This window comes from Anopheles nili, chromosome 2, assembly GCF_943737925.1.
Source record: "Anopheles nili chromosome 2, idAnoNiliSN_F5_01, whole genome shotgun sequence".
Lineage (NCBI taxonomy): Eukaryota > Metazoa > Arthropoda > Insecta > Diptera > Culicidae > Anopheles > Anopheles nili.
In genome coordinates, this window is record NC_071291.1 from 75,437,077 (window position 1) to 75,498,964 (window position 61,888).

Below are 61,888 nucleotides of genomic sequence, written 5' to 3' on the forward strand. Positions count from 1 at the left end.
GGTGTCGGCAAGACCTGGAATGCAGGATCGCGTTGGTGCGTTGTAAATCGTTCCAGCCGGGCAGCTCTGGACAAGTACGGCCTCGGCTTGACACGTCACGAACAGCGCGCAATCTGTTGGATGTGGAAAACGCGTGTTGTCCACCTGACCCAAGCACATCCGTTCGATCGGCTCAAACGTGCACGTATTCCGATCACCTGGTACGCAGAACTGAGCATCTGGTCGTAAGATCTCTCCAACTGGACAGGCGTTGACTGTGGGACGACCATCCTGGCACCAGATGAAGTAATAACAGCTATCTGGAAGCGGTAGAATTGCTCCCTCGGGTACGTCCGCACATACACCGGTCAGAGGCGTGCAGGTCTGCGTATTGCCCGGTACACAGCCCTGCTCGGGTGCGATGAAAATGTGCCCTGGTGAACAGTCAATCTGCAGAGCAATGCCTCCCGAACACTGCACATACGCTCCACAGTCCACTGGGTGTGGAAGTAAGAAACCACCATCTCGTCCTTGACACATCGTTTCGACTGGGAAGCGTTCGCAGGTGGCGATATCTCCCGGCACACAGAATTGCGCCTCCACACGCAAGATCTCGCCAGGTGGACATGGACGGACCTGCGCGAGGCCTCCCTGGCATAGGACGAACATACTACACTGGAACGGATGCTCCAGGACTATCCCGTCCGGTTGCATCGTACACAAGCCTTCAGTGACGAGACAGGTGTCACGATCTCCCATGGCACATGAGCCGGTTTGTGGATTGAATATGGTTCCAGCTGGACAGGTTTGGATGGTGGCTACGTCGTTGCTACACGAGAGGTACAGCTCACAGGAGTCCGGATGAGGTACGACTCCAGCTGGACGACCAATGCACGCCGTTTCCACGTCACTATATTCGCAGGTGTCTCGATCTCCTGGTACGCAGAATCGGATGTCCGGTCGGAAGATCTCGTTTGGTGGACAGACAAGCACGGTCTCTTGTCCAAGTGAACAAAACACGAACAGATGGCAATCGTTTGGATGAGGTCGCAGATCATTGGTCACGCCACGACAGAGTCCTTCTACGGGCTCACAAGTGGCGGTATTACCAAGAACGCACCGTCCCTGCGCTGGGTCGAAGATTTCCCCACGCCAGCACTCATTCACGGTGGTGTGACCATTTAAGCATTCCAGAAATAGGCGACAATCGGTTGGATGAGGCAGCACGCCATCTGGCTGACCCTGGCAGGAGTTGGCCACGTCTAGCACTTCACAAGTGTCTCGATCGCCTAGCATGCAGGCGTCGTGCTGACGAGACCAGATTTCAGCTGCTGGACACTCGAATTTGTTGGCCTCACCAAATATACAGAACACGAATTTCCAACAGGTGTACGGGTGAGGATGGAAGGCATATGAAACACCCTGACATATCTGCTGCCAGTCTGGCTCGATGCGTTCTTCACACTGGTCCCGATCACCCGGGATGCATCGTAGCGAAAGCGGATCAAAGACGAGCCCGTCCGCGCACTGGTACACGATCGGTTGCTCGAACGTACAGGAAATGTAGACGTGGCATAGCGTGGGATCCGGATGTGGAAAGATGCCAGCATTCACACCGACGCATACGGACTCGGCGTCACCGGCGGCAGGAAACGGAATCAGTTCACTAGACGACAAACTGGGCCAGAACAGTAGTAGTATGAATAATAGGACCGATGGACCTCCACCGGTTGTAAGTGGTTGCTTTTGTCTCATTGCACTGGTTGTGAATTTGATACTGAGGTTCGCATCGGCTAGCAGGGAGCCATATATTGCGGATCACTAGGGCACGATAATCTATCTAGCCGACGCAATATAGCCGGCTAATTTGAGTTGCTTTGATGGCTTTCGATAGGCTTATCGTGGGTCACCGGAACAGCGATAGCGGGTACAATCGTTCGATTTATCGTTCCGTTCTGGAAGGGGCATAATGGGACCTTCGGGAAGTAATGAATGCCAGCCAAAAGACTGGACAGACCGTCTGGGTTGCATGCTTATGATGCAGGCTTATCACTTTATTGTGTTTTTTTTATTTGTGCAAAAGCAGAAGCTCCCATTCGGTTTGGTCGCTGTGACAGGACGACATGAGCGAACGTCCTGCAACATGCAGCAGCCCTGTGTGTCGTGTCGCGCAGCTACGAGCGATCTGGGAGGGGATGTGTCCTGTGCCATAAAGCTCATGTCTTTAAGGACATGAATTATGGCACCATGCTGGATGGTTTCTCCTCTATTCGAATGAACCCTCGCATGGGTCGGATAAAAACCGGGAGATTTCTCTCATCACAGTCGCGCGCAAAAGAGCGAGAGAACCGGCGGAAAAAACCGGCTCTCGCCGAACCCGACACGAAAACACCCGTCGGAAAATTCGGCACCCGCTCCGCTCGGCAGAAAGGGAAAAAAAGTACGAGCATCCGCACTCGAACCGCTGGCGGAGAGGATTTAGTACTGTTTGGACCGTGACGCGTTCGCTCGTGACGCTGGAGTGCGTGCGTGAACGGGAAAAACCACGGACCACGGGATCGAGGTCGGTTTTGTAAGGTGGTGGTAACATGGTGGATGAAAGAAAAAAAAAACAGCAACAGAAACAAGCAAAAAACAAAACTATTCTCTTACTAACAGTGGCCGCGTGGTTGAGAAAGCCAATTTTAGCCCAGTGGCACGTGCGTACCTCGATTCTAAGGTGTTTTGTGTGATTTAAACGAAAGTGACAGTTCAAGTAGGCTGGGTAGACTGCCATCCAAGGAGGCGCTGGTGCGGTTTCGGGTGTGATTTACAGCACTGGCCCTATAGTGGTACGGCACGGACAGATCCCTTCGCCAGGACATCCGACGGTGTGACAAAGAGGGTGGAAAAAGCGCGAGAGCTAGTGCGAGAGCGTACGCGAGAGCAAAACAGCAGGCACCCGACGGACAAACCACCGTCAAACGTTCATATAAAAAGGCGCACACACACACGCGCACATACTCATACACGCAAATGAACGCAGTGAGCCGTGCGCGGGAAGAAAATCAATAAATTTCACCCCAAGGTTATTCACACTCGGCTGCCCAGGCCAAACCTGCGGCGGGCTGGCAGGACACAACAACACGCGGCTTGGAGGAACTGTCCCGTAATACGTTCCAGTGGGAGAGAACGAGGAGGAAGGAGAAGCAGAGAGAGCCACCCAGAACAATGGGTTGCTGGTGGAAAGGACGAGGAATACCAGGACAATCCGGAATAAATTGAGCCTTCGTCGGTGCGCGGCTCTGGCTCTGTGCTTCAGTTAGTCTGTGCTTTTCTGCCGGTCCTATTTTGGGGCCTGAAAGGAGCTGTGTGTTCTAGTGTCCGTGTCTGCGCGCGCGTGTGTGTGTGTGTGTGTGTGTGTACACAAGTAAACAAAGGCCATCACGCCAGCGAAGAAAGCTCACTAAAGCGTTCAAGAACTAGAAAACCGTGATATCCGGAGGGACGTGACGCCCGCGGGGCTAGATTTCGTCCCACCGAGCCCGCGCAAGGATCACCACCAACCAGCCGAAAAAATAAACAAAGCGCCGGAAAACGAGACGAGAGACAAATGGGCCCAAGTCGTCCACCAGGACCGAAACGGGGCGCGTCATGAAAAATGTAAATTTCATTTCGAAACCATCCATGAAACGGACCACTTCCGAGGCGCGCCGAGTGTAGCGAGTGTCCCTTCGCCTGGCGTTCCTTTCGTCCTTTCGTGTGTCTCTGCGCTGGAGACTCGATGAATCCTACCCGTGAATCGGTGCGCTGTCCGCCGCGATGTTGGCAGTCGGTGCAAGTAAGTTTTTGGCCCAATTTTCCACTGCGACCGCACTGGGGGGTTTTTCCACCGGGAAAGAGACGTTTCGGTACGAAGCGCTGACAGCTGAACTGTTATTGGTGGGGCCTGTTTCAGGGGTTGATGGTGGGCAAAGAAACAAATCGCATCAACCATCCCCACTCTACCCCATTATTTGGACGTTTATGGTGGGCTTATGGTGGTGGTGGTGATGGTGAAAATTTCAATTGAAACGACCAAGCGTCAGACACTTCATCAAATGAGCGGCTGTCGCTTCAAATAGGTTAAATATTCGGGTGGAAAATTCCCCCTAACCGGTTGTAGTTTGAGTCATCTTTGTGTCCCTCTTAGAAGCTGCACCCAGCGAGCGCACAGTTTGCGAAGACATGAAGGAGGTTCCATGTCGAAAGCGTTCCATTTTCAAAGGTTAGTCGGCAAATCGCGGCCAATAAAACGCCACACGAGTTTTCCCTCATGGCTGGAGGCTTCTGATGGGCCCCGAATGAATGAGCGAATGAAATGGCGTTAAATCTGATGGTTTACTCCAGTGGAAACTTCCGCGGACGACGGAAAAACATTAACAAAACCTACGTTTCGACATTCGATACCACACGGTTGTTTGTCCCATCTTAGGGTCCCATCCCTTGCTCGTTGGTGGCCAGATAATGAGTGAAGTTTTGATAACAATCTGCCTCCCACGCGTTTAATAACCAAAAACTTAAGCAACCCCATCCACCGTGGTTTGAGTTTACGGTGCCGAAAATCGACTCCATGGTCGTGTTTTGAAATATTCAGACGTCATTAAACGGGTGGACTCGTAAGCGCTCACCTGGCACCAGGTGACCTTTCCATGGGGGCTGTCATGGTGTGGCAGCAAACGACGCAACCGGCGGAACCGACATCTCGACAGCTTGATGACGCCTCCCGGAAGGCCTCCCGGCACAAATACCGATGCTTGGGTGAACCCTTCAAGGGCCAGGATCGTCGACTGCCGGGGATCCTCGTTATCTTCGTTATCTCTGCGCCCGTTGAAAAGCTGCAAAGCCCCTTCGGTTTTACGGTTCGTTACGCAACTGGGCGCCTCCATCCGAGCACCCTCGGAAAGCGCTACTTGCAACCTTGTCACCTTGCCATGAGAGGCTTGCAAAAATCGATAATCAATGGTGGGTGGTGGGTGGTGTTGGGTGCTTTACAACACCCCCCGAGGATTGCCTCGGGCCTTCTCGCTCTTGATCGATGTCATCGGTCGGGGAGGTAGATTTTCCGGCCAACGAAACTTTGTCCTCCACCGAAAGGGGTTGCCGGTAACGAGGGAATCATTATTGAGGTCAGTACCTTTGCCGGGTCCGTTCACTACCGTGCCGGCTATTCTCTTGCTTTTTTTCTGTTGACACTCGCCTAAGGGTCGTACGACTCGCGGGAAAACGGCCCACCAGCCTTCGGTTGCCAGGAGTTGCTCGGAAAAAAAGGACGGCAAGGGCCATGGTGACCACGGCGTTTCAATTATTCAGCAGTCCATCAAAAAACCTTGATTAAACTTCCAGCGCGGTTCGCACAAGCGAGAAATGGAAAAGCGCTCAACCTGGAGGGGTGCACCGAGAAAGGGGAGGGGGGAGGGGGGCATTAAAAATCCACGCCCGGTTCAACCCACCGAGCCTTGTCTATCTGCGTGCGGTGGGTTTTATTTGTTTCGTGAGTCCGATTTTTTTCCCGTTTTTCTTCGTTTCGGTGTCCGCGCTTTTCCAGGAGCCTCTGAAAAAAAAAATTGTGTGGCTCAATCTTTGGGGCGCGTTGTGGCGTTCTAAATTTCCGACGATTTAAAATTCATGAAAACAATGAACTATTCATTCCCGCTGGACCCAGCTAGGCAGGCTGTGGGTTCCAGCTAGGTTCACCACTGGTGGCCAGGTGAAATTGATTTTTCCGGGAAGAAAAGGTCACTGAAATACGAGATCCAGCAGCTTTTTAGCGGTCTTCCAGCGTAGTTTGGGTGGGTCATAATTTTCCATTTTTTTTTTTCACTGGCCTTGTATACGGAAGAACCCGTAAGAGAGATGTTCCAGCTAACGTTAATTAATTGCCCACCGATGGCAAACCGGAAAACGTCCACCAAACGTCCAACAAGGAACGCACATGAATAATTCCGGGAAGGTAACATCGCGTTCATCCTTGACATTTTCTACGAACTCTGCATGCCCGGGTAAGCTTACATTTTTCAAAGCGCCTTTCCGGTCTGGCTGTTTGTTTGGGGCAAACTTCTGTGACTTGTTTGGCTTTCGGATCCCTTCCGTCCGTGGGAGCCCGCGAACGAGAACTTCGCAAGCGCAAACAGCCCGGAGGCCGTGTGTGACTCGAAATCGATGTAAAATCAATACGCGAAAATACTAAGCGGCCCATGCGTCGCAAAAAGTCGTCATTGCTGGTGCCATCTGTTTGCTAGCGATTTGTGAACAGTAGGCTGTGGGTCTTGGGTCTCGGTTCGGTAAACATGTTCGCAAAAATGAACGTCGCGAAATGGGCCCTTTTTCGCCACCGTGAACGTGTGTACCGTACGTACCTTCGTACGGTGTTTTTAATTCTCTCGAAGCAAACTCCCGTGCCTGTGCGTGTCCCCGCTGGGAGAATGGTAAATTAGTGCGGTTTGATTTTCATCGCTCGCAATGAAGCAGCCATGTGCCAACACCGCAACCGGATGCTGCAGTACGTGTCGGTCACTGCGCTGTACGCTTCCCTAGAGGGAATCCGGGTGGTGTTTGATTTTGATTCGATGTGCAGCATAATGCGCATTAAAATGATAATCACTGGATAGCAAACATCGGCGCCAGTCTCCCACCGGTGACCCTGTGACCTGTGGTGGCTTTAAGCAGCCCATTCGTGCTGCTGAAACTTTCATCCATTACGTGACTTCATCTGTGATTCAGGTCATGAGATTTATTGAGCGATTCGATCGCTTGGCCCCGGGATGTGGAAAGTCTTGTTCACGATCAATTATTTACGGACTGGCGAGGAGCCGGGAAAATGCGAAAAGCCCCATTGGTTGGGGAGAATCGCGACAGGCCGCACGGTTTCCAATCCTTTAATTGACGTTAATCGGCGAGGAACAGGACGAGGAAGGACATTAGCAAATCAATCAACACTCGCGCCGTTACGAAGTGACGATGATGAGGTGAGCGTGTCCACGTCCGGCCATCCGGGTGGTGATTCGACGTCCCGAACAGCGCCGTGAAGCTACATAATTAGGTCGCTAGGTGGCACTATTGGTTTATTTCGAACGGAGAAGCCCGAGAGAGCATGAATAGAGAACAAGAGGAAGTGGAGCAGGGAGGGACAACAAGTCATTGTATTATCATAAATAAATTAATTAAATCGGGCACGCTTTCCTTCCTTTCACCATCGCCCCAATGTGGGGAGGTTCAATGGTTCCTCCCAATGGCCGTCAGCTGCAAATAATGTGACTCCTAGCACGGAGATGTTTCACCGTACATGACAGGCCAAGGATCACGGCAGGACACCGAAAAGGACATGGGGCTGTGGAAACAAGGACAGCGACACGAAACGATTGTGTCCTTGTCCGTCTGTTTGTGTGTGTGTGAGAGTGTACGAGTGAGTTTTAAATTAATTATTTTGACAGAACACGCGTCAGATTGTCGTTTATTGTGATACCTTTTTTTCGCTTTTTACAATACTTCTGCATCCCTTTTTTTCACCGCACTCTTCTCACGTGCAGTGAAAGGGGTCTTGCGAAAGGTTGGTTATGTTCACCACCTCCATAACAGTCCAGTCCAGGATGCTAGTACCGGGAATCACTCCCGTACAACGCCGAGTCTTGTTCGCGTGCCAAACCCAAAGATACACACATTCACATACTCGTGTGCAGCATCGCAACACGGTGACCTACATCTCACTTTCTCGCACCCGGGCTCAGTGCCGGGTTGCGGCTAGGCTAGCAAATTGAAAATAAGAACATTAAAGGGCACTGTTTACCTGCGGGCACTGGACCTGTCTGCGAGTGCGCCTGAGAGACGCTGCCGTCGACGTGCGATGCAGTGTTTCGTTGCGCGTGTTTTCGGCTTGCTGAATCCTGCCCTAGGTGCCCTTAGCCTATGCCGATGCGAGATAAGATGCTGTCTCGGCGTGCGAGCTGGCAAGTGCACGAAAATGAGCTACTGCTGGAAGGAAAACCACCGCCTCATGGAGGCGCATGTCGATGTAAATGGTGAATGTTTGAGGTTGTTCTTATCGCACGAGCGCCATCGCCGGTGCACGGGGGAGTTAATTTAAATTTGATGTGTTTTCTTTTCTACATTCTCCAAACAACAGCGCCCAGTCTCGGTGGTGCTTCAGCTCGTTCGGGAAAGTTTCAATAAAATGAAATATCTTCACCCGAATACCGCCCGGTCGCTTGTGCCAGAAAAATGCACCATTTTGGCGTTTATCCTAATGCGAAAGTTTCCTGAAGCAAATCCCTGTTTGGTCCTTGCTGCATCCTCGGGAACGCGCAGATCCGGAGCGCAAGATTGGGTGCTGCATTTTGGGTGGGGGTTGTTCGAGTTTTTGTAGCAGGCGGATTATTGTGCTGCCCTGTGCTCAGTCTCAGCGTCGGAAGCGCATCGTGAAATGTTTTAATTTATGTTGAAGAGATTTAAATTAGAATATTATCGCCGGCACGCGCACCCGTAAGAGCCAACAGCGGCTGGGTGCATCACTGCGCGCTACACAAACGCTTGCGGAATCGACGAAGATCGCTCGTCAGGCGCATTATTCGCAACTTGGCACACCACGCGACCGTCTGACGGTGTTTGATGCAGACGAAACATATAAACTTCATCCAACAACAACAACACTCACACACTCGCGCCGAAACACCGCCTGGCGAACGCGGCACTTGGCACACTGTTGGGTAATTTATGCTAAATCACTCTTGAATATTCCGCTCGCTATAAGGGAGCGCACTCAATCCGTGGGTGAATGAAGTGATCGAACAGTAGCTTGGAAGGGCTCGGCAAAAGGACTACGGATGTAATAGCGCGCACGGCATCACTCGATGTGTGTTCGATAGGCCGCTAGCCGATTGGCCGAACGGATCCATAATTTCCTCGGCTTAGGGTGGGTATTAAGGAATTTTATTTAATTACAAGCCCACCGCCACGTGGCACCGACGAGGAGTGAGAGTGAGCTACACGCGCTTTCGTAGGGTGAGTCCTTGAAGACTGCAGAGAGGGACGAACCAGCGACCTGCCGTCGGAACGTGTAATTCGAGCGAAGCTCAGCCCAGTGAAGGTGGTCCCGTTCGGAAGTCAGCTCACGTGCGTGGTATGGCGAGGTGGCATTCCCGGGTCTGCGCTGGACAGATGTCTAATTAGACGTCTTGAGCCGAGCAAACAAGCCTGTCTAGTTGTTGCCAGAGCACGCCACATACGGTCCGATGCCTGGATGATTAGACGTTGCTCCTGGAGCTCACCCCCGAAAAGGACACACGCTTACGTGGCCGGAAAGGCAATCACGTGCAGCCAGGATCGATTACATGCGGTTGGCAGGGCAACAGGGACGATTTAATCAAACACCCCGTTTCCAAACGGTAGTTTGATTCTTAAAAGCCCCATTTTGGGAGGCCGGCACATTTGCTTAAATGACAGTAACATTGCGAAATTACTTTCCCCAATCGGTGCTGTAAAATAAACACACGCGTGGGTGTGTTCCTTTGGGAGTTCCCAATTCGAAGATGTAGTAGGTGAACTCACCCAGCTAAAGAGCATTCTTCTGTGGTGACATTACGCGTTACGGAGAGAGCCATTTAAAAGACCCGAAAACTTCCAAACGATGGGCCTGTGGTAGGAAAGGTTAATCACCTGGGATTACATAGCGCTCCCGTTGACATTCGAACGGCGTACGACCGTTTCCGGTTCGCGTGGAGAAGAAACATAAAAATGCCCATCCAGGGGTTCGGATAAAAAGGACTCTTTCGCCACACCGGCCCGTAACGGAATGTCCTTTCAGTCAAACCCGATGGAAGGCCGGGCCCACCTTTTGGGATGATTTGTTTTTCTTCCGGACAGGATGGCGAGTTTTCCGCCGGGTGACTGGTTGCCTGCGTTTGGCGATCGGGATCGAATGGAGGGAAAACGCGTGCCGAACCGGAAGCGGTTCGAAAAATATAACGAACCCAGTTCCCCGGGTCACCGAAAGAACGGAAAATAAAGTACGTTTGCAGTTTATTTTAAATCGAACCCCGTTTTGCGCTATTTGCGCCATCATCATCGACATCATTATTGTGTTCCCTTTGGCAGGAAGGGATGGTACGGCACCGGAAGGACCGATCAATGATTGGCCCAGCATGGCTGGGGAAACTAAAATGCCGGCAGTCAATCATCGCGAACCGTAGCGGTCCTTTCTACAGATGAACCTGTCGAAGAGTTACGCTTCCGGTGTGCGAAAGGTTTATTGGCCCAGTTTTTTGTTTTCTTTTTGCACCCACGTATGTGTGGAACTTTTGAGTCAGTCGACTATTCATTCCTTCGTTGCGGTCGCGTCGTTTTCATTGTTCGAAAATTAATCACAAAATGGAGCTCGTCCGCTCGTAATGAAGGTTTATCGGATCGCACACGTGCTCTCGTCCCTGACGGCAGTCGGCGAAGGATTGATTTTCCAGCCCGAAAGCCGATCCAAAGGAATGAATTTAAACGTTCGCTACGTGGCGACGTTTGCACAATATCCGCCGGGGCTCGAGTGGTCGAGAACACGGGAATGGATCGCTTACCCACACCCTACTATACCTTGCAATGGTCGGAAAACAAGGGTGAGCAAGTGGATAACATTTGATTTTATCACTAACCTGAGGGTAATTTTGAAGAGCAATAATTCGAACGATTATTGCTGTTAGGATTATTGTCGGTCCGGTTGAGGGCGAGGAGACAGCCGGGTTGCTGAATGACCGAGCTAGCGAGCGAGCGAGATAGAGCGATAGAAGAGCGAAGGGCATTCGAAAAAAAAACACACGCCATTACTCGGAAAAACCGATACCATGCCCTGAAGGGGCTGCTGGGCTCGAATCCCGATGCTCGGCGAAGGGATGGTGCCTTTTTTATGCTTCCCGTCCTATTGGCCAACCACGAGTGGAGCGCAGGAATCGGTGCGACGGAAGAGGACGACAAATGGCTCTCAATCTAATAAAGCGCTCCGGAATGACCAGAATGTGTACGGTGTCCCCGGGACGGCTGGCCGGAAATATTTCGCCGAAACGGAAGATGGCGGACGCTCGGAGAAGAAGAAGACAAAGAAGATGGCGAGGAGTGGAAAAATAATCGAAAATCAATTCCTGGACGAGCGCTTCGGGGCGTGGATAGAAATTTAAGAATGCTTCTAAGGAATGCCCGTTCCGGGTGCGTGTTTGAGTAAATGTTTGCGCTTTAAAGGCATTATTATGAAGCAAAAAAAAAGGATGCCGAGAAAAACCGACCCCGTTGGGAGTCCGCGTACCTCCCGTTTCCGTAAAGTGGCATTGAAATATTGAAGCAGTAATTCAGGGAATTCAATATTATTGATGGCGCACGAAATGGGCCAGCCCCATGAGAATGGCCCACTTTGAACGGGTGGCCGTTCATTCGAGGTTGATATTCAACTGTTGGTTCCTATGCTGCGTTCCCTTACTTCTTCTGGGAAATCCTTAAAGACAGTTGTGAAAAAGGACACCCGGTAGCTCACGCGACGGTGAGCTTTGATTTTGTTGTCCCATAAGCGCTAACTATCTGTTTGGAAAAGCCATTTATACCTTCCACCCTCGGGAGAAAAAGTCCCCGATAATCCGGCGATTATCAAATCTCTCCATATACCAAGTCCAATGGGCCGTTTTTTTACCGCGCTCCAGCGATGAAGCTGTTCAAACGGCGAAGTTGCGTCGGTCCGGTTCGGTTCGAGCCGAAAAACTTATCCTCGACCTTATTTTCAACCGACCACCTGTCCACCGGCAGGATCTTCCCGTGATGAAGCCTCGGAAATGGTGTCCCATTTATACGCTTTAGCGTCGAAATTAAGAGCAGCACATTCCTGACCGACACTGTGCAAGCCTTTGCAGACGGTCCGGCGAGCAAACACACGAAGCTGGCAAGAAGCGGCAACAACGCCAGGCAGGCTCAGCGTTTTCTTGCCAACGCCTTTGCCCAGGCGGGATAAACTCATTTGAACAAATAGAAATTAATTAAAAGCTATTTTTCTCACTTTGCCTCTACGGCTGCCGGGCGCCGCAGCCACTTTCGTCGGTTGCTTGCCTTCCCTGGTGGCTGGTGGCTTTTGAAAGGCTCGTTTCGTCGCGTCTGTTTCAGTGGGGCAGCTGGCTGCAGGAAGCCCTGAGAAGGAAGCCGGCATTGGATTAGGTTCGTTTCACGTGCCAAGAGAGACGCTGATAGGACGCAATAGCAGGCCTTCGAGTGGCTGAGGCCGAAGGCCGAGGATATTTAATTCAACTGCAGACATTGCGGACATTTCAATCGGGTAGATGTTTCGGGTGCGTCACCGAACCGAAGTGGTGCGCCGGCACTGGGTCAACCCTCGGATTTTCCCGGGTTTTGGTCAACGCTGGCCAGTAAGCGGGTTCGAGCGGACTCGAGAGCTAATTTATCGATAAAATAGGCAGCCCCTCGAGTCGATTCCTGGCTCTTGGGCATGCAAAGTGAACAGAGGGCCGCTCGTTTTTCGACCATTTTTCCGATTCATTTTCCCGAGATCGCCCACCACCCGTCGGTGCTCGATAGGGGTGGGCGTTTTCCGACCTTCATGCCCACACGTAACCGGTTCACCGGAACACGCCGATTCGGGCTATTGATTTCTGGAACCATAAACTTAACTAGCTTCCTGTGTCCTTTCCTGTTTCATGCTTTTTCCCCTTGCAGCAGGCTTTCTATCCTCCCGGACTAGTCCCGGGCTTCGTGGCGCAGTTTCAAGTTTAGTAATATTTTATAAATCGATTTATTGTCGAACGATGTGGGTCGTCCGCACCCTTGCAGGGTTTCCGCAGTTCCCACCAACCGACAAACGCTTTCCCCTTAACGAACGCCATCACTAACAGGGGCTACAATTTCGTGTCGTTCCGCTGCTCCAAAGGGGTTTGGCTTTGAGCTTGTGAACGTGTTTTTATGTGTATGTGAGTTGGTAGGTTTTTTCTTCCTCTACTTAGTTTTATGGTTCTTTATGCTACGTTTTTGCTGCTGCTAGCACAACCCGAGAACCCGCTGCCATACTCCCACAAACGGCAGACCTGGAACGGGCGTTGGGCTATTCAAATTCGTTCGGAAAAGCATTTGAAACTCATTTAAATTCCGATACGATAAATTTGGGAAACCCTTCACTCCTTCCACACGCTTCTGCATTCATGAAAAGGGGTAGAAAAGCAGGGCGTTTCCTCATGACCGTGAAGTGAGAGAATTACATTTTACGTGCGGCGAGAAAAAAATGATACGGAAAACAGCACGAACCGTAACTCGTGAGGCTACCGGTGAGGTTTGTTTTTATCTTTACTTTCGTGCCGTTGAAATTTGCCGCGTTTACCCAATTCCACGCGCGCCCTCGGACCAGTGAACCGAGTGGAGTGGAATACATCGTGGAGTACTGGGCGCCTCCATCGTACTGGGGGCCTCCATCGTACTGGAGCACATCCATCCTCCGGCCACCGAAAAGGAGTGTCCTTACCGGTGCGCAATTTACGGTACGATGAACCGTAAAAGGGTAACTTTGGAGGGGGCAAAATTTCAATCGCACGTGTGTACCCCGTGTTACGGTGGTTGGGTTGAAGTTGAAGCCTCCGCCCGGTTTCGAGAACGTCCGGCTCGCAGTAGGACTGATTTCAAAAAGCGGACCACCCGGAACTGGCACTCCAAATAAGACGGCAAAAAAGAATCGAGCCCGGCTCCCCATCCCGAGACCGTAAAGTATTTACTCCGAATTCGAGCTCAAGCGCGAGAAACAGAGAAAGAGAGAGAGCGAGTGAACGGGATGGCGCTGAAACATCCTGACTCACGATGCACATTTGCTTTTCGTAAGGTGGGAAGCGTAACGTACGGTTCGTGTGCAGTAGGAAGAGTTTTATTTTATTTTATTTTTCCTGCCAGTTCAGCAAACCCGCTTGCCGAAACCAGGCGAGCCCGGTGTAGGAAACATCCGATGGCACGTTTCTTATTTGACCGGCACCGGTGCCAACGTCGATGGCCAGGGCCGCACACTTTGCAGCGCGTTTGTTAAATAGCACATCGGGCACCGATATTTCCCAACATTCGGATCAATAAATCCTCTTCCTCACCCTCGGGATGCCCGGGGGCCATTCTTCTTCGCCACCACCCGTGCTGGGCCGGCCGGGAAAAGGTTCGAGTTCGTGTGTTTCTTTTTTGTGCTTCGTTCCTGAATTTTCTCCACCCACCACGAGGCGATGCACGAGAAACGGGTGGCGAGAAAAAGGAGAACCCGCACCGCTCAAACATTTAATGATGCACCTGAGAAGCCTCAAAAGCTGCCTTCAGAATTTATACAGCCCCGTTTCGAGTCTCGCGGGACGAATCATTCAGTAGCCGCTTTTGACGATGTGCAGTTGAGTGATTTTTTATTCGACCCCAATAAACGAACGTCGTTGCTCTCGAATGCGAGTAAATGTGTCTTTTTTGTGTGTTGGAAGCCACATCTTTTTTTACTCCTGAGAGCAGGGCTTTTTTTTTGGTTCCTGTAAACTTCCTGTTAACTCATCCGAGGAACTGTCCCAATTATTTTAATGCACATCAAGCGCTCGCATGGACATCATATGGCGTTAACATTGTCCCGACTGAACGCGAGGGTGATTTAATTAAAATCGTAAACCACCTTCCCAGGATGCTCGAGAAGCACCGTGAAAAGTTTCTCATAACCCAGTTTTTGAAACCGATCGATCTGAGCTGAGCTAAGTTACGCAGGGCTTCGATTTAATCCGCGAATTTCACCATCAAGCTTCGCGTACTGTCAGCCATCGGGAATCACGGTAAATCACCAGCATTCGGTGCGATTCGTTCACCCTTTCACCCACCCACGCGAGCAAATCTGTAAGCAATCATGTTTCACTTAATTAACATATTCCTAAAAGTCATAATCCCGCCATTGTCGTCGGCATCATTTAGCGTCGGCCGGAAAAGTCGACAAAACGCGAAGGCGCAGGCCTCCGTTTTCTCGAGCACAATCTCATCCGCTCATGTGTAAATAAACTTCGCTCCTCGCGGGCTCGAGTGTGTTTTCCACGCAGGGTGGCGGGCGAATTTTGGCACCATTCGCACTAAGCAACAGCCTCGAACAGCGACTTAAAGAGGGTGAGAGCGAGAAAGAAAGCACGAACGAGAGAGGGAAAAAAACCTTCAAACTCAAACCGAAAACACTCGCGATGGCGGGCCTTGTTGTGGGGCATTAGCCGTCTAAGTAGCTTTTGAAAAAGGCTCGTTTTGCGTTCCCGAACGCAATCGGCACCTAAGAAAACACATTGCCTCCACCGACCGGGAGCGTGGGTGAGTTCTCGGGAGGCTCCAAAGGCGGTGTGGGTGGTGTGAGAAGAACTTAACGAATTTTCAACGAGCTGCTGGAAATATGTCTAAAAGTGAGTGAGTGAAATTGATTTACAATGGCCCGGTCCGGAGAGTTTCCGGCGCGTTCGGATCATCAAGTGTGCTTTTAAGATTTCGCCCCGACAAAGGAGCCCCCGAAAAACATGCAAACAAGCCACACGCTCGTTGGGTGGGACGGCCGGAACCTCAGGGATTAGGATTTTTCATTGTGAAGAAAGCTTTTGGTTGCGTTTCTTTTGCCCGGGTCGCGTGGGAAACTCAGCATAGCTGACCGATGCCGGAGATGGCGCCCACTCGCTCACATCCTCGTGTTGGTGGGCTTTCCGTTTTGTTTCGTCCAACAAGCGCGCGTGCCTCCGGCGTCCGGAGCTTGATGTGTTTGATAAATGGCCCACGCGTTTCCCATGGCGCAGCGATTCCAAAGACGACCGATCCACCCTCAGCTTCCCTCCGGGGAGAAGACACTCTTTTACAAGTGTCAGCAATTTCGATGAGGTGAATAAAAGTCGTCGTCCCCTCGTGGGATGAATAGCCACCCCCAACACAATGGTTCGGAGAACATCGCGTCATAATGCCGCTTGGCACGATTTTCGCCAAACGGTATTATGAATAACAATGGTTCGGAATGGAGCAGAACAAGGACGTCGCCGGGCATATGCCGGGCCGCTGGGCCACCGTGTTTGCTCATTGAATCTGAAAATGACATACTTCGCCCGGAGGGAGTGAAGCTTTTGCTTGCGTATCGAACGCTCGCGAACACACGCCGCGTGCCGATTTACGCATGACGGGAATTCACACACTTTTATTATCGTACCAACACATGGCGCAAGATTTCGTGCTCCCGGAGTTCGAGCTTCATGGTTCAATCATGCCGGCCATCAGGCTTCATTCCGGGGACACATTCCGCATGTTATTCCTGGGAAGCTGTCATTTATTGTACTCCAGTATAAAGAGCGGTGATGCCAGCTCCAACCACGCCATCGGCAAGGAAGGACTCGGAGGCTAAGGATTCAGAGAGGCGCAGAAAATACGGCCTAACCTCTTCACGGAGACGCGTCCGTACTTCATAACGTTTTGTTGGCGCTGTTCGGTGAAGCTTTTCCGGTGCCAGCAGAGGTGGCATTTTCCTCCGTTCGGTGTGCTCTACGGCCATTGAAGAGTTTACCTCTCGGGAGTTTTTATGTTTTTATGGTATATTTTTTCCTTCCGTTTTTTATTCGTCTTCTTGTGCGTGTGTTTCAAAGCCTCCAAGCACCACTTGTGTGACAAGTTAGGATTTTCCCTCCCACAGAATGTCATTCAATATTTTTTTCTTCCTTTCACTGTTTCGGGGGGATGGGAAAAGACAGCGACCCACTCGTGCACGGACCGCATTTGAATTTGTAAAGCCCATTCCCCTGCCATTGATGCCCCAACCGGCACTTCTCCGGACAAGGGCACGTTTTGTTTTGCGATGCGTGGTAAAGGAAACGCTTTTCCGACTCGTAATTGTCGGAAAGTCGTGCATTCAATCGGCCGAGGGCGGCCCCATCCGGTTCTCGGGTGGTTTTGGGGTTTTCTGTACGCCCTCGGGGCGGTTCTTAAAAAACATACTTTCTACCTTTCGAAAGCTCTTCATCGGGCCCGGCGAAGGAAACGAAGCCAGGCAGAATGAGAGCGCAGGAGGGCGGTTTCTTTTGAAGGGAATGGGGCGAGTTTGTGTGGGCGCGTTATTTCGGGGCCTTATTCTCAAAAGGACCTACACAATGCGCGTAATTCTCGTGTTATAAATCACAAACATGCTTCAGTGTTGAGAGGATTTGAGTGACGAGAACTCAGGGTGCTGACAAGTGACAATAAAAATGAGGTTAGAAAAAGCCATACCGGGTGCTTGCCTCTCATAGTAGGATTCCCCGAGCTGGCAGCTTACGCAATGGTCAGCCAACACACACCCAAACAAGCCCTAGGTCCATTTAGACACGCGCGTGCATGATCGCACCGTTTATGCACTTGCCGTAGTGGTAGAACATAAATTAAATTCTTCATATCCCGCCCGACACTCAGCGTGTTATCACAGACACCGGGGGCACAGTTAATTTTTCTGTGTCATCAGTGGCTTATCGGAAAGCAAAAGGCACTCCCGACGTGCGAAAGAAAGCGACGCAAAGTCGAAAAGTTCGCCCGATTAGTGTAGGTTGCCGCAACATTCCTGGCTCGATCGTCTCATGCTCGTGCGCCGTCTCATTCACACGATCGCGCTCGCAGCCGTAACGTGCGTCTCTCCGTGGCCACATTAAATTAAGACTAATTTACCTCGAGTGGCCCTTTTTCTGCATCTGTCCCACATTCTTGCATCCCTTTCGCGATGCGCGGCTAGGGCTATCATAATTGATGATGGAGATAATACTCGTCCGACGCGTTCGCGAGGGCACGTTCGCGAGTGCGTTCTATAAAAACTGATCATTTCTCTTTCGTTCCGTTTCAGATGGTGATGTGCAGCGGTTGAACTCTGGTAGTAACCACGATCGAAACTGGTGCTTTAGTGGTACTCGGGATTTTGAACGCTTCGTAGGACATTAGTTCAAGTGTGTGTGGTTGTGTGGGAGAACTTCGTCACCGGAAAACGGTGCTCAGGTGAAAAATCAAGTGAAAAACGAGAAGCAAATCGAACGATGGCGACCATCGCGAATGTGGTCCGCTGGTGGGTGATGATGGCGATCGTGCTGTTGACGGTGGTGGGAGGTTTATGTGCGAGTTCTTCTGCTGGTCCAGCGCCTCAATGGGAGCATCTAGTGGACTTCGATCCCAACTATCGGCTTCTCTGGACCGTAGGAAACCAAGAGGTGACGTTCGAGATCCAAGCTCGCACGCTCGGGTACGTTGGCGTTGGATTTTCACGTGACGGTACACTGGCCGGAGCGGATTTGGCCGTCGGCTGGATCGATCAGGGCCACGTCTATCTACAGGTAAGTCCTAATAGTGTGTGTACTCGCGTGTGTGTGTGCCTTCAATCGAGCGGAACTTCTGTACGTACGGAAACAAACAACGGTTTTACTGGCTCGAGCGAGTCCAACCGAAGCACCGGATGGTATAAAAAGCGAATGTTACACGTCATAACCCCGAGCGGAAAAGTTTTGCATTTACAATTGAAATTGAGCATGAATGGCGGTAAAACGGTTGTGACGCGTGATGGTGCCACTGTCAGCGAAGAAGAAACTGAAAAAGGACGCGAGAACGAGCTCCCCGTGACCTCGAATTATTGTGTGTCGGTCTCAATGCTTTAATGCCAGCGCACAGCAGCGTATCGGAAGGACGCAAAGACCCCGCTGGTGTGGGTGGGAAATAATAAATGCGTGCCCACTGCCGCAAGGACCAGCATGTTTTCTTGGCTCGATATATTTCTACGGAGGGCTTTAATATGGAAGTTTTTTTTCTCACCTCACGAACAACGACGATTGAGAAGGATTGCTATAAAATGCACCACCATTCCGAGCGGCGATGCATGTTTGGCTAGATTTTAATTAATATTAAAAGGATATCCGCATTTTCAAACCTCTCCCGTCCATCCGTCAAGTGAAACATTCAGTCGCACACCAGAACAGACAGCGTTTGGTTGCTCGTGAAGGACGAAGGGCAACATTTCACAGCTCGCTTCCCTCATCAGGTTCTGACTCGGACATGCCCCCAGGATGCTCGGGAGCCGAATCGCCTCCCTCCACGGTGAATTTATTATGACCCAAGTGGGTGAAAGCCGGCCCACCCATCTTTCCACCCCGCTTTACAGAAACAAAGCCACCCTCGGGTCGGTTGGTTCTGCTGCAAGTGAAATTTCGAGGCCACCCATCCCGAAGAAAACTTCCCCGTCCGGCATAATCCGTTGATCGGATCATTTAAACTGTAGTAACGTGGCCGACCAGCCCGAGCATATGTATCGCGTAATCTGATTATGATGCGAGCCCCCGCTGGCATGGAAGGTTCGCCCAAAAATCAGTCCGTCAGAATAGGCGCGCTGTAAGACCGGTCGGTTTGCGTCCTTCATCTTTTGCAGTTCCGGTTCCAAAATGCACCGGTCTCTCGGGCCGGAAAAGTTCGCCCATCCCGACCCACGCGTTGCTATTTAAGCACGGGTTTTCGAGGGTTGGCATTCCCTTTTCGCAGGAGCGTGCAGAAGTTGCTCGTTCCACCAACTCATTCGAAGGCCTCCCGACCTTACGCGTGCGTGTGTTAGCGTTTAGGTTCCGGAAAGCGGCAAGCATACGTGCAAATGATTGTTGTTATGATTGTATCATAAATATTACACAAATAAACAAATTAATTCTCCCACCACCGTGTCGGGATGCGTGATGGGGCTCCTGAGCGTGGTTTAGGATCGGAGCCGCGTTATGCAAGGATTCTCAAACCATGGTTTGTGGGCCGACATGTTAGTTTGCCACAGGGCGTACTAGGCAGATGCCATTGGATCGTCTTTCGGAAGGGGGTTACGAAAGTTTCCCGAAGTTTTCCACCTTAGGGTTTCCAGCGCGTTTCCCAAGCGTGATGAATGAAGATCTGATTTCACTGCATTTACCTGGAAGGCATCTTTCGAGTGTGTTTTTTGAGATTCCTAAGCCATCTAGAAAACGTCGTCTCATTGTACCAAGTGTCTTTCAAACGGTCTTCTCTTCTTTCCCTCGTAAGCAGTGTAACCTTGAGATTCGTTTACCTCACCTCAGCTCATTAATTACAAGCCTACCAGTCATCCCACACTCGCACAAACACAGATAGCAGGTAAATTAATCGCACCCGTTTGCCTCGTCCGGGGGATCCATTTCCGCCTCCAGACCGATTGCTTTGACCGATTTGTCAACTGGCTTGGCGTATCAAAACAACATTATCATCGTTACTGCGTGGTCAGAGCATTCGCACCGGCCTCCGTTAAGGACGATAGTTTATTTTCCCGTTCCCACATGGAGTTTCCCCTTCGACGGCGGCCCATAAATCACTCGGTTTCGGTTCTTTCACTTGCGCAGTTGTTTACGATACACGCGCGCCTACGCGAAAGGTGCAACCGGATGGCGGGAAATTCTGCGGAATAAACAAAGCACCAAAATCTTCGACTCCTCACACCTCGCACGGTGCCCAAACCAACAAATGGCCGCCCATTTCACCTGCCGTCGAGAGCTGGTGTGTTTTTCTTTTCCCACCCACCGATGGTCACTCAAGCTGTGTGCAGGGGTTGATGTTTTCTTTTTCTTCATTTTCTTCGTTCTGGCCACCCTTGGGGAAGGTTTACTTCCTGCTAGCTAGAAACCGGACAGGCCATTAATAACGTTAAGACCGCGTATCGTCTGGAGGAAGTTTTTCCCTTTTTTTTCGATTCCGTTTCACGCTCGCCACCCTCGCAGGTGCCGATCGCTGCGTATCGATGGAAAAGTTAAAACAACACCGTTAAGTAGGCACTCGAGGCGCAAAAAAAGGGCTCCACGATAGAACAACGCAACAATTACGCTTACTCTCTCGTCGGAATGCGGCATGCGTGCAAGTACCCTGGTTTGCGAGACAGATTGGCGCAAGCTCACTTCCTTACGTTGGTGTTGCTGGTTAGATCCTTCGCCGCCCGATAAGGGGACGCTCGCGGGAAAACCCGGAAAAACTTCCAAAGTAATAGCTCGGGCTCGGGGCTTCGGTGTTTTTATTTTCGGTTGAGCCTTCCTTAGCGCCAGAGGGCCACAGATAGGTGCGTTGGTAAATCGGTTTAACGCGAGCCCGGGGCTGTGGGCACGAGCGAGTAGGCTCCTCTTATCTGCGGCCTCCTTTAACCGCCATCGTACCGAACGTGGGGCGAAATTGCGTGAAATTTGTTATCGTGGCCTCGAACGCCATTCAGCCGCCATTTCGAGCAGAAACGCGGCAGGATTTTTCGTTTTTTGGCTTTCCATTGCTGGGTTCGTGGTGCAAAAATAACACACCAATTGTGGAGTCACCGGGAGAAAGAGAGAAAGCAGGTAGAACGCACAACAACAACAGCAGCAAAAAAAAAGTTTCTTATCATTTAAAAGCGAAACTTTTTCCCACGCAAAACCCCTCGCTGAAAAAAAAACGCAACAGGGGATTAGGGCCCGAGGGCCAGTCACTTCGAGCACCCCTTGTTTTTCGCCAACGAAGCGAGTTCCGTTTTATGGGCCAGGCCTCTCGGTGGCTGAACGGCTGATAAAAATATGCTCCAACTCTGGCATGCTAATCCTGCGGTCGGGTTTTTCCGCCTTCTCAGAGAGGGCAATGGCGATGGCGTGGTCATTTTTCGCACCCCACTTTGCCTCGAGTAGGGTAGCGCCTGTTTGCGCGGCTGCACGATGACATTTCTTTTCGGGCCATGCCCGGGGACGAAACGGCAATCATTGCCGGAGGTCAGTTGGGTTCTGGTCGTTTTTCCCCACACGATTCGGGGCCGTTTTTCCATCTCATTGGCACTTGGCTGTGGGGCTGATCGAGGGGCTAAAATGGAGCCTTTTTCCGCACGACGAACTCGGCCCAGGGCCGGCCAAAAAGTTGGATGCTTCCGGGGTTCGAGCGCTCGGGGCGCTACGGTACGTACGGTACGTCCTATTTGCCAACGATGCCTCACGCAGCCCTATTCCGGGCGCAATTAAAAAGTTGAAACGTTTGCGGAAAAGGAAACCCAGCCTCGAGCTCTCCCTTACCGCTGGTCGCTTTGTCTACGCTCTTCGGGATTTTCCGTCTCAAGGCTCGTGACGTTGAAATTAAAACCACCAGCCCCAATGAATGACGCACAGTAGGAGGACGGATAAGGGCGCGGTTAAACCAACTAACCGGCCCTGATGGCCTGAATTCACCTTGACGAGTTTGTGGGACGGTTCGGTCGGTTTAATGATATGCCAAAGAGATCAGATGACCTGTTCGACAGATTGTGCTCTAGATTTTTGGAGTGACTTTCGGGCAGTCAACATCTGCTTCTCTGTTTTAGCGCGCTTCACAGGAAGCCAAGCTTTACGAATACTTTTATCGAAGCACGATTTGTTCTTGTATCGTACCTTCATGTTTTAATGCTATTTTCTGGCTTAAAAAAACAACTCGTGCTTTTCACCGTGGAAATTTAAATACGCAATAACGAAATGTGAAAATAGAATAAAAAAATAACCACCCACCATAGCCTCGGCACGAGCTCCTGACCGAACGTTTAAAAAAGCGGGAGTAAAAAGCTGCGAGGCGAAGAATAAAGCACACAAAAGCTTTCGGCAGAACCTCGCTGAAATAAGGCGGCGAAAAATGCGGTGATGAAATTTAGCTGACGCCTTTCGAAATTTACATTATTAAAAATGCTGGCGTCAGTTTGGGGCCCGAGCGGACAGAAACACCTGAACAGCCCGATAGCGGATGGTTTTTCGCGGGTCTGGTTGAAATAATTCCACTCCTCCTATCCAGCCCGTGGTAATCAGCGCGAAAAATTCGCTCACCTTTGCTGATTCTGGTGCCAGCGAAAGAGCACCAAAAAAATCCACTGGTACGAGGGTAAGTGAACTCGAGCACGGAAATTGTGCCACCGCCCAGTGCTGCCAGCAAAGATTACGCTCACTCCGTGCTGATGGAAAGCAGACGGTGAGCGAGAGTGTGCCTGGTCGGGGGATAACTTTAAACATGATAATTAGTTAATTTTTTAGCCTACTCCGGTCGAAAGGGCGTACCATGACAACACGAGGCCTCGTGGAAACGCCTTCAGCTGAAGGTTGTGAGTGTGGGTATGTGTGTGTTTTTTTGCTCGCAATTTCACCGCACGTGATCCTGTTGATCTTAGGGTTGATCCACGAGGCACCTCGTCCTGAAAACCATCTGCTTCAGGTGGGTTTGGCTGTTTAATCTGCCAGAATGGATGAGCTTTTAATTGTACGGCACAATTGAATTACCAGCCATCGTTGGTTTTAATGAGGCCGCTTGGCACGGTGAGGGTCGCAATTACGCTGTACAAACACATTTTTCCCGAGGGAAGAAAGAATCGGTTGAAACATTTCGAGTGCCGCTACAAGATCCGAGCCGAGTTTCCAAAAAGGTGCTGAAATTGCATCAAATAACCGTCAAAATGATGGCGGGAACGGCCATCCATAACTCTCCGGTTTATGCCAAATGGTAGGCAAAGAGAACTCGACATACGTGGGACGGACGTTCCTTCAATCAAAGGGCTCTCGTTTATGTGCGTGCCGGAAATCTCCCCCATCGGCATATGGAGAATGGGCTTCCATCGATCAACGCCGCAAGCCCGGTGCCGATCACGTAGGTCGTACGAAAATCACCCAACCACTTCCCGCGAACGCGAACCCCAAAAAAGCAATAACAATCTATTGGAATAGATGAAAAATTGTTACCATTTCTAGCGCGCCCGCCCGCGCATGTGATTACGTTTATGGAGCGATGGAGCCGCCCGTTTTATTGCGGGCATATTTTAAACGCAACACCGGAACCGTTTTCCGCCCCCGAAAAACTCCCAACGGCAGTGATACTTTGGCGCGTCGTTAAGGTTCTCTTCCTTGGTGAAGAAAAAATACCCGGCACACACACACTCCCACTCACTCGTACGAGGGATTTTGGGGGTCTTTCGTCCGCTATCTCTGTACGCTGCTGACACGAAATTCCTCCCGGGCCATATACCGCGGCGATAAGGATAAATGAATGGGCTCTTCATCATTTCTATTGCGTGTTTTGCGAAAAGATCCTGCCCTGGATTCGTGCGTAGCGTGACCGTGAGAAACGTTGCTCTTTCGTCCTTGCCGAAGGGATTCATCCAGGAATGTGTCTCCTGGATCAGACTCGCACCTGTCGTCGGGTTTGGTCTTCGTGTCAATTAAAACCCCGACTCGTTAAATGCTGGTACGTTACTGCAACTAGCCGTAGGTAATTATGCCCCAGAACGCCAACGCCTGCATCGAGCGCGATGACGCATTCCTCCACCAGGTAGAAAGAGTATTGGAGCTGCCAAGCACATTAAAATGTAAAATGTACAGCCCAGGCACGGACACGAGTTCGCGTGCGAGTCAGCACCCTCAAGGTTTTCGTGCGAGCACTCCGCTTGCTTTTCCGGGCGTGTGTTGGAGGAAAATGAAGTTGTGAACAGGAAACAGACGCCTAATGAAACTAAACAGTTATTTGTGTACCGACCGAAGGCAGCCGGAGCTTCGTGTTTCGGTACCAGGTTCCGCAAGGCTTTAGCAGGCTGGTTCTAGACTGCCGTAGCAGGTGTGCTCGAACCGTGCCCTTGTTTTTGGTTTTCGCTTTTTACTGCGGCATGTCTGAAAAGGGGGCCTTTTCTTTGCTGCAAGGACACTGCCAGCCCGTCGAGCCCGTCGGTTGGGACATGTTTTCGATCTCTGGCCCCGGAGGCTAAGCTAAGGTGCCATTCGCCCAAGGTGCCGGAATCGGCACCTGGCCGCAACATGCACAACGACAGGCAAACAAGACGTGGTCGTGCTTTCGTAGGCCTTGGGTAGCCCACCCTTTGGCCCTGGCTGTGGTTCTGGTGCTGCGCATTTCTGCGCTTGCTGTCTGTTCGGCAAATCGCATTATCGCACAACATGGAGGTGCATGTAATGCGCTCGAACACTCGTGTCATACGCCACTCGCCAAGTCCACGTGAATGATGAGTACGAAAGTGTGGGCGATTTTTCAGCTGGCATCTTTTCACCACAACGCCTTTACTCGATGGGTACAACACTTTCGCATGTTTCGTTTACGAAAGGAATACGCCACCAACGCGTCAAACAACGGGCGCACTGAGGCGGAAACCAAAATGGGAGCTCTTTAAATAGCGCGACTTTGCGAACCCTTTTCTCTCGCCGTAGACGAAGTATTATTTGCGAGGTCGCTAGTTTTGCGTGTCGCGCGTGCCTTTCCTCGGTGTGCTGCCAAATTTGCCGCAAAGAAGCAGCGCATGCTTTTAGCGATTGCGAGCTCTCGAATGCAAGGACTCGAATGTCGTCACACACGTCGGCAATCAGCACCGCCGCCGGGACGGTGAATCTGCAATATCCTTTTTCCATTTGGTACTCTCCGAGAAGGCTCCGTTCCGGGACGTCCTTTGGGGGTGCTCGCACGTTAATAGAAAATGGAGCTATCGGGACGATTTTACGACACGGCTTCCGGGACAGTGACAAGGGCAGGTTGGCCAGGAGTGGCTTGGTAACCGGAAGTGGCTACCCTGACACAATCACGACACAGTTTTTAACCCACACACACTCGTACATACACTCACATGTGGATGCACCCGAACACAAGTAGGACATGAAGCAAACACGAGCAGATCGTCCTGTCATCCCCACACCGGTACAAGCGCTGATGGCTATCAGGATCGTTCCGGTTCGGTGCGGATTGTGTGCAAATTCGTCCTGGTGGAATGCTCCTCCTAGTGCGAGAATGTGTGTGTTTAAGTAAATGGAGAGAATGTATTTACCCTCGCCGGGAGCCTGCAAGCGTCCTGTCGTGGCTGAAGTGACTAGGTCGAATCATGATGTTGTTGTAATATAGTTGCTAAGTACACTCGTAATAGCTTTTATGTCGGAAAGTCGAGATCCTCTTTAGACGCGCTACCCGAGTCCTCTGAGTGCGGTGAAGGAAGCGGAGGACAAGTTTTACTACACACTAACATCAACACACGTGCCTCAGGACTCATGTTGCTCGGCACCGACGGGTATCGCGCCAGAGCCGCTGACGGTGGTGATTTTTAGCTCGGGCGAAAGTTAAATTAATGCAAACATGTTGTTTGATATGAAATTTTAACTTCATCTAACCGGAGATCGCCGTCACTGGTGGTGTCCCTTCGTTCGGAGGGTTTTATCGAGTTATCAAACCACAAACAGTGCGCGAGGATGGATCTCACCACGGTCCCACCGGTCCATTAAGAGTCGCAGTGGCAGGCCACCGGTGTTGGCTGGTGGTTGACACTCAAATTGATGTGAAAATAAATGTCATGATTTATGTAAACGAGGCGCGCGAACGTTCACCAAACAGATCTCGCAGCCACGGATGAAGCTTGAGCTCAATTTCTAAGCGACGCGGTAGAACCGGCGAAAATCAAACATTACCTCCCGTTGGAAGTGCTTTGCATTTGAGCCTGCTGTCGGCTTACGCGGCTAATTGTTTGCAGTTGCGCATCGGCGAATGGAGAAATTATTGCCCCGTATTTGCATTACTAATGGAACGTGGCCGCGCTGGTGAAATTTTAACGAAAGATGTTACTATATTCCGTTAGGAAGTTTGTGCGGCTAACCAAGAGACGCTTTGCGTATTAAAATCCATCACATACCCACTGAGATCGGGCTCATTTCGCGTTCATAAGCTTACACTTTGGATATTTGATGTTTAAATTGCATTCTAAAACAAATGAAACCGTTGCACTAGCCGATGATAAAACAGTCTTATCCTCGCTTCTGAGAACGCTGCATCAAGGACCAAAGATCCTGTCAGTTGCACTGTCTAAAGCACATCAAACATCGTTCGCAATTTCCTCGTAATTTAGCCTCCCACAATCAGTGCCCGAAATTGGCCTTCCGACATTCCGGGAAGTAAACCGACCTCCCCAAAAGCCGAGTCGATTAAGGAGCTATCCGCCTGAAACGATCTTAATCGGTGTCACCCATCATATCTAATCGCTCCGGAATCCTTCACCCAGGCGTCGAGCCACCGGAAAAGCGGCCGGGCGCTGGTTTTCCCCGAATTCGAACATAAATTACTGCCCATCAGTCGTCGCTTGGAGCTGGCAAGCACTTGCTCGGACGGGCCAATAATGACGTCCAGCCGGGCGCGTTTCGAGTTCCGCCCGCACCCGTACAGCGCATGATGGGTGTCCTAACGGGGCTAGCCTCGCGGTCCCGCAGAACGAACAGGATGGCCGTGTTTCGGTGTCGTGAGTGCCATAAAATAAAATAGCGATGACAAATTGTAGCAATTATTTCCACCATAAATCAAGCGTGAATAAACTATAAACGCGGTACGTGGCGCTTTTCGTTGGCCTTGCGGTGGTAAAATCTTCCTGCTGGCCTGTCGGTCGGTTAGGGGTTCCGTTTTCCCCGAAATGCGAACCTTCGCTCGTCCTCGTTCGTTACTTGCTGCGTTGGGGTGGTCTCTCGTGCCAACCAGGCACAACGGAAGTAGCTTGTGTCGTACTCGGGCAACATTCCCACCCAAATTAGTTGCCAATCGAGTGTCCGCTCGGTACTCGGCAGCCGGAAAAGTGCGTGCGTGCGTAGATTTGGGTGAGCGGAGGCGCGTTCGACAATTTGCGGAAAATTACCCCCACCCGAACTGTCGATCCTCGGCTGGTTCCCGGTCTCCGAACGCTCTGACACGATTGACACGGCCGCTAATGACGGGGAACCATGCGCAGCCCGTCGTGCAGCTGTCAGCGGAAGCACGACGTTTATGACGAGCAATTTCCGGCCACCACAACTCCCTATAGGACTGAGCCTCTGGGACTGGGTTGGGAAAACAAGGCGCCAAAAAATAGCAAGACAAGCGTGCAATTTTTCCGTACCCATCCACTGACCATTGGCCGGCTGTTGCCCGTTTTCCGGGCGCGTAATTAGCCACACACATACACATCTACACGAGAAGAAGCTGCTGGGCTGTGTAACGGAAACGGCCTCCCAACGGTGCCTGGTGGATGTTTGGTTTGTGCTAATTGTCGTGCGACCGTGGTTTGGCAACTGTTATGGGTCCTGTTTGCGTCCATTTCCGGGTGCCACGGTAGGTTGACGGATTATCGAATGAATGATGCAAAGAGGGCCGCAGATGGGACGCGATGCCGATCGTTCGGAACAGGCACAATGTTGGGTCCTTGCCAACCGTCCGGTTCCGGAAATGAATTACCATATAATTGACTCAGCGATGCTTGTGACGAGATCTGTCAATGAATGACCGACGCTGGATGCGATTTGACGTTTGACTTTCGACACAGATGGCTCGTAGCATCGTTTGCAATTCATTATCCTTTCTCGGCAACGATGGGAGAGAGTTTTTTTTGGTCCAATTCTAGGGCTAGAACAAGAATTAACTCGGTTCCAAAACCGATGTCAACGATCAAAGCTTACGCACAGATACCAACCATCAAACTTACCAACCATTGTGCTCTTTCCCATTCCAGGATCGTCACATCCGGGCGGATAGCGACGGTGAACCCATCGTGGACTCTTCGCAGGACTACACGCTGCTGCTCGGCTACGAGAACATGACGCACACCGTAATTAGATTTAAGCGCAATCTGGATACCTGTGATATGAAGGACGACTTCCCGATAACGGTAAGTGCTCGATCTGTAGGCTTCCATCTGGCTTCGAGAGCTTCGGGAAATCCACCGCGCAATCCAGTCACGTCTGGACGGGGCCACTCGAGCCACAGCGACTTAGCGTCTACTTAGCGTGGCGTCGAGTGGACCTCCCGACAACGTTACAAGCAGCCAATTTGGCAACATTTTCCTTTGACATCGTCTCGAGGGTACTTGAAGGCGTCCGGAAGTTGCGAGCGTGGGCACCAATTCGATTGTTTCACTCGTCTCGTCAGCCACCCGAGAGCCGTTAACCGTTCCGGTTGGCCAGTTACGGTCCGTCAAGACGCCAACCGCTGGGTGGAAATTCAAATTTAATCGTTTGCAAACTATTGCCATAAATCAGAGTGTCGGTTGAGGGATGGTTGTGTCAGATTGCGAGTCGAGATAGCGATCAGAGCAAGTAAAAACCCAGCTGAAGGCAAGCAAACCACCGGCCTTGCTCCCTTGGGCGCACGAAAGGCAACCTGGACCACCGAGACCGCCGGCCAATCGGTAGACCAAATGGACGGTTTTGCAGTCGCGTCGGGTTGCACTGACTCACTATCCTTTCGTTGTCGGACAGGATCGATCCGACTCGTCGGTCGAGGTATCGATTGGACGGTGCTATTTGCATATCGTTCGCCATCACCTGCAAGGTCCTGTGGCCGATGAATGCGTTGTCCGATGGTGCATCAACACCCCAGACGGTCGGTGGTCGACGAACAAGTGCTAAACAGAGGCATCCTATCGGAAGGCGACGATGCCGAGTGACTAACCCGCGTATCGGTGGACAATCCTCCCGGAAGCGATTTAGCGACGCTCTACACGAAGCAGGCAAAGGAGCGACTGAACGGGGATGAATCCTTCCCTCAAAACCAACCATTCGCCATTGCTCCGGAACCACCGGTAAGGGATGGTGAGAAAAGTTTTCTTTACCACTCGTCCCACTCGGGAAAATGGGTGGTTAGATTTTCCACCAGGTTCGATCCACCACCAAAGGATGGAAGCCTGGCTTTGGCCTGCTTTTCCGTCGGTCGGGATGGGGTCCCAATGCGAGGATTGAAATCGGGAAGAAATCGGCGAGTGAAAGATGAATCCAATTTCGCCTACATTTCCCTATCGTTCGGTAACGTCGAAAACGCAAAACCAACAAACTCCCAATAAGGCGCCTTTCACCGTGCACCATCCACCCTGTGGCAAGGGAACCATTATCCTTCGAGTCGGCTAAGAATTTGTGCCGTTCTTTGCATGGGCGGTGGCAACGGCAGGCGACGTTAATAAACAGGGAAGGAATTACAGGAACTTTTCCAATTAGTTTGGAATTACGATGACAGTTGGAAAGTCGTCGGGGGTTAGCATGAGTGCGGATCGACGAAGAAACGAAACCCCGAATGAAATGTCTCAAATGCCTCATCCTTCCGCGCTCAGCCGACGAGTGAGCATTAAAATCAGATGATGCTTTATTTATTGTGTAATTAATTTGTACCACTTTTCGGTCTTGTCGTTTCTTTAGTAGGCTGAGAAGAAAAAGCGCACTCACGCGGGGGTGGATGTTATAGGTGAGTGATGCCAGAGTATGGCAAATGGGGTGGATCATAAATCAGCCCGTTATGCTGGCGTGTTTTATCGAGCAGGAAAATTACTTTTTGAGAAAATTATCCACCGATCGGGCGGTTCACGGTGCGAGAGCCATATTTTGACGGCATCCATTTGCTTTTATTCCGGGGAGTTTTCAGGAAAATGCGCCCCGTTTAGGGTCAATATGGTTTGCAGCAGCAGCCCTAGCCGGTTCGGCGAATCGTAATCTATCATGAATCCCCCTCCTAAGCCCGAGTTGGCCCGTTAGCTTTAAATGATGAAATCCGATCAGACGGCTCCTTCTAGTCCGGCGGAACGATCAGCCTGGGTTGGCCAAAAATTCCGATACCTTGCGAATCCTAAATCTTGTTAAAACGGGGCCTCAATTCCGAGAGCAAATCGGGGCTCACCCCGCTGGCCAAACCAATAACGCCGACCATTAGCCAACTCAAACCACAAACTCAATTACGGCCAAACTCAATCATAATCCAGCGACCGGGCTCCTGGTCGGCCATATTGGCGGGACTTGTGGACCGAACGAACTCCGGACCCCTTGTCTGTGGTCTGTCAGACCGAAGCTGGCTAGTCGACGCACCTAATTTCCTCGCCCTAAGACAAGCGAGCGGGTCTAGCCGCCAACCCGCGCGCATACACCAGGATTCGGCCTTTTTCCCGGTGCTGGTGTTTTATTTTCTCCCTCAGCCGACCGAAAAACCTCTGCTCAAGTCCCAGCCCAAGGTAGGAACCGGTCGCTCTCGAGTGGTAAATTCCATTAACTTCCCCCGCGAGCCACTCGCTAGCATGCCCTGCGCTCGGGCGGGTGAAAGTTTGTATCCTTTTTCCCGCGCGCCCGACGGCAAATGCCGAGGACCACCGAATTTCTCCCTCCGAATTTAATTGAGATAAAACCGGGTAGATTAAGGTGTCGGAATAGTCGAAAATCCTGTTTTCTAATTGGAAATTGAATTATGAAAATAAGGAAACACACAATACCGTCGTCGCCGTCGGAGCTGTTGGTGGTGTGGGTGGAGTGCGTTGGAGGTGGCTCGGGAGGTGAGCCATTGCACCCTCTGTACGAGAGGGTGGAAAATTCGAGTCAAATTTCGGAGCCTCTGCGCGAGCGCAATCACTAGCGCTCGGCGGTTGAAGAAGAAATAATATTTGAATATAAATTGAAATTAACATGTGCACCGATACGAGCAAAAAAACGAGAGCGCCCTCTGGTGAGGGGTGAAAATAACCATAAACGAACCCCGTAATGGGGCGCGTTTTCTTCACCGCATGCGACACAAACCCCGTTGTCCCTGTTGCACCCGGCCTTCGAGACGGCGGGAAAAGCTTTTCAACGTCACAAGAGGCAACAAGAAGGGAGAGAAAATAAAACGAGACTGAAGCGTTTTCGTTTTGTGTTGCAACCGACGGGAAACGGTTGGCAGGCAGAGTGACATTCCGCCGGGGCGTCCGGGGCGGCCTTTTCTTTTTATTAATCAAATATGTTTGCATTTATTTCATAAATTGTGCTCGAGCCATTCGCTTCTCCGTGGATCTGCCACCCTGGCCGTGGGCGGAATGCCGCACCCGTGAGTTGAAGTTCGAGGTTCGAGTTCGAGAGGATAACCGCCAAGAGAGCGGAGAAAACACATCCCTTTTCTTGGAAAAAATAAACTCCATCCACCACCTCCAACGCCGGAGGAATTTCGATGACGGCTATGATAATAAATTCCCCCACGAACAAGCTGCCTCACGCGGCACACGATGCACTCCCGGCAGCCTTGTTGAAGGAACCGGCGACCACTCGCGCGAACAAACGCACTTCAACATTTCACCAAATTCGCTCTACTCGTGGGGGCTGGAAAAATCTGAGCGAGAAGGATTTGCCCCTTCAGCCACCTCCTTCCACACAGCTCCCACCGCATTGCACTGGATTGGCGTTGTGCGTGGCCGGGATTTGCATGTGAAATTGAAATTTAATTAAATTTTTCATAACATTAATTTATTCAAATTGTAACGCAAACATTTTCTCGCTCATCGTCCGAGAATCTAGGGACCGATCAGTTGGTCGGGTGCTTGGTTTAGATTTCACTCGGGTTGGTGTGATGCTAGGAAGCTGTAACTGACACCATTCGGGCAGCGATAGATCCATTCTCCAAACCCGGCACATTCCAGTTGAAGAAGCTGCCCGGAGAAGTTTGAACACTTCCCGTCCAGCTTGGTATAATTTTAAAAGTCAACTTTTGGCAAGAGTCGGGATCGGTTTTGAAACTTTTCTTTGAAAGTCAGGAGTCTGATTGAGTAAAGGTTTAGTTTAGCTGAGCAAAAATTATTCACGAACCAGTGACTCACGTCCGATGGGCATGCATTACGTGAGCCACATGAGTGAAATCGCCCGCACTTAGTAGGCTGTGGAGTGAATCAAGCGTTGCCTTAGAGCGCTGTCGATTTCTCCAATTGTGAATTGAAATCGGGTTTTCCGATAATTTCAAACTGCCTCGGCGTTTAGCGCACATTACCCAAATGCGAACCGAGCGCCATTCAGCTCACGCGCCCACCAAAAGCTCGTCAAACCGCAGGAAGGGCGTTTTGTTTTTAAAGTGCCCACCATTCAAACGCCAACGGTGCGGTTCGTCGTCGATTTTCCACCCGATGGCTGGGCGATGGAAAAAGACAACCATATCCAACCGCGTGGGTAGGAGCGCGAGCGTAAACTCCCGGGCGCCAATTGATAAGCCATGAAACGAAACAGATAAAATTTCATGCTTCGTAATTCCATTATTGCGCAGCTCATACGAGCCTTGCTACAAAATCCCACTCCGGCTTGGGCTCGAGTTTTCGCACCCCCCGATGTGGGGGTGGGTGCAAAATGCGGCCTCGTCCTTCTGGTCCTGCTCGTCCTGGTGGTGTCGAGATCGGCGAGGGCAGTATTATTACGCCCGAATGCTTACCAATTTCAAATCAATGCTACACCACGCCGTCCGCTCGGGCATTCGCTCTCAGGCGGTGCCGCAAAAGAAAGCGAGAAAAAAGGACCTCAACGTCCACGGCAGAGGCGGTGTCCGCGTGCGGTGGTGGAAAATATTGCAACTTGCTTTGTGTGGCCACACCCGGCTCTCTCTCCCCCCAGCATTTCCACTCGCCGATGACCGACGAGAAAATGTTTCATTTTCGCTCCGAAATTGGGTTTTGGGCGATTTCCGATGAATTTTCCACCCCAGCGCAAATGCCAATCGTGCCGTGTCGGTGGACTAAGGACTGAGGGTGGTTCGCGGGAATCAGCATTACTAGCTCAATTGCACCGAAATTGTTTGAGCCCGATACATACAGGAGCGTGGGTCGTTTTCATACCGAGTTTGTTAGCCGCTTGTGAGGATGGGCAATTTAAATCGATTATTTCTGAAATTCGTCCTCAATAACACAACTGGAGTTGGTGCTTGGGAGGCTTGCAATTAAACACCTCGTCCTAGTTCCCGGAGTAGGACAATTATTTATTACAACGCCTAACGGGCCTATCGTTTTTCGTCCTTCCAGAACGATACGATGCGCGTGCTGTTCCTGTACTCGAAGGAGAAACCCCGGTCAGGACCAAACAGTGCACTACCACTGCCGCTAGTCGCCTTCAAGGGATCGCGGTCCATCTTCCTGACGCAGCGCTCGAGCCAGGACGAGCTGTCGAACGCGCCGGCCATCAGTATCCTGGAGCTGCGCAACGAGGACGTCGAGCTGCCGGAGAGCGACGAGAGCCTCTACTGGTGCAAAATCTTCAAGCTGGACGACTTCACGCAGAAGCACCATCTCGTACGGGTAAGCAACGGCGTTGGTCATCCTCACTGAGGTTGGCTTCCGCATTTCCTGTTAGCTCTTTTACTATCCTTTTTGAACCATAAACCTCAGCCACTAGCCATGACTGTTCAAACGAGTGTTTGGGGAGGCCATTTTTGGTCGAAGCTTCGTGGTTGGCATCGTCCAATGGCTGAAGAAAAAAGAGATTCGAAACGATCGAAATGTGCACTAATGCATTAACACTCGGCCCTAACCCCCTGGAAGCCTGTCAAGTGGAGCGAAAAATGAGCCACTATTTCCGGCCCGGCAACCCAAATGGGTCCCTGGACACGTGGTTGTGTTCAATATCCGGTCCAAAATTTCATTCAATTTGGTGTCGGTCAACCGCGTACGCCGGTCCTTTGGTTGCAGAACGGCGCAACAAATGCCGTCATTTTGTGCCCGAGTCGAATCAGAGTTGCAGAGCCGCAAGTGCCATTCGGAATAAGGCGAATTCCTTCACAGAGCAGATCGGTGAAAGGCGCGCATTATATTAATGGTGGGAGATTTTTAAAAATCTCGCCCCACACCACTGGGGCGTTTTTCCACCTCACAAATCGGGCGTAAATCGACGGGTTTGCCCATGGTTTTCCCGCCGCATCGAACGGATGCCAATACATCTTCATCGATCTCGGGTACGATTCCACCGCACACCTTCTTCGAGCGAGATAAGACTCACGAAGCGAACATTCCTTTCCATTCATGTGGTGTCGCACCGGTGTGATAAATATTACACACGTTCGCATTCCGCTCTTGGGCTTGGGCACCCGTTCGCGTTCGCGGTTCTCTTCCCGCACGTTCAATCGTTCGTTTTTCCACCTTTTCTACTGGCGAACATTTTTGTCATCGATGCCACCCGCACGCGGAAATGCGCTTCGTGGGCGTGAACGATAAAACACCCCACCCAAAGGGCCACTCGGCACGGAGAGAAAATTTATTTATAATGTGTTCAAATTGGAAATGCGAGAGTCGAGATCCGAAATGGATGTGTGTACACTTCCAATTTCCGTTATCATTATGGTGATATATATGGTGGGTGGGGTGAGATGAGGAAAATTCTTTACCGTTTTTCCCGCCAACCCATTTCGCCCGCCTTTCGGTACATTTTCGAGACCGAAAGTGTTGGACATTTTTTACTGCGTGCCTCCGGCTCCGGGCAGTAACGATCTTCGGTGGGTTCGAACGACCAGCCCAGACTGCATGCGGGGGTTGGTTGAAAAATGGTTTCGTCAGCGAAAACGGGCCAAGTTGAAATGAGCGTAGCGCTCGTTCGGCTTGCGGTGGAGATAAGAAAGTTGTAAAAAAATCATTTCCTCACACTGCCACCCGGAGGGTGTGCGGTCGATAGGGGTTTTTCGGGAAATGTTCTGCCGTCGTTTACAAATCCACTCGTGGCACGAACGGGGCGACCGAGCATATGCATCCGAGCTGGATGGCATCAAGACGGGCTAGCACGCGCTCTCTCTCTCTCTTTCTTCCCACGGTAACCTTTGGAAAGGACCCGGAACGATAGCGGGAAATTGATTGGAAAATATTTCCCGTGCTCGGAAAATGATTTCAAAGTGATAGACTGCTGGAGTACGATTCGGTTCCACACCGCGAGGAACCTTTTCTTGGCCTGTTATGGGATGTGCTTTTTTTTTCTCCCCTTTTCAATCGACACAGGTCCGTTGTCTCTGCCGGGGTGGTATGTTTTCATCCACCAAACCCTCCCTACCCAATAAGGAACGCACCGGAACAAACTGAACCGAAGGCGGAGAAAGATAAAGAAAGAATCGTTTCTTTTTCGACATGACGAAATTCCGCCTTTTTACCGATCAATTCGTGGTCCACCCCGGCCGACGTTAATATCCTGTGTGGGTCTTTCGAACCCTTACTTTTTGCAGCCCAATGTTGCCATTTAGAACCTGTGTACTGGACTGGCCAGCGCAATTGCGTACGCCAGCTTTGGGTGCAAATTTTCATTAAATCCTGCACCGGAACCAATCGCGCTGTCGGGCGGATCGACGTGGCGAATCCTTCCCATAGCGTCGTTACGGTGCTCTGCCACGGTGTCCTGTGACGAGCCGACGAGGACGCATTCTTCCCGTGCCTAGGGTGTCCAATTTTTAATGGCCCCATACTCACGAACGGCGCAATACCAAAACGCGCCCCGGTATGCCTGTGCGAGAGGGTCGAGAAATTTGTAAAATCACTCCACTTCTGATTCGACGCCGGCATTCGGTAGTAGAGCAAATATTTTCCTACAACCCTCGAGCGCGGGAAGCGTACCGCTCGATGGAGCGCAAACAACGGTCCCGGGTTCGCGATTTGAAAGGAATCGGTCCCCCGGGAGAAAGGGCTCACTCACCAGCACCGGCACCGTCACCGGGTCGGCTTTATTGTTTCTCGGGGCAAATATTTGCCCCGTCGTACGTTGTAATAATCCCAAAACCAACGACAAATTAAACACAGCGGCAAACGCATGGATAGCAAGGGCTTGTGCTTCGTGTTTTCCCTCTGGCCGCTGTTTTTTTTTTCTCTGCACCATCGATGACGGGCCGACGTGAAATAAAATATGGAATGTAGCGCGTCTAGCAGCAGCAGCATCCATTGTGTGTGTGCCACGGATCCTTAGGATCATATCCGCACCGAACGTTGTAAACCGATCCCGGCAGAGAAAGCGTCTCGCAATCTGCATTTGGGCCGGAAATCCCATCGAACAATCGCTCGAGAGAGCACGCACTCGAGAAAGGTCCTTGTCGGGATGCGGGGAATTAATGCCATGAAGACGCGGTGAATAAATGAATTATTTCAAGCCGTCAAGGGCCACAAAGCAGCAGGAGCCGGCACCACGTGTCGGGAATGTGCTGGGGTTGCCGAATCGTGGAACACTGCCGGAATATGGAAGATAGTGAAACGCGAAAGGGATGGGTGATGATGTAATTCGAGCCGCAGATTCCTTCCAGCACGTGATGTTTGTTTCCATCGCGTGCCCTACAAATGACGCACCACGTTAATTGGAAATTAAATGCGAAAGTTTGGCATTAAAAAATGCCTCCGTCGCTGAAAATCCTTCCTCCATGCTAGTGGTAATTGAATTTTCCCGCGAAGGATACAATCTTGCACACTTCAACGCTGACTTTTGGCCAAGAAGGGTACGTCAATGTTCTCATTCTGGTTTATCTTATCTGAAAACGGAGCAACGCAACATGGGTGAGTTTTCCGTTGAATTGATTTTCACACATGAATAAAACGCCACCAGCTTCACGGCGGTTGGGTTCTACGCAGCGAAGAGGCAAATTTCAAGCAAACTCGTTTATTTCGTCTGATAAACACCCTCATCAGCACAATAACTCCCTAGCGCGTGCCTGATCTCGAGCGACAGACAGAGCGTGAAGTCGGCTTGTCGTCCCAGCGGTCCGTGCAAGCGGAATCGATAGTTGATCGATCAAATCACTTCACTTCACGTGTCGTGTGAGCGGTGCAACGGCATTCACTTTCGACAGGACACCCGGCGCGTCCTTGCCGGTGATGTGATGCTGCCGGAATATTCATCAATCTCAATTCCACTCCATTTTTGTCTTCCTGAGCGCGCTGCGGGAGCTTCCTTGCGAGGCGTACCGGTGCTCAGTTTCACCTCACGTCGGCGTTTGGCAATGTCCTTTTTTGGGAGGACAAGCGGTGAAGGATGCGAGCATTCGTCTATTCAAATCGCTCACTCAATCGCCGCGTTAGGCGAGATTTTCTTCGACATTTTTTGTTTGTTTGATGGCGTCGCGGAATCTGAGATCTGTTAAGCCATTTGGCCGGCGTTTCCGGACGCATGCACGCGCGTTTGCTCTCTCGCACGTTATGCAAATGAGGTGACACCATTATCCGGCCCCGACGAGGTTGAAATGCCTGCAACCACTCCACACACACACGCTAGCGTGCGCGAGGACGGCTTCATTTCTCGGAGCTAAACGAGCGTAATCTTGCATTCAGAAGAAGCTTATCTTCATTTATCAAGTGCCGCTGGAGTTGATCTGGGGTGGGTGGTTGATGATAGTTGTCTGCCAGGAAAGCGGACGTGTGTCACCCGTGTGAGTTGGGGTGGGCAATCGCTGTAAGATGGATGGAGCTGTGGAATTCCAAAGCGTACGGATTCACCGTCAGCCACCGTCAAGGGCCCTCTGGCGGTGGGTGTCAAATTAAATTGACAGATCTGAAACGTTGAGTAAGTGTACGAGTGAATCGCTGGTTACTTCGATCATTTCGATGAATCCGCTCGATTGAGGTTATGTACCGGTTGATGTAACGAAAACCAGTTCTTCTAATAACGCTGCAAGATGTGATTGAAAGTATGTAACACGTTGAGAACAAGCAAATTCTCTTTCAAACAAATGAATGGTCTGCATTACGAAAGCTTGTCTGAAGCTCCACCCGATGCTGAACTCGAACGTGTGCAAACACCTCGTGACGCTGCATTGCCGGAAACAATGTTGTTGGGGTTTTTTTTAATTAAAACTACGTGAACCGTTCATTCCATTGCTTTAATTAATTTCCGTTGTACAATTATTGCGCCATTTATATTTCCCTGCCATGCCCAGAGAGCCTTTTCCCTTTTGCATTGCACACAAGTCAATTAACATGGCCGTTGTTTTGCCGATCCATCTCTCCCCGCAGTACGAACCGGTCTTCGATTCGAGCACGAGCGTGCGCTACCTGAACCACCTCATCCTGTACGAGTGCCAGGGGCTGTCGAAGGAGCTAGAGCTGCTGTCCCGCGAACGAGGCCAACCCTGCTTCCGGCTGCAACCGATGCACTGCAACACCGTCGTAGCTAATTGGGCTCGTGGATCCGACGTAAGTAGCCCTACAGTACACCATGGTGGTGTAGTCGAACCCGTACGACACCATCTCTCGGTTGACTTTTTCGTTCTATTTTAACGGGCCGCTCTGGGGGCCAACTGGTGAACGGAAGCCGTCGACCAGATTTTCACTGGAAACGGAAACGAAATGGAAAATGCGCACAAAATGAGCAGTCGGAAACAGCACGAACTGAAAGAAAGAAAGAAACTAGAAGCCGCAGTCGCCCTTTCCACGGGGCGCCTCGTGTCGTTTGTGTAGGTGACAAAAGTCACTCTCATTTTCCGCCCGCTAATTAACTAACGGTTACGCTTTTTTGTCGTCGCCTGATTTCCCGCCTGCTTTTTCCTTCGTTCTTTTCCTTCCGTGGAGAGTGTATTCCGCGGCTTCAGGAGCGTTGTCGAGTTCGACGGTTTACATCCCAACTGCTTGCGCCCTCGCTGCCACGTGAAGTTACGCCTTCTTGGGTGTAACAGGCGGAGACGGAGTGAGACGCTGGCGAAGGGACCCAATTGGCCTACCGTTCCGTTCTGTTGCCTGTGGAGGAGTGGGTGGTGGGGTGGGTGGGTGTCGGCAAGTTGAAAGACGTCCCACACAAAAACACCGATCGCGCGTGAGGCACCTGAGCCTGGGGATGAAAATGGAAAACATGAAAAGCCCCACTAGCTGGGCTGGGTGTTTTTTTTCTCTCGCTCTTCTTTCTCTTTAGAAGGACGTCTTTTCCTCGGTTGTACGGTAGGAAGGTAAAGAAGCACGAAACAACACAAAAAAAGGTGCGTAAAAACGACGGCACCCAATGCGAACGCCGGAAAGCAACTGATGCAGCAAAACATGAAAGAACATTCACGCACTGCTGGATCGGTGATTTTTCCGCTTCCGTTCGTGCGCGCCGCGTTAAAGAGCGTTTTGGTCTCGATTTTCCGCGCTACCCTCCCAGGGGGTTGAGGAAAAAAAAGGACGCCGAAACGTGCACCCCGCGACGGATGCTAATATTGGCCGATGCCCATCCAGGGTGCGGTTTTTGCGTTGTCGCGAAATTAGGTCACAACGGTGACGTCCCAACGACGTTGGAGGTCGGAGGATTTCTATATCGCAGGTTTTTGTTTTTGCGTGGGTTTTGTAAAACATATTTCCACCACGGTCTGCGAAACAACGTGATGATGGAAAATAAACAAATACCCTGACAAGCCCGGGGTAACAATGGCGTATACAAGGATAGTTAATGAAACTGCCAACAACACTGCTAACGCCCCCTGGTGGATAAACATACCTACTCGCACGGTCCACGTGCTAACGCTAACAGCATGCCATCGGAATGCCGAAATTCCTCCCAAAACTACCCCGAAACTGTGGGTGTAGATAGGGGTGGCTAAATAGTTTACCACCCCCGTGGAGTGCATGTTTGTTTGGCTTTTTTCGGCGTGTTTTATTTCCACCGAGGCAATGTTTACGTTTTGGCAAAACATTCTGCGAAACATATTACATATTTCGTGAGTAGATGTACTCTCGAAATCGTCACCGTTTTCTTTTTTTCGGCACAGCCGGACACCCATTTGTTTGCTCGATCATTCCGCTGCTCCTTTTGTTTTTTTTTGGTGGGCTGGTTGGTACAAAATTCATTTGTTAAAAGAGAATTGATGTCGACAGCGTTAAATGAGAGCAAAAACAGGAGCTTTTAGCTGGATTCCGCAGCGCGTTTGGAATTAGTTCCGGCGGGAGGTGCCTGCCTCGGATCCATCGGTCGGAAATTGTAAACATGTGCCCCGTGGACACGGAAAAGAAAACAACAGCCGAAGCCAAAACACACAACAAGCCTGCTGAAAAGATGAGAGAGAATTTGTTTTCATTAATTCATGTGCCTGCTTGCGTCATGCGGTTGGATTTCGATTGTGTGAGTGTTTTTTCCTTTCTCATTTGAAAAAAAGCGTGTAGAGCATTGTTTTCGTACAAAGTGGCTAAACATGCACAGTTAAAGCCATCTGTTACGTTTGTCCCGTTGAACGCTTTTCCGCCGCCATTGCGCTGAGCTTTAACCAAAACTCACCCAAGCAACGTCCGACTGCACGCAAACAGGCGTCTCGAAATGGGCATAACTGGTGCGAACCCCCCTTAAGGACGACGACGGAGGACAAAAGACGCGAAAACAAATCGACAATTGGTTTGATTGAATTTGTGCCGCTTAGTGCTGGGTGGAAGGCAACAAAAGGAACTGGTCGGTGGGAAGTGGGGGCTAGAAAACCCGAAAAGCGGAACAAAAACCAACCAACCAACGAACGTCGCCCGTTGTGTGTTGCGAGCTTTTTCGATTTCTTCACAACCGCGGCTCCTTGGAAGGCGTCGATTGGTCGCAACGGTTCGCAGGGATTTCCCGGTAACGCCACCAGGACGATGGAGGCGCACCGGTGTGAGCAGACGAATAAATTAAATTACACGATAGAATAAATTTGCCAATTGCCAATTCAATTTGAATGTGATGGAATGTAATGAATTTCGCGTTCGTGTTCGCGGGTACCGCCGCTTTTCGGGCACCGTCACCACGATGGGGCGGAAAAATGGCCGCTTGCGTGTGGGGGAGGTTCAAATCAGACACCTGGCGCTCCGAGCAGCTCGACGCAGGTGAACCGCGAGATTCGTTTAGTCACGTTCCGAAAGGGTGTGTGTAATTTATCGCACTATTCGCAGCACTAGTAGTTTTCGCCGCCCCGAATCCGCGCGGTTTATGATGCGAACCGGCGCCGAAGCCAGTCGCTGGTGTCTCGTTTGGAGTGGCGCGTCTTCGAAGTCATGGACGCATGTGAAAACGACAGGGCGAAATGAGGATGGCGTGACTTTTACGACGCTGACGCCACGGTGTGTTCGGTGAGGCGAACGAACGAACAAGCGTTATTACGGAGCATTGTTCCATTCGGTTTATGGGGCTGGAATTGGCACTAGGAATAGTGGAGCTGTGGAGCGTTGTCATAAAACGCTCCCCATCCATGTGTGCGAACTCATTTTGTACGGGCGCGTGTGTTTACTTGTGGAGTTGGCAATAAAAACCCCTTTCCAGGGGATCCTCGTTTGGATCTAAATAGCACTAAGTAATGGTGCTCCCGGATTTTGGAGAAGCGGTTCCTTAAAATAAACGAGATCGTTGTAGAGACGCTCTCGCACCCGGCGATTTCTCATGCGAATGTGTCCGCTTGTTGCAGGGTTTCACCTTCCCTCCGGAGGCCGGGTATCCGCTTGAGTCACACCAGGCCACATACTACATGCTGGAGACGCACTACAACTATCCGGACTACACGTACGACTTTTCGCTCTTCTACCGGAAGAACCTCAACGAGCAGCAGCGAAATATAGGTGTTCGGTCGCGCGAAGACGCTGTCGAATCGCCACCACCGTTAGAGAGCGACCCGCGTTCAAACACCGATGAGGATAGCCTCGGAGAGGACGATGATGTGGCCGCAATGGAGCAGCAGATGGTGGACAATTCGGGCCTGAAGCTGTACTATACACATCGATTGCGACAGCACGACGCCGGTGTCCTGTCGGTGGGACTCGACCCGAACTGGCGGCACATTATTCCACCTCGGCAAGAAAAGGTGGTCTCACAGGGCCACTGCATCGGGTCATGTACGGCGCGGGCTTTCCCACGCGAAGGCATCAACATCTTCGCCGCCATGAGTCGGACGCACCTGATCGGCCGACAGGTGAAACTACGTCAGGTACGGAAGGTCCCTTTTCTCGAGAGATCGCCCTGAAAGCCTGAAGAACTTTCACGACTTTAAACTCTCGCTGTTGCCTCTTTTCTAGGTTCGAGGCAACACCGAGCTTCAGCCGATTATGCGCGACACCAACATCGACCCGAGCTACCAGGACTACCGGCGGCTGGCGGTTCCGGCCCGGGTTCTCCCGGGTGACAGCCTCGTCGCGGAATGTATCTATGACAGCTCGTCCCGCAAATCCATCACGCTTGGTAAGTGAACCGTGTCGCCTGTCACACGCTACTGCCGGTGAAGGTGGCGCCCTCTCGTGGTAGACTGTAGGGAGATGTCTTTTTTTCGTTTTCGTTTTCTCTGCGCAAGATGGAATCGGTCGTGGTCCAAGATGGTCTGAAGGACCTTCCCGAGGGACCCAACTGGTGGGGTGGTTTTGAAAAGGTCTTGTCGCCTCTAACGTGCCTTTGCCCGTTCCTTTCCCACAGGTGGCATGACGACCCGGGAGGAAATCTGTCTCATCCTGACGCTGTACTACCCTCGTCAGCGGGAACTGACATCGTGCCACTCGCTGCCGAGTCTGCCGACTGTTCTTCATTCGCTCGGTATCGAGGAGCTAGCCTCGTAAGTATAACCATCGGGGCGTTTTCAGCTGTTTTTCCGTCGACTTCGTTTAAGCAAAAATATGGCCGCTATCGTTTCTGGTGCTGGGAAGGCGAGAAGCCAAGGCCTCGTCATTCCGTGGGTGTGAAGATTTACTGAAGCCACCCCAAATGATAGCTCTTTGCAGCGATTTAAAGTGTGCGCCGTTAATGAAAGCCTGTCTACCTGTGAGTGGGCTTTTCTAGCACCGCTCGATCATCGTTATGCTTTCGGTATTAAAATTTGACGAACGGCCCATCCAACGCCCCGTGACGGCGTGCTTCCGTTCAGATAAAACGGCCACAGTGTGACCATAAAAACAGCCCACGGGAAAACGCGCCGAGCATAATAAAAACCCCTTTGTGAGCGCGTGGGATTTGGTGTTTAATTTGGCTTCTCGGTCCCAGCTGGTGCGTCGGAAAAGTTCGGCGCAAAATGAAAGCCGAGTCACCTTAAAGGCTTCCACGTGCTGAACGCAGCTTGAACACGCGCCCGAAGAGCACCCGAGTGGAATGGAATATTCCCGGCTTTGGTGAATGATAATTTGGGCCCATCGCTGACACGATAGTATCGGTTTTCGGGAGCCCATTCGATGGGGTTGGCCATCGAGCACGTGAGCGGAATGCCTTCGAAACCGGAACTCGACCCGATCGAGCGGAAACCCGACCACCGCATCGATTATCGTATCCTGCCCAAGCGGCCGGTGTAACGAAGCAACCTAATGAGTATTATCGAGCCTTCGAGGGACTGCGTTTAGTAGCGCCCACGCAGTGCTTCCACTGCCAAACATCCTCAACATCCCCGTTGGGGATCCTCCGCAGGCGTCCGCGGAAGCAGAAAAAAATAATCGGGAAAACCGTTTTCCCGTTATTTTTTTTGTTTGTTCTTTGACGGCGGCCTCGCTTTCGGAGTCTCATTTCCGTCGCCACAAAACAATCGACCGCAAGCTCGACCACCGAGCGACCGGGTGTCGGAAAAGTATGAAAATTGTGTGACGATAAAAGAAAATTCCTTTCGCACTCCCATGCGTCCCAGCAAACCGGGTGAGTGGGAGTTTGCCGGCGGAATGTGTTCGCCACCGACGTCCACTAGTGAGGATTTTTGAAGTAATTTTTGTTTTCACTCCTGCGCTAGAGCTTCCGTCGATTGAAAGTAGGGATTTTTCGTTTTTTTTTAAATTCCACGCGTTTTGTTATGCCTCCCCAGGAGACAATCCAGCCGAGAGTCCGAGCGGAGTGGTCTGTTTGTAAGGGTTCGAATGAATGAGTCGATTCCATTGTGTGAGGGCTGCCGAAAATTTTTCGTCCTTTTTTACCGTTTTCTACCAAAGGACTGACGCGTTTTCCTTTAAACTCCGGTCACTTTGTCCCATGGGCCGGTCGGAAAATTTTGTATTTTTTTGCTCCACGGTCCAGCTTCAGAGACCGCTTTTCCATAGCCAGCTGAGGCCATCCTCGTCCAAGGGCAACCTTTTTCGGGATGGTTTCTTTGCTGCTAAAGGACAACCCAAAGCCCAAAAGGAGCGCGAAAGTAACATAAAAAATAGCAACTTACCTTCTGTAGCCCCAACGGACGCGACTCTGTTTCGTCACCTGCCGGGTGGAATTTGTTCGTTTGAAGCACCCGAAACGGAAGCATTCTTCATTGGGCGCTCTCGAACAGGAAAATGAAACTCCTGCAAAAGGGCCGCACCGGTTTGTTTCAATGTGTTTCAGTTCGCATTTATATTCTGCTTTTCCTCTTTGTAGTAGAATGAACCTCCCAAGCGCACTGATGGATTCTTATTGAATGTAAAAAAAGAAAACAGCGGCCAAAGAACGGCGAGGATCGTTTTGCACAGGGAAATAGAAAAATCTCATTAAATTTTAATGATAGCGCTCCTTCGGAGGACCTTTTCTGCCTTCTTCTGACGCCTGCATTTTCACCCTGCCCCTGATGATGAAGGTGCCGATTTTTCCATGCCCAAAAGTCGGTGTTCCGCGTGGCAGGTTCCGCGACCATTGCAGTGACCGAAACGCAAAACCACCACTGCATCCATCGTACCGGGTCGCGAAGAGATACAATTATTAATTTTTTCAAACGACATTTTATCTCCATGCCTTTACTGGTGTCATTTGAGCGGTGTGACAGAGCGTCGATGTTTTATTTTTTTCATTCGTTCACCAAACGCAAAATAAAACCCCGTCCCGTGCAGGATGCAGGTGACGAGCGATGGCACAAAAGAAACCTCCCCAGTGGCACCCGTTGGCGAAAGGACGCAAAACAACCCATTCCCGGGCACGGGAAATAAAACATTCAAGCTTCAGCCCGGGCACAAGCATCCAGCAAGGGCTCGCGGAAACAACGATGCCAGGATGGCAATGTTCGCCTCGTCAAAGGAACCGCGTCGAATCGGTCGCGGAACACTCGCCCACAAAGCACAAGCAAACCGGGAAACTTATCTTGTTTATAGTTCTGCGGGCGGTGTCAACCGCAATGGCGAAGGCCACCTCGCGGCCTGGCCTTTTAGCAATGAAAGAAAAGCGGCCGCGATGTGCATTGTCCTGCGGACCCGGACTTTTCGCGAAATGAGCCATGAACGTCATTAAATTTGATGCAAACACCGGGCCGGGTCTCGTTTTTTGCAATCTCCCACAATCAGATACATCAAATTCTGCTTTTCGCGGTCCGTGGGCCTTTTTTATCTTTATGGCGCTTAAATAAATGCATTGTGCGGCAAAAGGGCGAGCGAGACAACAAAAATAACCCTCCCACGACACTGAGTCTGGAGTGAAAATGATGAAAAATTATACCGGAATAAAAGCGTCGCTGCTCACAGCCGTAATGAAATTTTCATTATTTCAGCTTATTTTGCTGGGCACGGAGTGAGCGAGAAACCGTGCTAAATAAATACCCGCGCGAGCTCACTCGTGACCAAGCTGCGTGACTGTTTTAAAATGATGAATTTCTACCACCGCCAAGGTCCACTGCTGAGGCTGTAATTAAGGTCCATAGTGGTCAGAGTGCGCACACGCCCGAGTGTATTTATCATAATTGGAAAATGGAAATCAATAAATCGGTGTCAGAAAGTTGCCCACTTCCGAGCTCATCCGTCATTCGAGAAGCGACGCTCAACTGGCCCTCCGATCCGATTGTGGTTGGGAAAAGAAAACACAACCCAGAGATAGGAGCGATGAGAAGACAAACGACGCTCTATACGGACGGTGGCCACAAATTGCACCCAGAGATGGTGCGGGATGCGAATAAGATGGTGAAATAATTGCGAACAGCCGGAACAACAAAAAAATCGTACGCCAGAATGATATATTAAAGTCGCCAACGTCGGCAGCGTTGGAGTATCGTTGATAGGGGAGATGGTGAAAATTCATGAGAAAATATTTATCTTTTTCTTCCGTCCATTCTCCGGGGCCAAAGCACCAAAGGAATTCAAACGAGAGCGAGTCTGTAGAAAAAAAACCCTTCCCTTAATAACGATAGTTTTCGGATCCACCATCCGGGACAAAGGATTCCGACGTCCCGACGGCAACGGAAAACTGTACCTTCGGAATGTTTGCGATGCTGCATTGTAGCCGGGAAGGTTGGAACTTTTACGAAAGCAGAAAACCGTGGCGCTAATAAAAACATTAAACACATACCTCCCCAGGGTGCCCGCTCGATTGTTACGTCCTCGAGGTGCGTACTGGCTGCTCGTTAGGGAAGCGAGAAAATCGGCCATCGGACATTCTCGGGAGCTCGCGCGCACTCGTGCGAGCATGGGAAGGCACAGCATAATTTGCACCTGAGAACTTTCGCCTGCTCGTATTATTTATCATGCGGATCATGCGGTTTTCCTGGGCCCCTTTTTTTGTTGCTGCTTATGGGAAAAGGGCTCGCAAATGCACAGGCGCTAAGAACGCAAGGGTAAGCATCCTGAAGGAGAAGCAAAAAAAACCCACCCACTTGTGTCGTAAAAATAGTTCGAGGGTTCACTGCGAGGCATCAGCTGCAAGACGCCAGGCCCTTCGTTTAGCAAAACGAACGAGATTTGCACCGGAAATCCACCGACCGTCCGCCGGGAGTTCCGTCGGCTCGGATTAAGCCCGCCTTGTTCTACCATCAATAACGACAATGTCCTCGGATCAACGCTGGGTTGAAGAGCGATGAGAGGGGTGCAAAAAACACCATTAAACATACACACACACACACACACAGCCCTCGTGGGGTTCGCTTCTAATGCATCTTTCGTGTAAGGAGGCCGTCTTGAGCGAATTGGATAAGACAAGACCTGCCAGGCTAGGCCAGGTGACAACACGACCCTTAACACCGATCGCAAAGCCCGTCTTAATGCGGCCGTTACGTTGATGGTTTTCGAATTAAATGGCGGTGGGGTCGTAAAAAACCATCCCCCTGTTCGTTGGGGAGGTAAGTGAGAAGTGATTTTAATTAATACATTCAAATCTCAAAGGTTACGCCGTGTGGCTGCGTGGTTCGCCCAGGCGTTCGAGTTTGATTATACGCGCCCACCGGTTGGTTGGGTCGGTGAAAAGTTTAATCCTTTCTGCAAGCTATAACTCTGCCAACGAGCCCGGATTCAGGGCATTAAGGGGATTGAAATACTTCCCATCCAAAGGGAAAGCAGACGATTCACAGACTGGGGAGAAAGTTTGCACCACGATGAGTTAATGAGCGAGTTCACCTTTGGCGTCACGTGCACAGGACTTGCGGTCAAAGTGTTCGTTCGCGGTGAGGTGCACCGACAACAGCAGCAAAAAAGCAACAAACACACCAAGCGACGAGTGAAGTGAAAGTAATGCAAAAAGACAGCCGCCCCTTCCTAAAGAACTTACTCCCCATCAGTCCCTGCGGAATGGCGCTTGCAGTAGTTCAAATATCCGCGCTTAGGGGTGCTGGCATTCCCGCGCGCTTAGCGTAAATCTCATTCCGAAAAGTGCGCGAAAAGTGGGTAATGAATTACTTTCTCCCGACGCTTACCCTCCCATCGCTAATCCGCTTGCAAGGGCCATTGGTGGTGGTAGTGGTGATGGAATTTTCTCTACGAAAAGGACGAGGATTCGAAGCAGCGACGGTCTGCGGACGACAGGCTGGAAGAAATGGGTTTTCGGCGAGCACTTTTCGCGCCCCTTCGAGAACGCACAAACGGTACCGGCGGAGTATGTTTGATCTCGCGCAACGAATGTAATAAATTACTTTCGAAATAATATATATAAATACGATTCGCCATCACCGCGAACGGTTGCGAAGTTCTCCCACGATTCTTCACAAACGGCACATTCGGGCTGCGTGCGATTGCAATATGGCGCGTTCTTCCGTGTTTTTAAAACCTCCCCACAGCGGCGCTTCACAGAAACGGTCAACTTCCCCACCCGATGGGTGGGATTTTTCTTCAGAAGCATCCCAACGTAACCAATGGCTCCATCACGACCCGCCATACGACCAGGCGCCAGGAGCGAACGAGAGCGAAAAGGTTCAAAACCATTAACCACTTAAATTTATTGCCGAAAAACATAATTCTTCCGAGCGATTACGGTGGCGAAATAAATTAAGTAACGGTAACGGACGGGTTTTCCGGCCTCCCGACAGTACGCTCCCCACCAGGGACGATGGAAAATCATTTCTTTCGCCCTCGAAACGCCTTTCTGAACGATATTAACACGCCGGCAGTACGTTGCGGTGCGAGAAATTGCGAAGTGGGCCCGTTTGGGGTTGTTTTGTTTCCGGGTTGTTTGGGGAAAAACTTCCCATACGCCTCGCTTTCCACCGGTGACGTTTGGCTATTAATCTGGGGGCGTTGGTGGGAGCACAGAAAAATGGATTTCTCATCTGGTCGAGGCAGCGTTCTCGAGCGGCTTGCTAATTGAGCTGGAAGATTGTGTGGTAAAAAATGGGCTCCATCATGAAGGAGATTGATTTTCCTTCAAGACGTGTACAAATGTCCGATTGCTAGCGCGGAATTACATGCGCAATGTTCGCGAAATTCGACGCTTCTTGCGGCCATCCGAGCCCAACTAAACTGTTGACGACGTGAGTGGCGTTGAGCCATGCTCACCACATCCGAACGCGTTTGTGTGTGTTCGGTCACAGGGTTGCTTTTAGGGTCGCGTCCTAAACCACTAACAGGTCGGCAACGGATTTTACATGCCCTGACCAGGGAACCGACCGAAGCTTGTGCACCTGACTGAAAAAAAAAACCAAACCTGTTCGACCAAAAACCGCGTCCATTAGCGGGAACCAGCGAACCCACCGAAGGATCCGGTGCCAAACCCGGTGCCGGAAAATTCACAAACCGCAAACTGTCCGAACCACTGACCGGGACGTCGAGAGGCTCGAACGAAATCCATAGGTTATCGGGTCTATCGAACCGCTTCGACTGGGAAAACGTACGCGGACCTCGGTTTTTTGGGAAAACGGGGTGGGAAAATGTTTCTAAATTTATTCCAATAGCAACGGGCCACGTGGAGGCGCCTTCAAAATATCTATATCGTCGTTCCCACCGCTTATGTGGTTTCTGTTTTCTGCTTCTCGTTTCAGCGGTACCAATCCGGTCGTGATAGCCTCACCGGCGGAACTGGCCGGAATGACGCTCGAGCGCCGTCTAACATCCTACGACTGGGAGAACCAGTTCGAGAGCTTCCAGGACGCGACCAGGCAGGGTTCCTTCAAGCCACTCTGCTGGACGCCAACCAACACGATGCTACCGGTAAGCGAACGAGTGTGGGTTTTTGTGTTTTTGGGGAAATTTTTCACAGCCTCCAGGACAGCACTCGGCCGGAAGTTGTTTCAATTGACGACCATCGGTAGTGGCTTACAGCATACCAACGAAGGAATGGACCACGTTCCAGCACCTGCCTGGAGAGGCAACCGGGTCCTTAAACCCTTTTCTGCACATGACAGCTTATGATGGGTTCGAGAGCGTGCGAGTTGAAGGCCCCAGTACCGAGTAGAACGACCCAACTCACCATCTTCTGGCCTCAACATCGGTGGTGTCATTTCGACTCCCAAAAACTAGCCCTTGCCGATTCGATTCACCCTTGCAAATGGGTTGGGAAATAAAACTTTTAAATAAGCCCTCCGAAAATGATAATGATAACATATAATTCCCCGATGGGGCATTTCCTCATTCGACTGCGGCGAGGGTTTGCTTTTTTTCTTACTTTTCTCACTCCATTACGGTGGTGAAGCCTACCGAAGAGGGTGTGTGTTTGCGTGTGGAAAACTATGCAGAAATTATGTGGCCCAACACATAGGCGGACGTGTGTGAGTGTGAGTTGCGGGCGAAAAAAGGCCCACTGAGGGGTGAGTAACGGAGAAAAGGATCAACGTAGGACTATCAACACGTGTGCGCACATGCCGATTTCGGTGGGATTTCTTGCCGTACCGAAACACGAAGTGTGGCCGCCTTTTGGGATGTCGGATATATATTTATTTTTTTCTTTTTTAACTTTTCTTCTCCCATCTGCCTGCTCTTAATCCGCCACGGCTTTCGGCGTAGGGAGAAACTTCAATCCACTACCTCACTTTCCTCCATTGCGCATTAGTTTCGTTTTGCAAATGAAGGAAAATCCCTACGAGTCCCGCGGGAGCCCGACAGCGAACCCGGGTCGGGTCGGGTCTAATTCCGGGCGACGGATTTAGCAAGTGAAATAAATGGGCTTACGCTTTGGGCACTGGGGAAAGTGTGCTAGTCTCGGACTGGCAGTGGGTGTGGGTGTTAGTTTTCGAGAAGAAAAAAACACGTACACACTAAGAAGCTAAAACGCCACCCTCGGAAAATTCCAACGCCTGTCGAGGGGCAATTGGTGATGCAACGACCGGAAGCGCCACTCGTGTCATTACGGAAAACTCGGCAAATGTAAGCACGACACGACAATGTCACTGAGCGGGTTGAATAAACAGGAAATATCCATGCGTCCTGGGAAGGATTTTGCAAAAAACTCAAACATCAAAGCAAACCTGAACGCCTGAAGATATGCAATCTGTAAACAGGACTGCTTGTAAAAGCGAAAAACCCAGCTGCATTCCCAACTATATAACATTTTGCGTGACATTCTTCCGCCGCCACGCCCGTTCATCAGTTGTCCTGGATCTCGTTGGGCTGCTGAGGAGCGGTATTTGTTCGCAAACTCGCTAAATGTACGCTTCTGAGAGCGCGCTAATGAGAGGCAAACCGGCGTACCGGCGTGTGGCATTGTCTCCCGATGGAGGAATTCGTCGCCCGGGAATGACAACGGCAACTCGAATGTAGCAAACATCAAAGGACATTACTATGGTGCGTCGAGTATGATAACGTATCCTTCCGCACTCGCTCACTCCTGTGTGCGAGTGCAATTTTTACTCGCCGGATTCCGATGCACTTGACTGCGAATGCACCTGCATGAGTGAGTTACTCGTTTTTTTTGGTACAGGACGGAACAGCTCGTGCACTTAAACTGGTTTCCTCGATTACAAGATCCACCGGTGGGTGTGTGGGTATTGTTCAAGGGATGATATTTTGTTTTCTGCAAGGACAGGAGATGTGCTCTTTTCTTTTTTTTTTGTTCAAGTCAAGCCAAGGTAAGCACCTTCCGCACTTCAGACTCATCCGCCCCAAATGTCAAGAAAGGCGGCCAACATCAAAGCGTTTTGGTGGAATTGAAAAATTGCCTGTCGCATGATACGGTCTACCGAACCGGCGCCAGGGATGTGCTTGTGTGCCTTTGTTTCGGCAAGGAAGACAAGCAACCGCGCAAGGACACTTCATCACGCGCCCGTGTTGTATCCACATGAACGTGAAGATTTTCGAACGCCGAGTAGCTTTTCCGAGCCGGCTCTATTGATGGGCTATTTTTCAAAAGGAACATTATCACAAGCGACATCACTAGAGATGGGTTTGATACGATTGATATTCCCTGCCCAATGGAGCACTCACACTCCTTCCCATAATTACGACCATAGCACTACTTTTCTGGCGAATTAATCCTCACAAACCGGCCGACAGACGGGTTCGCATCTGTGAACGCCAGCCCAGTTTGCTCGACTGCGACGACCCATTGAGCGAATAAAATCGATGATTCGTGCGAATGAAAAGGAACCTACTCCCGTGCTCGACAGGATGCAAATCTTGCACACAGCAAGCGAACGGGAAAAGCACGGGAAGACGATCCTTAGACTTCGTCGTTATCATCATCGTCACTGGCGTCGTCGTCGTCGTCGTCGTCGTCGTCGTCGTTGAGAGATATCCTTTTTCGTCGACGGTTCTTTTTGAAACCCTTTCACCCAGCCGTGGTGCTCGGCTGTGGCCTCTCGTCGGTTCCCAGCCCGCTGTAGAGCTCGCTTCTCAAACCCCTCAACGGGGCGCTATTATTCTCGATATGTTGTAATGTCGGCATCCCTTTGATGTTTGTTTCAAAAGCACTCGCGCGCGCACTCCTCCACTCTTTTGTTGTCGGCCTCCCGGCAAAGGGGCGATGTGTGCGTTCGAACGGGGAAGGCTGGTGGGTTTTCTTTTCAACCAGACTTCGCTGGAGGGTGGATGATGGTCGAGACATTTTTTAAGTATCCCTTCCCAACCGGGTTCCCTTCGTGGTGAGGCATTTTTTACATCGCCTGGCCTCGCCGGCTCACTCGAGCCCGGACTTCAGAGGCCGAGTTTGGGTGGTGCTCCTAATACACTGGTCCGTCGTGAATGGATCATTGGACGCAAGGGAGAATGAGAAAGCAAGAGAGTGACAAGGAGACGAAACAAATGAACGTCCTGGGTGTGACGCGCGGGAAAACACGTAAGAAAAACACTTGCGAAACGGGAACTACATCATAGACCGTCAGTGCTGCTATTGGTGTAGGAGGAGAACTAGAGAGCGCAGTGAGTACTGGCGCTTGAAGTGCTCTGGTGTACCCCTCCGGGCAGGGTGGTTTCTAGTGCAATGTACTTCTGGCGCACGACCAGGACGAGATCAACCGAGAAAAGAGGAACGCAATGGAGCGTCACCATTTGATGGTAATGATTAGTGCGACGATCCACCGACGACGCATGAAAAGGACGCCGAACCTGTGACCCATTATGCCATCATCGTCAGGATGGGTGCCTGGTCACGAATCGGCCAGCGGATCGTCGAGATGACGAATCAATTCAGCCTCTTTTCGACTCGCAGCATGCAAACAGGGCAGAAACAGGGACGCCATTTCGTAAATAATCCGATCGAGGCCTGGCACACGGCCCAGAGAGTTCTTCCACTCGGTTTATGAATATTACATGGTTTAATTTTTTTTTCTACGCTTCTTCATTTACCTACCCACCTTCTCGGCTTGTCGCGTACTGCACCAATTCAACCATTTATGGTGCAAGTGAAGCATTTCGGGCTAGGGGGACGGCTTCAAACGGAATAATTGAGACGCAAAAGTTTGTTTTCTTTCCCGTCCCGCCACACAACCGACGGGACGGTTTGCATTCAGCGGCACTTTTCATATTTCTTAAGCGACCCTCGTTTACATGCTACCCTGGCCAGCGGACAGCAACATCCTGGTGGTGGCTGCGACGCCGTTGGGAGTCTGAGAAACTACAACATCGCAACCTCCCGGGGACGAAAATTACGTGGACGTCGACGACGACGCTGGCGCTCGAAGTGGAGCTCGTTAAGAAGTTTCTGCATTTGAAGCGGTCGATTTTTGCTACTTCACCATCGCCGCCATGTAATGAGGCTGTCGTGGTGGAAACTTTCCCATTTGCTAGCCGACCACGGCCCCCTGTCGGGTCTAGTGCATTTGTGCCTTCCGGGGGGTTGAGCTTGGATCAGCAGCAGCAGAAGCAGCATCAGACGTTTAGAGTTAATTCTGCCTTAAATGCCAATTATTCTGCCGAATGGCAGCGAGTGAGCTAGAAGAGCTGCATCAGAATGAAGAGTCCCTCAATTCTTCGTTTGTTTGCGATCATCGCAAGTGCTGGCGCATTCCGGTGCAATACGGTGAAAGCGTAAGGACACTGTAATTTCCCAGTCTCTTTTCGTTAGGAGATGTTTTTGTTTTCTTTTATCGCTACCCTAGTGCCTAAGGGAAGAATAGTCCACTGCAAATGGCGCTGGTAATTGGTATGTGGTTACAAGCACACCGGAGCGATTCCGATACCGACCTTCCGATGATCTTCAAGATGTGCCACACCGCATCCGTACGGTTTGATGCATAGCCGAGCTCGACTCGTACGAAGCTAGCCCTAAAAACGCAACATCCAATTCCGACCGCAAATGAAAAGTGCACGATGCAACTTTCTTCCCGCTCCTGTCCGGCCACTGGCTGTGCGCCCTTTCGGATGTGTCTTGAGAGTAACGAATTGGAACAAATGACCAGAACGTTGCCGTGTTTTATCTGAACACGCTGCCCCGGGGTTCGCCCTCTCGGGTGAGGCAACATTCGGTTGCTTATTTGCGGTGCGTTCTTACATTTTTTGTTGCTCCCTTTTTCCTTCCAATGGTGTGGCGAGCACGATATGAGTGGGTATCATTTTCCAACGGAAGGACTCGGCCAATAACGGCCACCCAGAACCACACAGAGGCCAGCGTATCCTTGCTCCCTCGACACACCGATGGTGGCGATTGGGGAACCGAATAGTGCAACCGAAACATTTAAACAGTAAAGTGGGTTTTACTCGACGTGCGGGACGTGATGAAATTTTCAATTTGAAAACATTTACCGTACCGACGCCGGCACGGTGTGAGTGTGGTTGTTCGCTCTTGTTCTCTAGCGATTTTTCATGCCGTGTGGTTTGTTCGTTTTCTTTTTTTTTATTTTCACCCCCAGGGCATCGAGGCGGAAGCCTTTGGTAGCAACATCACGCGTTCCTGGAAACCGGTGGACAAGTGCCGGAGCGTGCACACGAACCTAGTCACCGAGACCGGCCCGAACATGATCGACATGCCAGCGATGGACGATCACGAGTCGACGAACATGATCGATATCGACCTGAAAGCGAAGATGTCCCGGAGCGGCCAGCAGACACCACCTACGACCAACCACCGGCAGGTGGGCCGCAGTTCAGGCTCCGTGCCCGTCCTGGATTCGATTCTTGCGCTCACGATGGCCACCATCCTTGGGCGTTCGCTGCAGTAAGCAGCGACGAGTGAACCGAGTTTCCCGAAAGCAATAAATACTCCAATAAATACTCCTGGCGTACTTCGCTCCCGATGGCGATGCAAAGGAGACACCGAACCCGCACCGGATGCTCATTAAATCTGCGCGAAAGGAAACAATATCGCCGGCGGGCGATCAGACTCCCCGAACGGCAACGAACGGGCGCGCTCTTATCTGTAAATATGTCATGTATCAAACACGCGGGCGAATCGATAGCGTCACGTACGCGCTACGAGCGTCAAGAGCCGGGAGCCATTTGTAAAATAAAAGTAATAATAAAAGCAACACACAGCAAACTACAATCTCTAGCGCACGAGCATGTATATACTATCATTGGATGTAAAACCGACCTAATAGCACTTTAGGAGTACGCGAGTTGGTTCTGCGAATCGCTAAAGGACTGAGGTCCTTTTCACCCGGCAGTGGTTTAATTTCAAAAGAACGTTTCTTCAAAAGAACTGCTTCTGTTAGGTATCGATGTATCGTTTCGTTCACGTAGCTAAACCAAAATCAGATTACCAAATCGATTGTGCAGAGGGATGTAGAAGGGGCCACAATCATACCAACTATCCACTCAGACGATGGCAAAGGTGCACGTTTGTATTGCGAAAGAAATGCGCGAGAGGGCATGTGTATAATGTCAAAACTAATAAAAACCAAAATAAAAACAAAATGAGATTACGGAATAAAATATATGGAAACGACAAAGATGAGTTAATGTTTTCTTAATGTAATGTTAATGTAATGGGAGCAGCCATAATGACCTTAATATCATCCGTTTATAGCGTATCGTAGCAGGCGATGCGTCCGGATTCGATGGAGTTCCCTCGCACCTTTTATAATAAACGGCTCAGTAGCTGTTCGTCCAGTTGGATGGTGATTATTTTGCAGCAGATTTAACCAAGTTGACGACGGTCTGGCTCCTGCGCAACGGTGAGTAATCACATCGGATTCGTTTCCCTTCAATGGCAACCCGATGGTGCGTCGGAAAAACGCCGGCCCTACCACACCGGGGTCGAATATTTCATCTGCACAAACAACGGCACGCATCCAGCTCGAAGGATGCTCCGACGGATTCGGTTGCAGCCGCTTGGACGTCATTTGACGGTCGCCCAGCACCGGTACCGGAACCCAGTACGGCGGCCACAAACTGATAATTAATCTTCACTACCCGGCCGCTGATCGCCACTGCCCTCGTTCGAGCTTCGATTTTCACCAGCGCCAGCACGGCTGGCCACAAAATCCCTCCGGGAATGCGCACGCCGGCTAGCGTGAAACGTAAATTATGCACCGGTCGTTCGGCGTCCGGCAACGCAAGCGGCAAATGAGTTCGTCACGCCACCGCTGCGTACGAGGAGAAGGAGTAACTCCCTTGCCTGAGGGCCGGCAGGATGGGCTCGGAGCCAAAAACGCAATTCATCAGAGAATAGTTAATTCAGTTCTGAGCGACCAGGAGCGTCCAGAAGCCTGCAGCTGCAACGTGCAACCTCCGGGACCCGGCAGTGGCTGAACTTGCCAATCGAACCGGTCGGGGCCCATATATTTAATTGATCGCATCGTTAGAGTGCACGAATCGCACGGAGATGCACGTGCACGGGCACGTCCGAAGGGCGTTCGGTTTGTCCGTGTAACGCCCGAACGGCCCTTGGTGGCCTCCAGTGCACCCTAATGATACCTGGCAGCCCATCGGACGTCTAGACGTCTGACGACCGCTAAATTGCTTAGTTCGCTGCCAGTCCCCGTGGTTTTCCCGGCCGGGACTCGTCACGCGCAACACGAAAAAGGTCAATTTAAAGGGGGAAATCCGCACCATCCACACCCGAGGACGTGTCCTTTCGTCGGGGTTTTAGGAAAATGCTTTCCGGTTGAAATGTGTTTTCTATTTTCTCTGGGCTCCTAATTTGGCGCAATTTTGCTCACGGAAGGTAATTTTTCCGCCTTCCAAAGGGGGCAAAAAAAAGGTCGTGACATTTCGGTTCGCTTCTTTCCGCGTGCGAGGCCGACGAACGCTCCTTGTTTAATTTCTAATTGAATATCTCGCGTGTCGGCGGGTCGTTCGAACGCCGAAGGACGTAGGCCAGCGTGGGTGGCGATGGTTTTTGTGGGTGCCGATTTTTGACTTTCCTTCCCGAAAGCCCGCTCGACTGCCCGGTCGACCGGATCTGGTGCACGTGCGACCCTTAAAGAGCTTGTTAGCATTGTTAGCTTTCCACTGCCTCACGCCGACGTCACCGGGCGGGCACGTGTCGTCCTTAATCGCTTTATGGTGGCCCACGCGACCACCCCAGCGGAGCATCCGTCATGATTCATTTTATTTTTATTGACCACACTCGACAACGCTAATGTTGCGTTGATGAAGAAGACCTGTGCAAGCAAGTGCGTGAATTTTAAACCCACTCAATGGCGGAACAGATGGTTTGGTAATTTGCGCCAAGAAAGCGACACCCCATCGAACGTGTGGTGCTGCGAAATGTGTCTTTATTTTCTATTTCAAATTTCATCTCCCGTATACCGATGGGTGCCATCCGGATTGTACCCTTGCGCATCTGGTGCTCGAAAGACTCAAAAATACGACCCAATCACCACGAGCAAGAAGAGGCAGTCAAAATTTCACAACTCACTGCACGGAACTGATAAATCATCATGCGCTTCCCGGGCATGGACGAGCACGCATGACATCAACCGGGCGTCAATAAACGAAAATCCGCGCCTCGACAGCACGCGCATCCTTACGCTGTGGAAAAACCCCACCTGCGAAAGGCCGAATGTTTGTTGTGCGTCGTTAGGATATCAATCAATCAATTGGAGCGTAAGGCAGTGCGTAAGGATGGCGCTCCAATTGCCAGTCTATTATTGCGATAGGATCAACATCCTAGCTTTCCTGATAACGGTTCTTCATGAGAGAAAAAAAAACGGAAGCACAAACCGTTTCGGGAGTACACATGGGTGCGGTCTTTACGCTACGAAGAAGCGGAAATGGGATTTGGTTGTCGAAGTGGAATAAATCATAATTATTGCGGCCAGATCCACGTAGGCTCTGGGAGAAGATAAACGCAATAAATGAATGAGCAAAACCGGATGAAAAGCACCTTTGATTGATACGTATCGTAATAATAAGATGCCAGGGACGTATTTCCGGTTGCGGTCCTCTCACTCAGTTGAGCGTAAATCAATCATGCCAAACGCTGACAATGCCAACGATAACAATTTATTCCTGCTCAATTATACATTGCGTGCCTAATGGTGATATTTTCATCGTTACAAATTGGTGATTTTTTTTTGTTTCATTGAATGGCAGGAGGAAACATAATTGTAATTTTGTTTAATTTTTAATATCACCGCTTCGAATAGCACGGTTCATCGGCGTTTTGTACATCCACGCTCGGTTTGATGCGACAATATTGCCCATTGGTGAGTTACTTAACCACAACGGGATAATTATAATAGCTAATTAATCATGCGAAACGCGTGGCAGGGAAACATTTGCATAGATAACACTTTTTCTCCCCGGGCGCCAAACTGATTAGATAAACATTATTGTATCAGTACGAGCGAGAGAAGTGTACCAAAAGTGCATGTTCGCGGGTCTGTGTGCTGTTGTTTTTTGTTCGTATAAAGTAATATGTCCTCTCCAATCTCATTCCTGGGGGACGGCAAATTACCACCGCATCAGTGGGCAATTAAATTAGTGCGTGTATGTGTGATTAAAAATCAATCAAACCGTTTGCGTACGTTTCATCGCCCACATTCTTCTCGTAGGTAAATTAAATTAGCTGTTGTTTTGTGATTCCTGCGCTCGATGGGACGCAAAATAAAAACACAATTGCGCTTTTGTTTACATCAACATTGCGTGGAACCGCGGCTCCCGAAATCGACCAATGAAAATGTTGCCTCCCTTCAACGTGCCATTTTATTGGCGCATTTCCGGCAGTGACGCTGTCAGCGCAATCGCTAGCCATTTAGAACGGTTCCGCTTTATGAGTTCTAATACAAAAAACAAACAACCAGCGTAAACCATCAGTTATTGTTTGGCATTCGCGTGAGGCAAGTGACGAGGCAAAGCACGCACAAAAAATAAAATAAAACAAAACAGATAACAAAACGCAAAACCCCAAAACCGGAAGCAAAACCTCTTCCCAGGCCCCGTTGAGCGGTGCGGATGTGCGGCAATAAATTAAAATGCGCCCCAATACGCGCACCCGGCAAACAAATAATTAGTACTCAATGTAAACCGTAATCCTTTGCGTTAAATAAATGAATACCAGTGCACCCCTGATTGTTGGTTGGAGAGAAAAAAAATGGGACCGCAAAAAAGGGGATCCAATCAAATTATTTTAATGACCACCATCCAGATACCGTACGAGAATCGTATTTTTTTCCGTCTCCGAACGGCGTTGTTCTCAATTTTATGCGAGTTTTTGCACTCGCAGATGATGCTGGTGGTGCTGCCAACATTGGAAACATTTGACCCGATGCGGTCGAGTAGGCCAAAGGGTGGCCTGGTGATGATTCAAAACTATGGTTTTATGAATAAATCATCTAATGCGGCAAATAAAATTTTAAAGCACCAACCGGACCCGACCGGTATTCATTCGATGGAATTAATCGCTTAATTACATTCATCAGTCCACCGCCGGCTCTACCAGACCCGTCTCGAGCCCGAGGAAAACTGCACACGGCTTGGCATGCGTACATGATGACGATGATGGTGATGGAAACGCGACCGAACTAGCCACTGGTGACAGCAATAAACGCCCGGGACTAATCCCGGCACAATAATCACCAAACTCTAATGAAACCGATGGAAACCATCACCTCCCGGTGCGGGGTATCGTAAAATCTTACGTTTATAGCGACCTCATTCCACACAAAGGGAGCAATAAAGCGTTATCGGTTCTGTAAGCCAATCGCACGAAATTAGAAAACCACAACGGCACGATGAACGACGTCATGAAACCGAATCAAAGACCGCGGAGGTCGCCGGTAATTAGAAGTGTTTAGCATACGCCAGAATCCGCAAGGACGAAAGGGCGCCGGAAAACCTTGCGCTATCCATTATGGGATTTTCTTCCGCACCATGACCCTAAACTGCATCTTTTCTTCCCTCACACGAAAGGGCGTTTTCGTTGCAGAAGTAATAAAATTATCCCAAAGTGTCCACCCCGACAGTCGTGAACCGCAAATTCAAAGCCTCTTTCGGTTGACAAATAATGCCATTCGAGCATGTGTTTCTGTCGGACCGGGGTTCGCATTAATGGCCCCAGACGCACTTGCTTCCGCCTTGCGCCCGAAGATGAAAGCAAGCACTTTCAACACTCACTCTGGCCGCAAGTAATCACCTCATCGAATCTTTCACCCCACAGGCGAGCGTTTTCTTCGTTTCTTTCGGGGCTCATTTTTCCACCCGGCTGGAAGGAGTGAACTAGGGGAAACGCAAATGCATTAAGGAACGTTTCCGATAATTTTCCAACTGCGCACGGTGGGTTTTGTTATGAAGGGCGTACGTCTCGTTTAAGCTGAGCTAAGACATATTGGAGGGATTGTGGTGGTCCATTCACGGGTAGCGCGTTAAGTCGGTCCAATGCCAAATTTCTAACTCACCCTACAAGAGGCGAGACCGACTTCAAAGCGCTCTCTTGCAATACACGCTACTTGATTGCAAATCTCCCAACAACAAAAAATGCCACCCCCTTTTGTCTTGTTTGATGGTAGGCTGTTTTTTTTGTGTTGCTTTTTTATACAAGGCTCTATTTGTAGCGGATTTAAAGTATAAATCGAGCCGCTTAAGTACTTTTTTTATGATAAACGTAAACCTGAAGAAAAGCAAACCACAAAAATAAGCCGCTGGTATTTCAATCTTGCTAGGCGGGGCGCCATTTTGTGCGTCAGCCAAGTGCGATCGAAACGAAAAACGAACCAATCGGTGCAATCATAAATAATGCCTTCTTTCGAATCGGTTTCGCTCGTACTCGTACCTTTGCTTGTCTTTCGCTTTATCGCACGCTATCTCTCTCTGTCAACCGTGGTTTTAATTTGCTGATACATTTATGAGAACACCACGTCGCCATGATTAATAATAGCGAATTAATTTAATTGCAATCCATTTAATCGGCCTCCGTTTCCTTGAGCCGGCGCGATTCTCCGACAAGCGTTCAATTATTTTTCACCATCCCCCAGGACTCATTTTATCACACCGGCAAGATCGGCGATTCCATTCGCCTGACTACCAACTGGCACCTGGTTGCTCCTTCCACCACGCGGACGCTCACCTTGAATGCGAACGGGTTGAATAGAACCGTTTTCGTGTTCGATTGTCAGCCCCGAGTTCGAAGGGACGCGCCAGGACGCGCCGGCACGCACATAAATTTGATATTAATGATAAAACTTTTCCACTTTAATTAAACGATTCAAAATTCACGAACAATCGCGCTCGGTGTCGGTGGATGCGGGCACGCTCGCATGCTGGCGTGATCGCGGATCGCCTTTTCTCTGAAGCCTTTGGAGGGAGTTGGGTTTGGTTGGCATTTCCGCGCTTTTATCCGTTCGCCGCTGAGCTCTAACACACGGCCCGCACGGTACCGGAATGTAAATTAAGGTTAAA

The 61,888-nt window shown here is 50.6% G+C and overlaps 2 protein-coding genes across 2 annotated transcripts in view; one reads left to right on the forward strand and one right to left on the reverse strand.

The window, feature by feature from the left end:
- The window catches only part of LOC128730168 (multiple epidermal growth factor-like domains protein 6), a 3,015-nt gene extending 1,281 nt beyond the window's left edge, over nucleotides 1–1,734 (reverse strand). The window contains exon 1 of the mRNA XM_053823200.1: nucleotides 1–1,734. This exon is cut by the window's left edge and continues 1,281 nt beyond it. Within this exon, the coding sequence (XP_053679175.1) occupies nucleotides 1–1,734 (1,734 nt within the window).
- A 16,193-nt stretch (nucleotides 1,735–17,927) lies between these two features.
- Nucleotides 17,928–55,986, forward strand: LOC128720645 (MOXD1 homolog 2-like). The gene is made up of 9 exons (XM_053814324.1): nucleotides 17,928–18,308; nucleotides 28,466–28,621; nucleotides 33,731–34,003; nucleotides 38,669–38,848; nucleotides 42,043–42,558; nucleotides 42,647–42,809; nucleotides 43,038–43,173; nucleotides 49,720–49,888; nucleotides 54,958–55,986. The coding sequence occupies exons 1-9, from the start codon at nucleotides 18,015–18,017 to the stop codon at nucleotides 55,264–55,266; spliced, it is 2,196 nt and encodes a 731-aa protein (XP_053670299.1). The 5' UTR covers nucleotides 17,928–18,014; the 3' UTR covers nucleotides 55,267–55,986.
- Nucleotides 55,987–61,888: the final 5,902 nt, after the last annotated feature.

Excerpts from the sequence above, each read along its gene's own strand:
- LOC128720645 (XM_053814324.1), top strand. The coding sequence starts at position 18,015 with ATGGCGACCATCGCGAATGTGGTCCGCTGGTGGGTGATGATGGCGATC. Across the intron at positions 38,849-42,042 it reads ATTGGGCTCGTGGATCCGAC|GGTTTCACCTTCCCTCCGGA; the intron begins GTAAGTAGCCCT and ends CGCTTGTTGCAG. Across the intron at positions 49,889-54,957 it reads CAACCAACACGATGCTACCG|GGCATCGAGGCGGAAGCCTT; the intron begins GTAAGCGAACGA and ends TTTCACCCCCAG.